Source organism: Quercus lobata, chromosome 4 (genome assembly GCF_001633185.2).
Source record: "Quercus lobata isolate SW786 chromosome 4, ValleyOak3.0 Primary Assembly, whole genome shotgun sequence".
Taxonomy (NCBI): domain Eukaryota; kingdom Viridiplantae; phylum Streptophyta; class Magnoliopsida; order Fagales; family Fagaceae; genus Quercus; species Quercus lobata.
The window spans coordinates 1173129-1245217 of record NC_044907.1 but is presented as its reverse complement, the minus strand read 5'-3'; the positions used below and the strand labels follow the sequence as shown (position 1 = coordinate 1245217).

The following is a 72089-nucleotide window of genomic DNA, read 5'->3' as shown; positions in this document are numbered from 1 at the left end:
CTAGGAAAAAAGGAAAGCGACATGTATTTAAAATGTATGGTGCCAAAAAGCCAAAGGCTTGCTCATCAAATTGAAATATCAAAAATGTGATGTGCAAACTCAAGCAATTGTTGATCAAACCCAAAAAGATTTTTGAGTATTTTAGTTGTTTTTGGAAAGTATTTTGTTTTGAAAATTTTTCACCAAAATTCCAAAAATTTTCAACTTTGCCTTTTGGCAACTCACCCATGAGTCACGAGTTGTTAAAGCTTTAATCGCAAATTTACCTAGAATGTGTCGCGAGTCATTGGCGAGTAAGAGTTCAAGTAGTGAAAAAGACTTGGAAAATTTTTCAAAATCTGGGTTTTAGACTTTTTGGACTTACTCGCGAGTCAGTTGAGTCGTGAAAATCATGTATTTTGCATAAATAGGGTTAAAACTCAAACAGTTTTTCAAAAAATTTTCAGTTTCCCTCGCATCACGTGCTTTTCTCTTTGTCTTCTCTACCTCTCCCTCTCTTAAAACTGCCATTTTCAATCCAAAAACCTCTATTTCATCTTCAATCTTCACTCCAAATCCAAGAAAAGGTCTGGGTTTTCACTCCTTTTTAATTTGTTTCAAGTTTAATGCATTATTTTTCATGGATTTGTTGTTTGTGTTGAGATATTGAGATATGGTTGAAGAACATGGGTTTTTGTTGTTTTTGATGATATTGATATATGGGTTTTGTTGAGATAGATGGTATAATGCTTGTTTTACATGTCTTACATGTTTTTATTACATGCTCATGCATTATACTATATTTTTTGTTGTGGTGTGCATACCATTTTGTTGATAAAATGTCCATCTAGATGTTTTTGTGTGTATATTTGGACTCCGTTGAGTACAAAATTTAGGGATAATCATGTTTCCATGTTTGGAACAACTAATGATTATGTGTTTTCACACTTTGCCCTTTGCATGCTTTCATGCCTAATATGCACACTTTTTCATATGATGCACATACAGACAAAATCTTTGACATGCTGTATGTATTTAGGAGAGACATGTAAATCATCTTAATCTTAGGGATTCCTTCATTCCTAGCTGTTTTGAAGGAGGGAGCAGGGATAAACTCATTGGTGAATTCCTCGGAGTTTGTGAACCTTTGATTAGAGAGTTCTATGCTAATGCATCACTCAAAGAGGATCACATAGATTGCTGGGTTAGAGGTCGTGCATTCACTCTTGACATGGAGGGCATTAACGGTATACTTGGGCTTGTAGAACAAGATCATGAAGGGTTTATTCCATTCAAGGACAGAATGGTCTCTCTAGAATCTGTGGAACTCCGCATTGGTGGCTATAGGGAAGGAAGATGCCTCAACACAACCTCCTTTCCTTCAGATTTGAGATGCCTCGCCTACATCATGATGTTCAACTTGTATCTGATAAGGAAGTTGTCAACCATCAACAGTGCTAGAGCCATATTCCTCATGGAGGTTCGTGAGAAAATCTACATTGACATTGGTACACACTTGTACTACATCATTATCGAAGCCACAAAGACAACTTCATGGTCAAATCTTGTTCTCCCAAGTCTTATAATGAGGATTCTTCATGAAAATGGTGAGGAGACTCCACAACACATAAGCCTAATAACTCCATCTTCGTCCATTAACCCTCAAACAAATCCTAAGGAGTAGGGTTCAACTTCCTAGAGATGAACAAGCACCTCCTGTTGATACAAAGACTGAAGTGGAAGGACAACAACCTCCTCCAAGATGTAGTGTTGGTCAAGGTAGGAGCGGAGCATCATCATCTTCATCAGTTCCTCCCAATGCTTTTCAGATCATACTTGAGAGGATTAATGGTCTTCGAGATGTAGCAAATGAGCATTCCAAAAATCTTGCAGCAATCCAAGACCAAATCAACTTGTTGGCAGCCAAGTTTGATAGCTTTGCTCACTAGCCTTAGCCCTTTGGCCATTCCGGTCAAAAAAGGGGGAGTATTATTGGTAGCTCTTGAGGGAGAGAACATAGCATTGGTTTTCATAGCACTAATGGTTTTTAAAGTTTTTATGGTTTTCATAGCACCTTGATTTAGTACTCTATTGGTTTTAGTACTTTGTTTTTAAGAATGCTTGGACATTTTGTGTTATGGATACTTGGATGTTTTAGCTATTTAAATTATGCTTTTATGTACTTTTGCTTATGTAGCTTAGTACTTTTAGTTAATGTTGTGCATTTTCTTTAGTACTCTTGTGCCCTTGTTGGATCTTGTATCCTTGGTGCAATTGCTTTAGTGTTCTTGCATCGGTTGAGTGTTGGACATGCAAATGATACCTTGCATTAACCTTATTTGCTTGCATGTCCGGATGTTCATTCATTGTGTGAATGTTCATTGTAGTCACTATTTATAGTGATTGTTCTTGTATGGTCAAGTTATGTTTCATTATCATATTCTTTCTTGCTTGATCGTATTGTGCTTTCTCCATATGCTTTCTAAGATTTCCGCTTACAATGAACTTAATAATTGCATTTTGCGATATTGTTTTTAGGAAACTTGTTTGTATGGTTCAAGAGCTTCACATATCTAGAATTAGGTGTGAGTGAGTTTTGGCAACTGTTCCCAACTCACATATTTAAGTCTAGAGTTTGTTTTAGGGTTTTGTCATGGAATAGTCAAAGGGGAGATTGTAAAGTTGAATTTATTCAACTATGTGTTAGCTTTATTCCATACCAAATTTGCTTGTAATTTAACATTTAGAAACCTTGTATTTAGGTGGCAATAATGTAAGGGTTGTGTGTGAGAAAATGTGAAGAATTGATCAAGTGTGTGCATCAAGAGGCATCTCGCGACTAGATCTCGCGACTGACTCACGAGTGGTGACTCACCAGAATTCAGCACACGTGTGAAGCATGCAAGAAGTTGAAGGGTCAGGACAGCTGGATCACTACAGGACAAAAAGTACAGTTTGACCAATCTATTATCTGGTGACTGAAGCTCGTGACTCATCCCAATTGCGAGTGACTCACTAGTACAACTTGTTTTGCTGAAAAGTGACTTTTCACATTCCTTCTCATACCCTGCTATAAATACCCTTATACCCACAAAATGTAGAGAGCTTCCAGAGAGAATTTTGAAAGACAAACCCTAGAGAAAAACAAAATTGACTAATCCACAATTTTATATATTTGATTCTGCAAATTCTTCTACTCTCATCCTCTCCATTGTCATACTCATGAGAGGATCTTAAGCCAAATCCTTACCTCACCACATTCATAGTAGTGAGAAGGTTCTTGGTGTTTGGGAAGCAGTTTTAAAAAAAACCAATTCATACTGGTTGATGCAATGGGCTAATTGCAAGATCTGGTAAGTTAGAGAGGACAATGTTAGGCATAACCCTGTTAGAGCAAGAAGCTTGGAGAACTTAGGTGCATTAAGTAGATTAGACTTGGAAGGTCTCTTACTATTCATGTATTCCAACTCATTTTCTAGTAGATCATTTTACCGCTTAGAGGGTGGTGGAGAGATTTTTCGCCGAGTTCTTTGGCTTCCTCTTTGATAACCGTGCCGGTGTTGTCTTGTGTTTGTTTCTCTATATCCCTTACTCTTTACTTTTAATTACAGCTGAGTTGTGATTAAGATATGGCTTAGAGTAGTTTGCATATTTAGGTATCACTTATATTTCATTTTTCGTACATATATTCTTTGAATATAAGCTTGTATTGGTTTATTTGAATTTGGGGGTCTAAACATTCACTAGTGTTTTATACACTAAGTGATCTTTCATCGATAGCAAGCATATCTCGACTTATCCGTCGAGACATAAAGAACAACTTATTTTTCACTTGTTTCTTGGACCAATCTTCATGCCTTTTAATACAAACACTTGATATGCTTGAACAACATATTTCTTGATGTATTAAACCCATCTTAGATCTATCCAATTACAAGTAAAGTGCATTTTGTCAAAAGATTAGCTAATTACATAAAACATGACCCTAACACACACTAACGTATATCATCTTTATTTTTTTTCAAATCTTAAATTGTTTTACTTGTCACAATTCTTATCCCAATCAATAAATTCAAATATCTCATTGGGTTTCAACTTCTTACGGTACAAAATTGCCCTCATTTGAACGTTAAAATTGCATTTACCCACTACTATCTCAACTCCCTTTAGCCACTATCAAGCATATCATGTCTCCCACCTTCCTACTTCGTAGATTCATTCTAATTTAACAAACCCACTAGTTTTATGATAGAATCAAACCCCACAACCTTTGAAATCTGCTAAATTTCAATAGTTAAAGGTACATTATGTCTAATTTATCTGAAGAAAATAATTTTTATTGAGGTATGTGTTTGATTCCTTTGTAATGTTTTGTAATGTTGAGCCTATTTTGATCGATTTTTGGTTTTACCTTGAGCATAATTACACGCGCTTTGCGTGTGTGATGAGTCAGTATATATATAGTTCTATTTCACAATTAAAATTAAGATATGGTACAAGATAATTGTATGGTATTGATGAAGATAATTGCAACTTCATTTAAAAAATAAATAAAAAAAGGCAATCCAAAATATCAGTTATCCATTTTTTTTCATAAGATATCTGTGCAATTACAATTAAGAGACGATAACTACAAAATTCAATAAGCTATAAGAATCAATTTAATGACTTCCAAAATTTGAAGCATATTCTTACATACCTTCTTTTCTAGGTAGTGTTGATTATGTAGCTCTGTCACGAAATGGCTCTAGCAAAAAATCTAGATGAGTTTTGCGTTTTTTTCCTTTCCAAAATAAACAAATAAATAAATAAAATAATTAGTGCAACTAAACTTTAATGATGACTACCAAAATTTAAGGTTTACTATAACATACATTCCTTTCCCTTCCTTTCCAACAGTATTAATTATGCATATCTATCCCAAAATGGCCTTAGCTAAAAAACTGCAAAAACAAAAAACAATAGTGCGTAATTGTCTATAAAGAGGATGAGATGAACAATTTTGTATAGAACGTACTAGAAGAAGGTGGGTGCTCTTAGTTACTAGGGACCCTCCTAGAGTAGACTGCTCTCCAAATTTTGTATTTCTGTTCCGGTTGTTTTTTTTGCAAATATTTCAAAAATTAATTGTGAATTGAGATTAAAAAAAAAAAAAAAAGATGAATGTGATATATATATTTTTTTATTTTTTAAGTAAAATGATAAACTTTAGAGATAAGTAGAAAATATAATTTGTTTTTTGAACGTGTGTTTTAAAGTAGTGTAGTGATATAGAGAAAAGATCAGAATAAGGATAAGTAATTCTTTTTTAAACGAGTATTATTTTTTTTTATTAAAAAAAGTGGAGGTATTTTATTTGGAATTTGGACTCCTTGTGACGAGATTTTTTTTTTTTTTTTTTTGAAAAAAGATGAACATGATTATTTTTTCTTCAAATAGATAAAAATGATTAATTTCAGAAATAAACAGTAACTATAATTTCTTTTTCAACATAAGTTTGAAAGTGGTGTTGTGATGTAGAGAAAAGATTGGGTAGGAAAAAATAAGATGAACATGGGTAAAGAAGGCTAATTTTAGGAGTTCTCTTATTTTTTTATAGGAATTTTGTTTTTAACTAGAGGTGTTTATTCAGATAAAAAATTAATAAAAAATGGAAAAAGTTTAGGGAATAAAAAGATGAATAGGAAAATAAAAAATAAAAAAAACCAAATTTTATGAGTTCTCTTTTTGAATTCCAAATGATAGTGACTGTAAATGTTGTAGAAAGTATAGATAAATTTATTATTTATTTGACATTTAACATCCTATTTCTACGAGAAGTTACCTTTTGGGTTGTTGACTCTTTCAAAATTTGGTTTGATGCTAACCAACCCCGAAATTTGAGCTAATAGCAACCAAACTTTGGTGTGCTAACTGCATTTTACTAATTTTATAAAAGAAAACTAGAACTACAAATCTACAGCCACACTATAATAAAGGACATATTAACAACTCTATTTTGCACCCTACCAGTTATACATTTCTAGACAAGCAAAATGAGTCCTTTCAATAAAAACGTATCAACATTGTTGTTGCTTGCATTTTTTATAATTGTTACTACTTTCTCTATGAATGCAGAAGCTGATGAATTTGAGGTCCATAACTTAGCGACTCGGACCTCGAAAATTAATGTCACTTGTGCAAACAGCTTCACTGATTTTCCTTCCTTTTTCATTGGCTATGCTGAGAAACACGTTTTCGAAATTGAGAATGCTAATGCAAATATCAACTGCTTTTTCCGATGGACGGGGGTAATCCACAAGTTCCAGATTTACGATGTTGAGAGGGACCAGTGCGTTACTTGTATTTGGAATCTTAAAGCCAATGGTCCATGTTTTCAAGACCAATTGAGAGGTGGTGAAAAATGTTATGATTGGTATAGTTAATTCTATGCTTTTCCATGGTGCGTGTGTTGTAATAAAGGAGATTCATTCACAATAGTGTTCTCCTTCTGGGTTTTAGAAAAAAAATAACAATAATATTTGGGATATTATGAATGTATGGTCTTGTCAAATAACAATTTCAACAAGATCTTTATGAATATGTATGTTTGAGTTTGGATGAATGATATGAATAAGTCTGAGGCCTTAAATGATCAATTGAGATCTAGATGGACTGAACTTTCATTGTTAAAAATTTTTTCCCTCATGGTGCAATAGAAATTGAGAACCCTAAAAATGGTAACATATTTAAGGTGAATGAACAACATCTTAATCCATTTCTTGAGAAATTTTCACAAGCAGAGGAATCCATTAATTTGGAAGATCCCATTTATCAAGACTTTCCAAGCAATTAGCATTAGTGTTTGTTTCGTAGTTTAGATTGTGTTTTTCTTTTTATTATTTTTGTTGTTTTGTTTTCTAATCCCTTTTGCTGGTGTTAAAGTGTAGATACTTTAACTCATGTGAGAATTAAGTCATTCATTTCTTTTAGAGAGTTTTTATTTAATTTTTCATTTGGAAGCACATAACTTTGTTGTTTCTTAGTCTCATTATTCTTTCTTTTGGTTGAATACTAAGAAATATGCACGTGAATAAATACACAACCTCTTTTGCAGTACACATCACCAGCCCACTACTGTAGCATAAGCTATAGCCATATCAAATAGCTGCCTCAGCAAAACACGTGCACCAAGAGACGCCATTGTTCAGCCAAGTCATGTTCGCAGTTCTGGATGTGTTGTTCAATAGCTCGCAGTTCTGCATGTGCTGCTTAATAGCTCGCCACTGAAGAATACACTATCAAGTCATATCATCTTTATTCACGTGAATACTTACCCTTACTTATAGTCAAATCCATGTGAATACTTACCCTTGCAAAACTCCTATATAAAGTCCCATTTACATCTACCCTTGCAAAATAACTACACATACCGATCTAAAGTCACATTTTCCAATGTCAACGTGCAATTGGATGCTACCTTGTTTTCCAGATAACTATAGGAGTGAGAGATTTTGATGAGAGAGAATACTACGTTGGACTACAGTGGGAGTGGGACTTCCGCGTGAATGAGTCCAACGCTTTACACGATGATCTTGTGCAACTCAGATCGCCTCTTGTCGACCGTATCTCGCTCATACTGCCACGGTGAAACATGCACCAATATGAGTGTGCAGTGACTAAAATATAAAAAGAGAACAATCTTATGATACTCCGTAGGTGTAGGTATCACATGCTACAACTTGCGGAAGAGCTGGCCGCTACAACCAATAGGCAACTCACTCCGGCGAAACGTAACAATGTCCTCAATTACGAGGATTACTTGTCAGAATGAATGCCTATGTGGTGTGTATCTTATGTCTATAGGTTAAGTTAATAATATTAGTAGCGTTAGTGATCGATATGTAATGCATGCATATCAGTGGCATCGTGTAAGAATATTTAGGTTTTCTGTGTTATGCTATAGGTGCAGCCGCCACAACCAACAAGAAACTCATTCCGGCGGAACGTAACAATGTCCTCAACTACAAGGATTACCTGTCAGAATGAATTCCTATGTGGTGTGTGTTATGTCTAGGGTTAAGTTAATAATGTTAGTAGCATTAGCATTCAATATGCAATGCATACATATTGGTGGCATTGTGTAAGTTATTTTAAGTTTTACAATGTTATGTCATAGGTGCTTATTGAAAAACATCACGTGTGGGAATATTTAACTTTTATGCGTTATGTGGAAATAATCTGGATTACGAATAACGTGCATGCTCCTCACAATCAATAATAAGGTTTACATAGTACAAATGTAACAACAGTAATACACATACATATAAAACATAGTTAAGCAAAATAATTCTCCAACAAAGTCCAATTACACCACGACACGATTACTCTTCATCTGACATCTCCACGTCTAACTGATAAATGGGATCAGCAAGAAGTGATTGCATGTATTGTGCGTGCTCGTACAACTTACACTCCACTGACTCTTGAATCTCGACTTGGGTTTGATATCAATTAAGACATATCTTTATTCGACTATTTTCTTCTCTTATGCAGTTCAATGCTTTAAGAAGTTCGTTGATCATGTCTCTTGGCAACTGCGACGCGAGTCGTAGAGGTACTAGCAACTTAAAACCAACCAACTTATCATAAAACATTTGCTGTTCACGGAATAACCAAGCCCACTCTTGTCTAATGGTATTGTGAACCCTTGCACTATTTCGTAGATTCGGATCGATTAGATAGCTGAACTCATCTCCCAATACCCAACAACGACCCATAGCAGTGAATACATCGCAAGGCCTATAGATGAAAGGGTTGCCAGAACTAGACATTGAAACTGAATACAATAACATCAAATGATCAAGTTAACAGTGTGCATCAACTGTTGGTAAATAATGTAATGCTACATAAGATGGTACACGACAAAGACATTCATAAATTTGTGTATTATTACATGCTAAAAATGAAATACTAACACTCACATTTAACTATAAACATTAGATGTTGTTGTTAATGTCTGACCAATGATGATTATGCACACGCCCCTATATGATTGTGACCAATGATGATTATGTGCAATACAAAATGTTGCTATGGTAAAGATTTTATTCTCTTGTGATTAAAATTTACTACAACAAACAACCAAAATCACACCAATGTACTCACTTCACACTCATTCAACCAAAAAAATAAAAATTCAATACAATATTAAATGAAAATTCCATTGCCATAAAATTCTGGTGTGATTTTTTTACCTGAGGTGATACAAATTTTAGTTGAGTCTGTAAGCAGTTGTGGATTTGTGGAGCAGAGTGGAATTCAGTTCAGACGAAAAGCAAGACACTCTAAATGAGAGGAGAAGTGAAGCTATTATACGAGAATAACTCAATTTTGGGGAGTGCGAGTTTGCTTTATAACTCGACATTAGAGTAATCGAGTTATATTAAAACTTTGATAGGCTACGTCTGACACCAAAACAATCTGAAACAGCTATAACACAAGCATAACTCGATATCTATATGGTCGGTTATATAACTCGATTTTATGATAATCGAGTTATTCAGGGATTAAAAAAAAAAAAAAAAATGCCACGTGGGCTGGCCAGCATGGCACAAAGTTGAGGCTAACTCGATTATAAAAGGATCAAGTTCTTCACAAAACTCGACTTTTACTATTATCGAGTTACAAAAAATGGGTATTTCCCTAATTAGTTTAAGAAAGAGGCTAAAACACTAGTTTTTTTTTGCACGAAAAGGGCATTTGTCCATTTTGGCCATAAATATTTTAATGTCAAGTTAGCTTATGATTAGTACAATTGGCAAATCGTGAACACAAACTTGTCTAGATATAGATCTTAGAGTCTATAGGTTTTATTAGACAATGCTCAAGGTGATTCAAGTCAAGATTCAAGAACATACAAGCTGCAGGAAGAAGACTTCATATTCTGCCTGGTTCAATCGATCGAAGAACAGGCTCGATCAATCGAAAATCATATTTGCAGAATTTTAAGTCGACCCAAACAACAGCTTAAGCCCATTAAGAATTAGGGTTTCAGATCTACTTCTCCCACTATACAAAGGAAACCCTAAGCCACGTTTTTGAGACTGAAGAGAGAGATTAGAGTGCCTCTTGTGCCTCTTTTGGTTTTAGGCTTTTGTACCCAAACCTCTCTAAAGTCTTGGTTGCTAGATAGTTGTATTGTTGCTCAAATTGTTGTTTGTGTAAATCTCTTGTAAGATCTAAAGGAGCTTTCCTTTACACAAACTTAGGGTTTTCAAGGAAGAGATTTTATCTACACCTTGATGATCAACTCAGATCTTGCCATTAAAGCTTAAAGAAAACATAAGCAGGTGTGCTTGTATCTGGTGGTGAATCCAAGAAAGAAGGAGTCCGTGGATTCGAAGCTTTCATGTGGTCGTGTCAGTAACTTCTACTAGTGGGTAGCAATAAGAAGTCGAGCGTGGGAGCTTGTAAGTCTTATTATATGAACTTCGATTCTTTTAAGATAGTGAATTCAAATTTACCTTGAGGATATCTAGGTCAAATCCTCCCCAGGTTTTTACCGGTTTGGTTTCCTGTGTGATCATATCTTTGTGCTATTTATCTTTCTGCTGCTTTGCATGATATGATCTTTATGATTGTGATAACCTAGATTTGTTAAATTGGACTAATAACTTGGCTAATTACCTAGGTTAATTCAATTGTGTTTTTAAGGGTCTAAAAACCATCAGAATCTTTTAGTAGTTTTTATTAATGTAAGTGTAAACGAAAAAAAAAAAAATCACACGTACACAGTACACTTTCTATTATTTCTTCTTACTTGTTTTCTCAATCTCATTAACAATTCTAACATCCAAAATGCATACTTTAGTAAACATTTTGCCCAAACCACAATTCAAGATATCCAAATACCCACAACTTGTGAGGTTGACCTCATTAAAACCAAGAATAGATTTCAACATGGTATATATAAAAGATAATTATATCTTTTTTTTATATGACCGTAGGCATTTAATCAAAGAATCATGATCTCACTCACCGAGTCATATCTCTATTTTTCATATTACTGGCTTTCTCAAAAAAAAAAAAAAAACTTGACAAAACCATGAGCATTGAGCACCTCCCATCACTTTCAAAATGACATGCGTAAAACTACTTCATTTATATGTCATGCATGAACTGTATTAATTAGTACAACTTTGATCTGGTCAATAAATTATTGCACCATAATCTTACATTTTAGCTCTCGGTTTTAGCAGTAAATTTTTCAAATAAGGGTATAACCAATTAAAACAAAAACCCTAATTCTTTTACCTCATTTATATATTGTAATAAGTTTATTTTTAAAATAAAAATAAAAATAAAAATAAAAACCTGACGTGATGATTCCAACCATTCTTTATCCATTTTCTTAAATAGCTACATTTGAAAGGACTATTTTCTGCTTACATTTCTTTCTTCTTTTACATTTACCTAATCTTGTATGAAATAACGTCTCCATCTGTCGATAACAATAGGTTAGAAAAGCATGGAAATTCAAACAATGAGACAATCTCTCTCTCTCATCATGATTAATTAATGATTATGTAAAGCCGCCAGTGCTTATGGATTAATTAATGATTCATCTATTCTAATATCACCCATCCAGTTACCATCATTTTGGATGGGCCAAATACATGTGTGTTTATCAAATGTAGGAAACTATAGTGCTATGTGATAGTTTTTAGACCCCTCAAAAACACAATTGGATTAACCTAGGTAATTAGCAAAGTTGTTACTTTGTTCAAATTCCAAATCTAGGTTATCAGAATCAAATAATCATATCATGCAAAGCAGCGGAAAGATAAAAAAACACAATGATGTGATCACCCAGGAAACCAAACCAGTAAAAACCTGGGGAGGATTTAACCTAGCTATCCTCATGGTAAACCTGAATCCACTTATGAAAGAATTGAAGTTGTACAATAGGACTTAGACCGCTAACATCCTATTACTACCCACCAGTAGGAACTTACTAACACGACCACGTGTAAGCTTCGAGATCACGGACTCCTTCTTTATTGGATTCTCCAGCAAGTACAAGCACACCTGCTTGTGTTTCTTTAAGCTTCTATGGCAGCAACTAAATGATCATCAAGTTCTTGAATGAATGTCCTTCTTGATAATCCTAAGCTCGTGTAAAGGAAAACTCCTCACAAATCTCACAAGAGATTTACACAAATAGCAATATGATTAACACTAAAACGTGGCTAGGGTTTGCCTTATATACCTAGGGCAAAATATATAAAACCCTAAATGTTTTAAATGAACTAGGGCTGAGTTGGAATTCTGCAGAAAACGCATTCTGCCTGAATTTCAATTGTTCGAGCCTAAGTTTCGATCGATCGAACCGGGCCGAAATGCTTTATTAAATCTGCGTCAACTTGAATCCAACTTTACATAAATGAACCAACTTTGAGCAAGTCTAAACACGACTAAACATCTTATTTTGATCATGGCTTGCCAACAATACATATTAGATTTCTAAATACATAAGATTCTAGTCTTTAGAACCTAACACTATGTTTTGGGTACAATTCTCAAGGAGGTGCTAGAAGAATAATGAGAATCAATAGGCCTTATAAATAGAGTTGTGGTGTAGCCTGTTGTTGTGTGCGTAAGAGTTGATTAGAAGACAAAGTTTTGTCTAGCAAGAGAGTTAGAGAATAAGCTCTGTCTAATATGCTATATGAAAGCACCTTTAGGTGTATTGGGGATTTGGGTTAGTTTATATTTGTGAGGTATATGAGAGTTTATGACTAGTTGTAATTATCATTGATAGTGGATTTTTTGTTTGGTGTCACCGGATATTTATGTATTGTTTTGCTTTCATTTATTATTTTACACGTTTTTCACAAGGAAAATCCATTGAAATTGAGCTATTTTCTTTTAGAGCAGATGTCGAGCTAAAGAATGAGTCATTTCTAAATTTGGTACAATCCAGTAATACTTTTATACAAGACCAGAGATACTTTTTGTCCAAATCCTGACCCAGTTATTTCATTATGAAATGCTTCTGGATTGACCAGATTCTGATGCATATATTATCAATTAAATAACATAGCAAAATGCAATATTTTTTCTGAAGTAAAGGTGAAAAGATTCTAAACTAATCACTGTCCCCTTAACTTGAGTGATTACATGACTACTTTCACTGTCAACCATTGGCACATGCACAAGCTAGATTTTAGGAAGTTGTTAGAAGTAGAAGCCATGTGCTGTATGAAACATAGCATGTGATTAATATGCATTCCCAAATTTGATCTAGCCTAAGCAGCAGCACATCACAGTCCCTGCATCAATTAGGTATATTTATATACTTTAGTCAAAAACTTAGTGCTTAGAGTTGAGTATGGTGCCTTCATGTCTCATAATCCATGGTTTGGGTTTGGGAGAAGAACCATCTTCAGATTGCAATCTTAAGGATTAAGAAGTGGGTTATACTATTTTATATTGTGTTCTACTGTCGGTCTAAATACCTTTTTTTTTTTTTTTTTTTTGCTAGCATTGGTCTCAATCCTTAAGGTTGTAATAGATTTACAAGCTAGCAAAAGAAAATCTTTTTTTGGTTGTACAAGATAGATCAACTTTAGGATGGTTGACGACTTCCTTAGCAAAGGAGCCCCTACCAATATTGGAACATTTTGGTAGTAAAATGAAAATTCATAGCGATGGCCATTCTTTTGCAGGTAGAGGAACCCAGTTGTTAAAAAGATCAAGATAGTCCATGAAAATAAAATTATACAAGCCCTTGTTTTCCCCCAAACTATTAGGATGATTTTTTTGGGAGATATGAACACTAATCTGATTGTCCTAACAAACAAACATGTATAATCCCTCCACCAGATCAAGTGTCAATTGTCCACTTAACTTGTCTTCCTTACTTCAGTTGAGTGTCCATGTGTAGTAAGCTCTATTGAGCTTACAAAAGAAATTAGTATCAAGTCTATTGACAATGTGCCAAAGTTATTTGCTAATGTTGTTAACCACAGACCATGGAGGGAGTTTGGAATTGATGCAAATAATTAAAATCAAGATCCAGTATCATTAGTTAGCTGTATCTCTTAAATAGCTCATGCAAGGACTAATTTCTCAGCTTGTAACTTTATAGTGCATGTATGTTTGCAAATACTATTTATCAGATAACTTCACTTATATTTTGCTAAATTCCTATATGTGTTTTCTCAATTTAAAAGAAAGTATAACTGGATCGGAGGGATTGGTCTTGTCATCAGCTTTTAAATTAAACCAGCCTTCAATCATAGGAGACTGGCATGGTAGAAAGATATTTTTGAGTTTTCTGCTTTCATGGGCCAAAAAAACTTCTTTAACTTTTTTTTCCCGCTTTGGGGCCCGCCTGCCAGGGAAAGGGGGAGTACTGTGCAACTTAGTAAAATCTTACCTGCAAAGCCTTTTTTGATAAAATGTTGAGCCCAAGCAAGTTTCACATCAGGATAAGAACAAATTTTTTCCTCAATGCACTTTTGTATATAGGAGCAAAAGCAGAAAAACAAAATTTATATCATATAAGTTCTAACAATTTAATGAAAATAACAACACAGGGGTGTATAACCACAACAGTCTCACAAGGATATATACCAGTGTGGTACTTTTTGAAGAGGCTGAATGCTTGAGGAAACAATATTGGCTGCCAACATATCAAGTTATAAAGGCAATTCCATTATTGTGTGAATATTAGCAAAAAATGGATAAGGTACAGCAAAGAATTATGCCTAATTAGATCAGGAAGCTCTAAACGTTTCCTCAAGGCTGGACAAGAAAGTAAATCCGAAGATTAATTTTGAAAAATATTATCTAGACTAATTTTTTTTTTTTTGTCCCAAAAGTTTGCATGAATTTCTTTTTTTCATCCCTAAACTTTAATTTTTTTTTCCCTAAACTATTGAAAACATTACACCATTTGTCATTAAACTTTAAAATTTTCTCTTTTAGTCACTGAACTATTAAAAAAAGTTCTTTTATTATCACTAAACTTTAAAAAAAGTTCTTTTATCATCACTAAACTTTAAAAAAATCTTCCATACTAAGTGTGTGACCAATAGTTTCTTGCCACTTCTTCATCTAATGTGTGTCATTTTTTTAATTTATAAATGTAATGGTCCATGTCAGATTCTCTAATGCTAAAAATAGTGCCACCTAAACACAGGATAAAACTGACTAGGAATGCACAAAAATATAAAAAGTTTAATGTTTTCAATAGTTTAGTGATAAAAAATGATCTTTCTAAAGTTAAGGGATGGAAACTGAATTTCATGAAAATTTTACAAATGAAACAATATTTTTTTTCCAATTACAAGACCAATCCTTTTAGTGTTATTTATCGTGTGTGGCACAATAACTTGCAGGTGTGTTGGCAAGGTTGTATGGAAAAGAACCCTCCTCATTTGCTTTTGAAATGGGGTGTCCAATTCAAAGTGAAGATTTAGTATTTAAAATATCTAAGGGTGAACATGATGCCACCTAAATCAATTATCACTCCTTAGTTGGTGGAATACAATTTTAAATGATGTCGCACCAAATACATCTTAGATTTTAGAAAACTAAATCTTTACCATGACATGGACCATTTCAATTTAAAAGCAAACGGATAGGAGCCTGATTCTAGGCACCAATACACAAGGCATAATTTACTTTATTTCAAAATTACCATAGCGGACACAGCCATTGGACTCTCTCAACACAGCAGAGGAGAAATAGTCTGGGCTAAAGCTGACATCAAAAGAGCCATAAAAATTGCAAAACAAAGACCACTTGTCTAAAATGTGGGCAGTCCCATGAAAGATCCTAGGCATCCATCTAACAGCTACGTTAATATAACTAGACAAAAAGGACCTCAAATCAGAGCATAAAAACATGATTCTCCAAGGGGGAGGTGCTGTTAAGTTCAAGATGAGTTTGGCCACAACTTGAGAGTCTGTTTCTATCGAGACAAAATCACACCTCAAGTCCAGAACTAAAGAGAGCGCCCATCTCACTGCTTCCGCTTCAGCTTGAAGAGGGATGGTGGTGTTCACCTTCCTTGAACCAGCAAATACCACTTTCCCTTTCCAATCTCTTGTGATCACAGCAATGACAGAGAATCTTGGATCTACTGCAGCATCTACATTTATTTTTAAGCCAAACCTTGGTGGAGAACTCCAACCCAAGGCTGTAGCAAAAACTTGAGATCTCACAAGGGGGGGGGGGGGGTCTAGCACTTTTATGCTTAACAAAAAGGTTGAAAATTCTGGCTTGCAACACCTTCCAAATTTATGTCCATGTTCTCAAATATGGAATGGTTTCTCTGCTTCCAAACAACATCACAGAGGATGGCACCAAATAACAAAAAGTCCTTTCTTTGGCTAGGCAACAGATTACTCGCAAAATTCAAAGATAAAAGAAAATTGACAAACTCCGAAGGGGATTCAAAATTCAAAACTTCCATTCTCAACCCCCATTGGCTTTGGTACCACAATGATTTAGAAAAGGGACAAACCATGAATAGATGCAAGGTTGTCTCCATTGTAGAACTGTAGAGAGGGCAACATAAATCCATACTCTCGTTAAATTTGCTAATTATATCTTTAGATGGCAACAAGTTAGTAGCAATTCTCCAAAGAAGCATCTTGAAACTTTCATGTATTTTTGTCTTCCAAATCTGACCCCTAACAGCATCAATATTGAAGGGAGGAGATTCCGCTTGAGGGCCAATAAGCAGATTTAACAGAGAACAACCCAGAGTTTGAAGCTGTCCAAGCCCAGCAATCTTCCTTTTGGAAAACAGGGATGGGAATGCTTAGAATTAGCTCAACCACTGGTTCTTCAAAAAAATAGTTTAATTTGGCCATGTCCTAATTTCTTTGCTCTGGCATTAATAGTTGCAAAACCACCAAGGCCAAATCTGAGTTAGCGCCCTCTTTAGGAGAAGGGATAAAGCCTAGGAGGTTGGGAATCCAAGGATTAGACCAAATTTGAATTGAAGCACCATTCCTAACTTGAAAGCAAGCTGCCTTAGCTACATGGTGTCTAATGCCCATTTAAATTTTCCAAAAAGGAGAAGCTTCACTTGAAAAGGAGAGGGGAAGCTAATTATTTCGAACCTTGTATTTTGCTTTCAACACCTAAACACAGAGGCAATCCTTTCCTGAAACAATCCACCAGCCAAATTTGGAGAGGAGAGCTTGGTTGAAGTCCCAGAAGTTTTTGAAACCCAAGCCTCCCTCCTTTTGGGGCTAACACAAAGACGACCATGACATCAGAGTCCAGTAGAATGTGTAGACATTAACAATAACATCTAATGTTCGTAGGTAAAAATTTCTGGAAATCATCATTGTTTGAATCTGAGAAGTCTGAAATATCTCTTTCATCAACTAACGCAGTAATTTCATTAATAGACTTGATGGCTCGCTCTTGCACCTTCCCCTTTAGATACTTCCTAGCTTTTTGGATTGCGTGGAAATGGTCTAGTCGCCTTTGCATTTGATTGTTCTCTTGTTCAAGACGAGCAAGTATGTTGGTAGGTTCATCTCTAGGTAACTCAGCTGAATGTGCCTTAGGAACTCATAACCCATGCCATCGATAATACACCTCCAACTCACACTTCTTCTCATATAAGGTTGACCATGGTGGTTCTGCTATGATGAACTCTATTGCGACGGTATCTGTACTTAGTTTTGTAGGTTTGCCCACCATGATGTGCCCGACACTTCCAAGACTCTCGTATGTGTATATTGGCATATTAACGAACTCTCTCTTCTTTCCAACCCATTTCCCTCCATAGTAGTTTATGTGTGTCTATAGTTGTTGATCTGTTGGAACTTATGATAATCCATTTGTTGAAGTAGATCCAAACTTGTTTCACATTGTACGATTTGATATTGAGGCGTTGCGACTCAAAGCTTAGTCAATCTACGAAGATAGTGGGGTAGAAAGAAGATCCTTATTGTGGTGCATTTATAACCTCATTTCATGGTCCAAGCATTACAATTTTAGTTATTAGGGCTTGTCATGTCAATACAAGCTAGAAAACATTATATGAATAGGATTTTAAATGTTCCCAATGTCACATCAAAGGTGGGCAGTAGTTGCAACTTTAAATGTAAATGGGGCATTTGTGCATCCAATTGCACAACTGTGTATTCACGTGAGTGTGGGTGTGAAATATTGCCTAGCTATTGAGCAGCATATGCAGAATTGCAAACATGACTTGGCTAAATAGCCCCGTCTGTTAGTGCATGGTGTTCGTTGAAGGAGTTTGACATGACTACAGTTGGTGCTACAACAGCGGGCTGGTGACGTGCCTTCAAAGTTCGAACTTGGTCATCTTGAAACTTTGCTATATTAATTGTGTTTGGTCTTTCACACTGAAATTTCGCTATATTAATTTATTAATCGTGTTTGGTCTTTCACAAAACATTAAACATCACAATGTTTAAACATCACGGTGTTTACTATCTTTGGTCATTAAACATTAAACATTAAAAGTATCACTTTGCTCTCAGGAACCATCGCTCTTTCAAATTATGCAACCCCACAGCCTGAAACACTGAAATATCTCTTGCAATCGTAGCCAATTAACGTGACACTGCAGATTTGGAATACATATTTACTTGATTGTTCAATCAAACATCGTGGTCATATACGTTCGATTATGGCAGCTAAATCAAAGACTCGCCAGTTTAAAATGAAGCCCAACTAGAACTAACTTTGAAATTTGTTATACCTTTGATGTCGGTGGCTTGAGCTCACTGTTATATCTGTTTAATTGTGCTTGGTCCTTCACAAAACATTAAACATCAATTTGTTTATTATCGTTGGTTATTTTCAAGGATTCCAGTCAAAACGCTCTTCCCATAATCCATGACTGCTGGTTAAAAGGGATTGCACATGGTAAAGCCATCTTAAAACTTGAAACTAAGCTCTTAAAGAATTGCATCCCATAAACATTTAGAGGTTAAAAGCATCACTTTGCTCTCAAAACTTTGACGTTGGTGGCTTGAGCTCACTATTATATCTGTTTAATTGTGTTTGGTCCTTCACAAAACACGGTGTTTAAGGGGCTTCCCCTGTTTGAATTTCTCATATTTTAGTTCAAAAATGCCCCTACACCCCTATGTTTAAGTACAGACAACACTAAAAGACAATCCGGTAAAAATGCTATTAAGGACATATTTTGGTATAATTGGCTAATCCTTGGACAAAACGCACTTTACTTGTAATTGGATAGATCTAGGATTTATTTAATACTTCAAGGAACAAGAGTTCAAGTCTAGTATTAAAGCCATGCAAATCTGTCCAAGAAACATGTGAAGAAGTGCTAATTTTTTAAAGCTCAATAGCTACTCGACACCTGGCTATCTGTCGAGCTCTTCAGTTGATTGTTATCGCAATCTCGACACCTCTCTATAGCTAGTGGATCGATCAAGAAAGCTCCTGTCTCCTCGACAGCTCCTCTATAGCTTCTCGATAGCTGTATCTGTCGAAGTTTAAAGCTCGACACCTCCTTGACATCTCCCGATTGATCGAGGTTACGTGAATTCAGATTATCAGATCTGATTTTTGGCCTATGATGACATGTATGTGTAGGGTTTCTTTTCTCACAACTCTAGACTTATATAAGACTTATTTTAGAGGCCGTCACATAAGAGAATAAAAATGAGAACATATGCAAAAAGTGACCAATGTCTTATTCTCTCTGAAAGAAGCTATTGCGTCTTTTATGCCTTAGGGTTTTGTAACCAAATGCTTCTTGATCTTCATTGTTGATGAAGTGAAGAACTTTGCAGCCAACATCTTCTTCTAGTTGGTGATTTAAGTCACGTACTGGGATCCGTGCAATTGGTTAGTCACGTACTGGGATCCGTGCATCAAAGGGTGGCGTTCATATATTGAAGAGTTCAGAGGTTCTGAAGTGGTAAAAGGTTTCTGCTGTGAGTTCATTTATGGGGATTGTAGAGTCTAGGGACAAAGGTTTTGTACTAGATCTGAAACTTCTCTTTACTATAGTGGATTGTTTTTCGCAAAAGTTTCCCTCCAGGTTTTTTACTGTGAAACTAGTTTGTTTCATTGGTTTTCCTAGGTCATCATATCTTGTCTTATTTATTTTATTCTACTGCATGATTTTGACATGATATTGATGTTTGTTTGTTTTAACAAGTTTTATTCATAATAAATCTAATTAACAAACTTGGATTTAAAACTTGTTAATTCTATCAACTGGGGTCTAAATTTTCTAATAAATGCAACTCTAACTCTCACTAATACATTACCCAAAATACCCTCATCATACCCACCTACAAGCTTTCAAGTAATGTGGATAAATATGTAAATTAAAAAACCTACACTTTAAGACCCACAAACTCACGTACACCGCCAGTTTCTATCTCACTTTCTATCTCTCACTCTTCTTCAGATTGAAGGCATTTAATTTAGCTTTACATCCTCCTTTATTTTTCTTTAGATTGAAGACATTTACTATCAGAGTCTCCAACAACTTTTTAGGTTCTATCTTTTCACGGTGGCTTACTATCCCCGTTGACTTCGAGATTTTAAATAGGAGGGTTTGTGCCTGAAATGGCTGCTTGAAAAGGAATATTGGTATACTACATTTTTTAGTGTTTTTTTTTTTTTTTTGGAATTTACGGTATTTTATTAAGGGAATTAAGCTACTTGGATGAGAATTAAGACTGATTGGTTTTGCATTTACGTGTGTAGGTATTGGATAAGATTCAATTCAACAAGACTCTCTCTACTTATGCGTGCAGGTACTTATATATTATTCTTCTCTATTTTGGTCCAATAACGTAATATTTAATGTAATTTTAGATCACTAACACTTTTTCTAGTTTTTGGGTAATAGATTTGGTGAACAATTTAGGTGCAATTGCGAGGTCTAGGACTAAGGAATTTATGGAGGCATTGCAGGCTGGAGTGAATGTGTTCATGATTGGTCAATTTGGGGTTGGGTTTTAAGGGAATTAAGCTGCCTAAAGTGGTAATTTACACTACTCTTTTTTCTATTGTAATTTACGCTAAATTTTTTTTAGAGAGTATTATGTAAACAAGTTTTTCCATGTAATTTACTCTATTTTTTGTAAATTAAGGTAATTTATCCCACTTTTTTTTAGAGGGTATTATTATATATTTGATGTATAGTGTTAATGATTACCCAATTGAAACGTCACATGAAGTGGATGTTGTCTATCATCCTTGTAAACAAATTTCTACTGTATCATAAATTATTTTTATCATTTGTATAATTCTATGTGAAATTCAATTTACATTTTTTTTTATAATTATTAATTTACTACTCCACAAAAAATGTTACGTACATTTGCTCAGTTTTAAGGGTAATTGATATCTTTGAAAATTAAACTCTTTTTAACTTTTGTTATGGATGTGTAGTAAGTGGCAAACCATTATTGGTCCTTTCACCATAAAATAAATATATTTGAAATTTAAACTCTTTTTCACCTTTGTTATGGATGTGTAGTAAGTGGCTAACTTTTAGTATTAAAACAGTACATAGAGTTTTTAATCTTTGAATTTGAGAAAAAAAGGGTGGTCGGGTAGTTTTTAAACGTGGGATAGAAAGTGGGATTTTTTTTAAATAGTACATGGATAGAACATTGGATTTTTTTAAGCGTGTAGTTTTTCTTTTTTTCATAAACTTTTTTTTAGCATTTTATTTTCTTTCAAAATCAGATATGTTAGTGCCTAAATATAAGGATATGGATGGAGAATTTATAGTAGTGGCTTTATAGTAGGAGTCTTTTTTTTCCCCAAAATATAGAAGAGATTTTTTTAAAAAAGAAAAAGATATAATTAAGGAAAAACGTCAGATATTTTTTTTTACAAAAGAAAATAGTTTTGAAACGTGGGATAGACAATGGGATTTTTTAAAACATGTAGTTTTTCTTTTTTTGATAAACTTTTAAATAAGGATAGGGTCATACCAATTCCCCACCTTAATGTTTTAAATTTCCCTACAATTTAGCCTTTTATTTTCCTTCAAAATTAGATATGTTAGTGTCTAAATATAAGGATATGAATGGAGAAGTGGAAACATATATACTTTTGGATAATCAGTGACAAAAAACAAGAAACATAGGTACTAATTATTAAAAAAAATCTACATGTATTAGTGCGTAAAAATTGATAAATGTTATTAATTGTTTTTTTAAAAGAACAACACCAAAAATAACGTTTATCTCTTGCCACAAAATTTTAAATTTAAGCTTTAATTGACTTATGTTATGGATGTGTGGTAAACGAGTAAACTTTAGGAATAAAAAATGACATTTTAGGATTAGACAAAAAATGATAACTGCCATACATAAAATTTGAAAAAAAGAACAACATCAACAACACCACAAAGGAAAAATAAATAAATAAAAACGTGGATGGGTAGTTACTAAATTTTAGGATCTTTTGAGGAGTATTTCTTTTAACAAAAGTTGGCTTTAATTTACTACTCCATAAAAACTGTTACGTACCTTATAAAATACAATATAAATACTGATAATGATAGTCTATCAATTTTAAAGTCATTGGATACTCACTATTGTAAAAATTAGTAGAAGCATCAAAATCCCAATCCAAAAATGCAAGCCATGTATCAGTATGTCCCATGTATTCGTCTGTCAATTTTAACCTTTACCCAAAAATAGAAGAGCCTCTGAGCATGTGCGTGCTCAGAGGCTAGTATTTATTTAATCTACTTTTATGATCTCTTTTTATTTTTTTGGTATTGCCATTGCAGAGGTAATCGATAATGCATTTGATGAGGCAGGTTCCTTTCTGTTATCATTTCAATGACTGTAGTTTTTCTTCAAATACGCATATGTTATCAGTGAGGTTATCTTATCCACATTCCAGTTGAAGGAAAAAAAATAAAGAAAAGGATCATTCAATATAAAAGTCATCACACGTTGTGCATATGGTCATATTATCATAAAATTAAAACCATGTTTGTGGACCTTGAAGAGTACATATAATAATATACAAATACTTTAAAATCACTTTAAATAACTTTCATATAATCTACAGAAGCTACAAAAACTACTCTTCCCCCTAAGCTATAATCCCTACTTCCCCTATAAGTTATGAATTGCCAAAGGCAACCATCAAGTGTCAAAGGCTGGAGGAGGTGGAAAAGCACTCCTATACTCTGAAAAATCCACTCTCAAAGTAGCAACTCAGCAATAAGCCCATCTAAAAGCTGTCCATGAGCTGCTTGAGTCATCATAAAGGTCTTCATCATAACACGAAGAGAGGGAGGAGGAGGGCCTGTATGCACTGTAGTAGCAGTGTCAACATCTACCTCATCATCACCGTACGTGGTCTCTTGGATGAATCAACACTGGGGTTGACAAACTTCTTTTGGGCAATTCGCTGTTTCAGAATTTGGCTCCTATGGGGGCTTGGATGTGGACCAACTCTTGGGAAGGAAAGTTCTCCAATCCTAAATATTTGAGGACCCTATGGATGAGAACTGGAAAGAACAGACCATGCCTCTTATTCTTGCTCCTACGCACCTCCACAATGGTTTCAATGAAAAGGGAAGGAAAACAAATGGAACTATCAGTGACGAGGGCGTAAAGAAAGAACACCTATCTACAAGGATTGTACGGATATGAGATATAGGGAAAATGTTGTGATAAGCTATCCTAAAGAAGATATAATTAAGTTCAGTTAACTCATTTGAGCTAATACTTCGGTTAGAACCCTAAGTGATTGATCTTCCGCAATGAATATCCATAACATCATCAATACGAGGAGACCTAGAGTATGGATAAGTAGGTGTACAACTTACAGGTACATCAAGAGCTTCATATACGTCATCCCTAGTTATTGTAAATGGTATACCACGTATCCGCGATGCCACTTTATGACCATCGTCATCCTCATGCACCAAGAGATTCGAATAGAATTCTCTAATCAAGTTAGCTGTAGGGGGTTGTATGTTTGTACACAGTGACAGCCAATGCCTGGACTGTAGATTCTCACAGACAGAAGGATGAAGTTCATGTAGATTGATTTTCCTTTCTCCCTAAATACGCCTATTAATCAAGGTTTCAAAGGTTTGCTCATTTACGTGCATGAGGAACCTTAATTGTTCAAACACCACTTCAAGTTCGAATGTAGCTTTGAAATTTCCCCTTTTAGCCCTCTTCGGAGCCATAACTAACTGATGGTTAACAATGGAAACACGATCAACTCGCAAAAAAATAGAATCAAAGACCGCATTATGAAGAGATAAACACAACATTCATACTACCTAACCCATTGATATTTTCATAGCCAAACAAATCATTACACCACAATCTACATAGACAATGAAGTTTGAAGCAGAGAACAAAAATTGGAGAATAACAAACCACCATGTGTAGAAAATCATCCATACAATGTACTGCCTAGAGCAGTTTACAACAATACAATGAAAAAACTATATTCTGATTCATAGGTTGTTCAGTTGGTGAAATAATTGTAATTCATTTTGGTCCGAGTCAATAATTTGAAGATAAAGATGATTATAAACTTTAGTTGAACTCAAAGAGCCAACATACAATTTGTTAACATATTGAATTTTGTCAAAATGATCAATAATGTGACGCACCGATAGCTTCTTGTATTCTAACAGCAATAATATTCTATAGGAAACATACAAGTGGATGTAGGACCTGACACGTTTTCGAAATTCCTAGTTACATGTAGTAAGTTTCACCAACTTGTACAAAAAACATTAAATTGCACAATGTACAGTTCAGACATACTAACAGTAACACACACAGATGGAGCCACTGGCAAGTTCATTTTGTGGAAGGAGACTAGTCAAAGATAGCCTACGAGATAAGCAAGTAACCTTACTAACAACAAAGCATTTGACTAGCCAAACATCCAATTTCATCACAATCTACATAAACAATGAAATTTGAAGCAGAGAACAAAAATTGGAGAATAACGCATCACCAAGTGTAATTTTAAAGACAATAACGTTTAAAAGAGTCTTAGTGCATGAAATCCTTAAAGAATTTGCGTAGGAAATTGTCGATTCTAACTAGATGCATCGAGAGCAATCGAAAATGTCGATTTCAGATTGTTGCAAATCCTGTAGAATTGGGAAATTTATAATAGTGGGTAATATATAAAACTCAATTATTAAGAAATTGAGTTATTAAGCAACTCAATAATACCAAAATCGAGTTATGTGCATTCTCTACTCCGAGCCAGTCCACATATTTTTGGACTGATCCAGATGCAGTCCAAGAGGAATCCAACTGTGCAGAATGGGCTTCCACATAACTCGATTTTCCCATAATCGAGTTATGTTAACTGTAACTCAATTTCTAAAAAATTGAGTTATGTGCACATCCAAACCCAGTCCAGGTGTTTTTGGACTGATCCAGATGCAGTCCAAGAGGAATCCAATGTGCAGAATAGGCTTCCACATAACTTGATTTTCCTATAATCAAGTTATGTTAACTGTAACTCAATTTCTGGAAAATCAAGTTATGTGCACATCCAAACCCAGTCCAAGTGTTTTTGGACTGATCCAAATGTAGTCCAGGAGGAATCCAACTATGCAGAATGGGCTTCCACATAACTCGATTTTCCCATAATCGAGTTATGTTAACTGTAACTCAATTTCTGGAAAATTGAGTTATATGCATGTCCAAACCCAGTCCAGGTGTTTTTGGATTGATCCAATTGCAATCCAGGAGGAATCCAACTGTCCAAAATAGGCTTCCACATAACCCGATTTTCCTATAATTGAGTTATGTGTAGTGTAACTCAATATATAGTAGATCGAGTTACTTAGGAATTCGTTCTCTACATTAACTAAGAACTCATGCAGCTGTTCACACCCATACTAATTTGACCTGTTTATTCATCATAAAAGTGGACCTGGTCACAACTATACTATAAACAACAACTCATCAATATACTAAATGGAGGCTTCCATAATCAAATCATCCATACAATTCCAACCACATCCATAAACAAATCATTCCCTCATTTCCAATACGCGAATAATAAAATCATCCATACAATCTACAAAGTAAGTAAAGAGCCATTATAAATTTAAATCCATTGAATGCTCAACCTGTTGTTCACAATCTAAGTACAACCATTTACATGAGTTCAAATAGCACTATAAAAACTGTCTCCTTGCCACGAATCCCATATCTGCACAAGTACAAAGAAATATACATCAACACCGTATCTTTTACTCATGCAACTACTTGAACAACTAATCACAAGATTGCCCAAAGTGTAACTAATCACAACTATGACTTGTAATTGTTACCTATTATGTAACACCACAGCTTATTGATTCCACATTTCGAATCGGACATCTACGACGGTTATGGCCCTCTTGGCAACACAACCCACACTTCGACTTTGGTCCATTCTCAATTCACAAAGAGGTTGGCAACTCCCTATCCTAGTCATCCATCTCATTGCAGATTCTTGTGGACTTAGGCCGACCTTTCTCTTGGATCAACTGTGGGTTTGGCATCACTGTTCTCCCTTCTGCTGGCTTCGACCATTCTAACCTATCTTTCAATGGTTGGAATATCGACTCATAGCTTTGATACCATTCGGACACACGTTAGAAACGATTGATAAACTCTGTTGCATTGTGGTTCTACTTGGCATAAACTGCTACCAAGTGTGAACAGGGGATCTTGTTTGCTTCCTATTTCCCGCACGTGCACATCCTATCCATGAGCGAAACCCTATGGGTGTGAGCTCCCCCGCCAGTAGACAACAGTTGCGCACTCATCCTTCTAACTATATTGAGCTTCGCCTTCTCTTAATTCGCCTCGAACTTGTCATAGGCATATTTGCACCACTTTTGCCCCTCTTCCAACTGCTCTAGGGTTTTGTTTCAATGATCATCAAAGTACAAGTTCACTTTTGTAAAATGTGAACTTCACCATTGAGTTATAGGCAAGCTAAGTGCGCCCTTAAGTACCCCATTGAAGCACTCTGACAGGTTGGTTGTCATGTCCACTTTTCATGAGCTACATTCCTAAGATAGTCGTACGCATCCGGATTGAAATTCATGATGCAATCCATGGTCTTTTCAAACTTCCTAACTTGATTCGCAATTGCTACCGTCCATACCAAGTTCTTCAATGCCACACTATTGAAGTTAGTGTTAACATTGCTTACTCAATGGCGAAGGCAATACCAGTGATGGGTTAAGGGCGCTTGCAAATAGCCCCTAGTGGTGTTATAGAAGCATGATTGTATCCCATCGGATATTATACACAAATAGGTCTGATCCGTAACTCGACTCAACAGGCATGCCAAGAACCATCCCCATGTCTCCGTACTCTCACTTTCAACAATGGCAAATGCAAGTGGATAAACCTCATTGTTACCATCTATTGCCATTGCTATCAACAGGTTTCCTTTATACTTGCCATAGAGGTGCGTTGCATCTATGCTTATCATCGGCCTGCAATGCCTGAACCACTTAATACACCAACTGAAAACCCGAAATGCAGAGTTGAATATACAAGTCCCTAGGACACGGGGGTTGCACTTTAGCAAAGTTACAGTGTTTGGATCTACATCATTCAATGCCACTAGAAACCGTGGCAATGACGTGTATGACTCATCAAAATCCCTGTAAATGCACGCAACTGCCTTCTGTTTGGCTGCCCAAACCTTGTACATAGTTACATCATGCCCGTGCTTCGCATGCAGCATACTAGTCAAGTCCTTTATGGATCGAGTTATGTCCTCTTGTATATATCACTCAAGTGCAATGGAAATGAACCTTGAATCCATCATCCATCCATCGGTCGCTACCTGGAGGGATGTGCAATTGTGGGGACCCTTACATTTACTGATGTACCAAATAATAAATTGTCATTTTACAATGAGGCTATTGGAAATATTTATAGAGATACTAATCATAAGCTAACTTGGCATTAAAATATTTATAGTTAAATGTACAATACAAGTAGTACTGATAAATTGAGTATGGATTAACTAAAATGGACATGAATATTGGGTGTTTAACATTGATGCTTATAATACACCTTATGAAATGGCACAGTGACGTCTTCAAGGGGATTCTTTCTACATCAATGTTAAACAACCCCTTTGTAACAATAAGGTGGAGGGTTAGACTGCGTATTTAAGACTTTTTTTGTTGATGCATACGTAACTTAGAAATAAAAATAATAATAATAACAATAATAATATTTTAATGAAGGTATCCGGAGTTTAAATCCCACTCCCCAACAATTTATAAAAAAAAAAAATCAGCAATACATCTCGTCATCAATGGCTATGATTTAACAATCAAGACTTTTGAACCGGTCACTACTAACATGAAAATGTAGACTATCTTTTGACCATTAATCTCTACCATTTTGGACACATATGTAGCTTTCATTTTTTGGGCAATGTTTTCGTGATTATATGTAAACTATTATTGACAACTATCTTAAGAAAACATGTTAAAGTATTAGCAAAAAAAAGAGCACATGTTAAAGAATATTTAGCTTTGAATTGTAAATTATTTTAAATGTTTTTAATAGAAAAATTAAAAGACTTGCTCATGATTCATTAGTTGTTTGCATTCCCTGTGTATACAGATTCAAAATTGCTGCATGTTTTTTACTTATTATTTGTGTAGTGATACTCTAAATGAGAAGTTAATATAACATATAAGAATTGTGGGGCCAGAGAACTTACGACCAGGCCCACTTTCCATTAGGACCCGGGGCCCGTGCCGAGGAGAGTAGTTGCCGAGGACAAGTAGTGAAAGACCAAATAGCCTATAGATGCAGCCGAGGACTACCCTGTCCTCGGCATCCCAAGACTTCAAAAGGAAGAGCGACATGTCATCAAAGGCAGCCTCCAAAGCGCCTTTAGAAGAAAAGGCGAGTAGAATGGGACTCACATGGGGGTACGAAGTGGGAGTGGTTCAAGGAAAAGACGTCACATCTGCATTGAATGCGCCACAAACGTACTAGCCGTATTAATGGGAAAAGACTCCTGAACAGTGTGGTTTCGGTTATTGCAACTAGCAGAAAGTAGGGAAAGTCGGCTGATGGGACAGATACTCGAGTAGATACCTACCTGATCAACAGATGGAGGGTCAGGATCAACTGAGAAGGGCTATATAATGTAAAGGCTGATGCACCAAAAGGGGGGGACAAATCGTCTCCCGAACCATGGAGTCCTAAATAAGGAGGATAATAAGAGCACGAAGCTTCATAAACTCCTCGGACGAGGTTCAATGACCAGAGCCCAAGCCACACCGGGAAGAGGGTTCAGTCAGATATTCTGAGAGCTTCCTCACGTATGTTGTCAGGAAAACCACGACTAACCGTTATCCAGTAAGCAAGGCCTAGTCTTTCAAACCCACGCTCTACAAATTATATTGTTTGGGCCTTTTAACGTACGAACCCAATACCATATTGGGGTCATTAAAAATTGAGTCCCTACAATTGGTGCCGTTTGTGGGAAGGCTTGTGCGTTGGCCCAGGCAGTGGATCGAGAAAGTCCCTCCATCACTTCCAGTAGCCCGTTGTTGTGCCCTAACATAAAGTTCCACTAGGGGCTACGCTTCAAAGCGTCAGTAGTGCAGACGGTTCTAGGGGCTTCCAACGTCAGATCAACATCCCACATCTTGGCCGAGGGGCTAATCCCCCCAAACTTAAAGGAATTCTAAGTTTTGGACAGAACCAAGGTATTGCATGGTCTTCGGATTCAAACCTATGGGGAAACCAACTACTTAAAGAAGTTATAAGTTTTGGACAGAACCAAGTTGTTGTATGGTCCTTGAACTCAAACCTATGGGGAAACCAACTACTTAAAGAAAATTTAAGTTGTGGACAGAACCAAGATGTTGTATGGTCCTCGGACTCAAACCTATGGGGAAACCAATTACTTAAAGAAAATCTAAGTTTTGGACAGAACCAAGGTATTGCATGGTCTTCGGACTCAAACCTATGGGGAAACCAGCTACTTAAAGAAAATCTAAGTTTTGGACAGAACCAAGGTATTGCATGGTCTTCGGACTCAAACCTATGGGGAAACCAACTACTTAAAGAAAATCTAAGTTTTGAATAGAACCAAGGTATTGCATGGTCTTCGGACTCAAACCTATGGGGAAACTAACTACTTAAAAAAAATATAAGTTTTAGACAGAACCAAGGTATCGTATAGTCCTCGGACTCAAACCTATGGAGAAAGCAACTACATAAAGGAAATCTAGATACCAAGTTGGGCTAACAATACACATGACATCTCGGATGATGCCTATATCTCCACTGAAGTATGTTCAGACATCAGGTTAACGCCCTATGGGCGCGGGTAAGTTAGAATTCCGGGATATGATCCCAAATATATCATATGCACAACCATTCATACATATTAAGATAACTAGTTCAAAAAAATTATGAGATCCGCAACAATAGTAAGTATCGGCAAGGGCAATTAACATGTAATTTAAAAGAAAAAGGAAGAAATGAATTTCATATATGTGGTCAATAGGTTTAACTATAAGCAAACTGTAAAGTTTTCAAAACAAAAGGGAAACTAGGTAATAATTAAACTAAAAACAAATACGAAGGTTGGCCAGGGCTTCTACTTCTTCAATTTCATTTTGGCCATATCATGGGAAGGCCGAGCAGGACTAGCTTCGAGGCCCTGGGAGACATCCCCTTCTTGGGAAGGCTGAGCAGGATCGGTTTTGATGCTCTTGGGGACCTCAGTAAGGGGAATTACCTATAGGGGCTGAGCAAGGATGGCTGGCTCCTCGGCACCGAAGATCTAAGCACTGACTGTAGGCTTAGCACCCTCTTTAGGCATCTCGGGATTCAGACCTCCAGGTGCTTCCATCGCATCATGAGGCTCTCCTCCTTCAGTTGACTCGCCAGGGGGGACGATGATCTGAGCAGCTTCTGATTGAGCAGCCCCTGGCTCCTGTGGATCGCGCATAGCCTCGGAGCTGATGGAGGTGGTCTCACGGATGGTTGGAGGGCAAAATATGCTTTTTGTCTTCCACAAGTCGGACGAAGCTTCCACCCCAGCTCGTTTGAGGGCCTCTTCCCAAACCTGGGAGCAGTATAGCCTGCATACTCCTGGGATTTGAGCTTTAAGGGAAGCTTGGGTTTCAGTTACTCCTGTCTTGTAACCCTTCTTCTCGGCCTTGTCCCTAGCAACTTCGACCTCATTTCTGGCAAACTCAGCCTCCTGCATGGCCCTAATGGCTTCGTCCCTGGCAAACTCTACCACGCCCTTAGCATTGTCTGCCATGATCAGTTTCTTCCTTAAATCACTGATCTACTCCTTAGCTATTTGCAATTGCTCCTCAGCAGCGAGTAGGCAAATTGTCTGCTCCTTAGCCTGTTTTTGTGCATCAGTTGAACCTGCCAAGGCACTATCCCTGTCTCAGGTAGCCTCTTTTAAGTCCTCCCTAGCCTTTACGAGGTCGGCCTCGGACTTTTTAAGGGTTCGCGCAGCATTAATACGTTTATCGCGCTCAAGCTCTGCAGTCTTGCTCAGTTCCTTAACTTCTTCCTCCATCCTATAGGTGGCCTGGATAGCCTGTCAAGTGAGATAAATACATTGTGAATGAAAGTCTGGGAGCAAGAGTTAAATAGAGTTTTAGGTTACAGGAGTCTTACCATACCCAAGTACCTCTTCGTGCTGAGGAAAACCTCCTGTATCCTCATGTTCTTCAACTCTTCCACATCAGTAGGAAGCAACATGGTTCTGCCTAATGCGTCGGCCACATAACCGCCATCACCGTCTCCAAGGTCTCTTATGGACGCGATTTCCAGCAATGGCTACCCGTGGAGCATTGGGGCGGAAAGCCAAGCACTCGACGCGGATTGGGCTTCGATCCCTTTCCCCTTACTTTAGGCGGATTGGGCCTCTGTCCCTTTCCCCTTACTTTGGTGCCCAATCTTTAGCTGTTTTTGAGCTTGCAGGGTTTCATCACTTTCTTGAGAGGATTGGGACTTCCCCCATCCATGGGCTCCTTCCCCTTAGAACTCTTTTTTCTCTTTGAGTCGATGGGCTCTGGCCGATGAAGCAGAGCTGATTAAGAAGAAGCAGGAAGTTTGGGACGGGGAGATTGTGGCTACGACTTAGTAGATGAGGACCTGGTCTGGATGGGCTGAGGCTGAGGCAGGGGAGTTGGAACACTGGATTGCAGTTTTCCCTATACACCCTTCCCCAGCTGACCCTCGATGAAGTCGAATAAGCTGGTCGGGGGCTTTCTCTTAGGATCCATCTCGGCTCGGGAGGATGTTCCCATTGATGACAGTTCCGGTTCGGACAAGGTTGGGTCACCTGGATCACCAGAAGGATCCTTGGATGGGTCGGCTTGGTCAAATGCCCCAAATCCCTCATCGGACAGACCCAACTCATCTTCATCCTCCACTGCTTGATGAGATGGGGAGGAGTCCACCAATGGGATACCCTCTGGGACAGGAGATCTTTCGGAGATAAAAAAACCCTTGTTCAACTACGGTAATTTTCAGAAGCCGAGGATGGTTAGCGCTGATCACGTGCTTCGGGTTGGCAAATGACTTCTGAAGGGGAGTGTGCCCTAAGATTTTGTGAGCGGCTCTAACTTGACCATCCTCGTCATTTACAAAAACTGCCGCTTGAAGAACAGTCTCCAAGTCTACCCGGTTAACCAGATGAAAGTGTTGGTGAAAGGCGTTTGGGTCTGCAAACAAAAAAAAAGACATGTACATGGTTAGTAACCGAACCACATCAAATTAAAACGGCGCAAAGGATTGGCACCCTTCTACTCTCTATACCACACCTGTTTCTCCCTCCACCATTGGGCATGGAAGGCCATCATGCCATTCCGCAGATACGATAAGAAAGTCCTTGTTCAACCCATTGTTGGAGTCGGGGAGGCACTGGATTAGCCGAACCCTATCGTCTCTCGTCTTCATGTAGTAGGTTTTGCCCTTTAATTTTTGGAGATTGTAGCACAAATTCAAGTCATGGTGGGTTAGTCTTAGCCCCATTTTTTCGTTTAAGGCATCCACATAACCCAGAATCCTAAACATATTGGCGGCGCACTGGATGGGAGCTAATCGGAAATGCCTAAGGTAATTCTTCATTACTGGCCCCATAAGGATTCTCATACCCCCCTCTACGAAGGCGAGAATGGGAATTACTACCTCGCCCGTCCTTCTCAGGAGATGCCACTCCCCCATCTTACAGTGTCTAAAACTTACGTAAGGGGGAATCCTATAATCGGTGATGAACTTTTCCATCGCCTCTTCAGTATCAACCAATTTTCTCAATTTAACCATCTCTAAGAGCTATTAAGCCAACTCAGTGGATAACGGGAGAAGGAGAGGAACAAGAAAAAAATAAACCCAGAAAAGAAAAAGCACGAGTTAGTGAAGGCAAAGAACTTACAGAAAAGAAGAAAGGTGCCTCGGACATGCTTTTTGTGCTGGAGATAGACTCGAATTTGGATGAAAGTTTGGATGAACCTAGGATATATGTGCTAGAACTCTTAAGTGAAAAAGTGAAGAGACAAATCAACTCCAAAAATTATTTATACCTCCCATCGACAGTAACTACCTGAATTTTCCCACCTATAAAGGCAAGGAAATCTCCACCGTTAGATTACCATCGCGCCATTGAACGTGGGAAGTACAGAGCCGCCCACATTTAATGAGGACACGTTTCACCTTCTAAAGGCTCCAAGAACGTGTCTCGGGCAGACGAAGAGTCTTGGGAACCGATAGTGACAAGGATTGACAAGTTTTGACAGAGGCTTGATGTCATCAAAACCCTCCTATCCGTTCGGGAATCCGGACAGCAGGATTTTGAGGGGCTATTGTGGGGCCAGAGAACTTACGACTAGGCCCACTTTCCATTAGGATCCGGGGCCCGTGCCGAGGAGAGTAGTTACTGAGGACAAGTAGTGAAAGACCAAATAGCCTATAGATGTAGTCGAGGACTACCCTATCCTCGGCGTCCCAAGGCTTCAAAAGGAAGAGCGACATGTCATCAAAGGCAGCCTCCAATGCGCCCTCAGAAGAAAAGGCGAGTAGAATGAGACTCATATAGGGGTACAGAATGGAAGTGGTTCAAGGAAAAGACGTCACCTCTACATTGAATGTGCCCACAAACGTACTAGCCGTATTAATGGGAAAAGACTCCTGAACAGTGTGGTTTCGGTTATTGCAACTAACAGAAAATAGGGGAAGGCGGCTGATGGGACAGGTACTCGAGTAAGTACCTGCCTGATCAACAGATGGAGGGTCAGGATCAACTGAGAAGAGCTATATAATGTAAAGGTTGATGTGCCAAAAGGGGGGGGGGACAAATAATCTCCCGAACCATGGAGTCCTAAATAAGGAGGATAATAAGAGCACGAAGCTCCATAAACTCCTTGGACAAGGTTCAATGACCGGAGCCCAAGCCACGCCGGGAAGAGGGTTCAATCAGATATACTAAGAGCTTCCTCACGTATGTTGTCAGGAAAACCATGACTAACTACTGTCCGGTGATCAAGGCCTAACCTTTCAAACCCATGCTCTACAAATTATATTGTTTGAGCCTTTTAACGTACGAACCCAATACCATATTGGGGTCATTACAAATTGAGTCCCTACAAGAATATTATTTTACCTAAAGATAAATATATGAGGAAAGCCCCAATTATATTGTATTAACCACTCATTTTTGTCATTAGTATTTCATGTCTGACTTTAAAACATAACTAATCACACAACTCACAATGAATATTTCAACAAAAAATATTGATGATGTGGTAGAATTCACGATGATTTAATCCATAAGTCTTGAATGAAAAATATTTGGATAGAATTTTTTTTTTTTTTTTTTTTTAATTTTAGCAAATTGATATTAGGTTTGATTTGTGACAAACCTAACATCCAAACGGATAATTCTTCAAATTAAATGTTCAAGAGCCAATTTAACTCTTAGGTCAAATTCAATTACTATTTGTAAAAATAAAACCCCTTATAATCAAAATAATCATTTAATTTTAAAATTAGTATTAAGTAAAATAAAGTTTTGCATAATATAACTTTTTCTTAACAAAAATGAGGCTGTGACAAAGCTAAAGAAGTTTTGAAAATTTTTGGTAAATGAAAATATAAGATAATTGTTCGTTTGCTAGAAGCCTCAATTCTTATTCATAATAGAAACGAAAAAGAACCTCAATTTACTCTTCTTCCATCCGCTTAGCTCTTACTGATGAAAACTTGGCTTAACCGGTAGTACCATAAAATATGAGATCATCTCAAAGTCACACCCATTCATATGATACAAGAATCATATTAAATTTTCAAGGGAGCAGTGATCATCTGTGCTCAATTCCATCCAAGCAAATTGAAGTCATGACTTAGTTATTGAAACTAAACCCAGCTTTGCTTGTACTCTAAAGTCCTACCAACTCCTAATTTTTCAGATTCTTTTTTTATTATTATTATTAAAAAAAAGGGGAGAAGGGAATGTTACGAAATTGTGTGGTATATAGATTTGTAAAGCTAGTGTTTTTAATTTAAAAGGCGTTTTAAGATTAAAAAAAAAAAAAGCTTTTGAAAAAGCAGTTTTATCCAAAATTTTGCAAAAATCACCTTTTAAAAATGGTATATCAAACCAAGATTAAAGTGTGAAAACTTAAAACTATTGACAAAGATTCTATGATATCTTTGTGTGTGTGTAGCACATGTATTAGTAATAGAAAAATACAAATGATAGTGGATTGTTCTTTTTCTCTTAGTAGCTTCCATTTTATACAAAGGTATATCATGAATTATTTTAAAAATTTATGGTAACTTTTAAGAAAAGGTGGAGTAGTAACTCGCAATTTTCTTAAACATTAACTTCATAGTTTTCGTAGATTCCAAATAGTTTAACTCATGAAGTACTATGTCATCAAATAAGGAACTTTAGTTCAAATCCCACCTACACCAATTACCAAAAGTTAATTGATGTATTGAGTCATCAATCATCATGAATTAAATTTCATAAGTTCAAATTTATTGTATTTATCAAAACTTCATAGTGTTTTAGTTTTTTTTTTTTTTTTACTTCATTTTTTCTCATTAGGTTATGATAGGTCAAATAAGATAGTGTCTATGTCAAATCTAATGGTAAGTTTCGCCATATCTTATGATAACCCATGCTTCTTTTTTCTTTTTTATTCATCTTGTACTAACAGTAAAATAGTCACACACTCACACATGATACTAATTTTGTTACAGTCATTAATCCATAACCATAACTTTTTTATTATTGGCATAAATGCACTTTTAGTCCCTACATTTTGGGTCATTTTTCGATTTGGTCCCTAAACTAATTTTGCTCCTAGATCAATCCTCAAAATCAGAAAATCAATTCTATTTTGGTCCCTACCGTCAATCCACTAACAGAAAATACATACGTGGTAGACGGAATACACTGTTTGTTGATGTGGCTAATAAAATTATAATTAAAAAAAAAACCTTAAATCTAATTTAAACTAAAATAGTTTCTAAAAAAATAATAAAATAAAATCCTTATCTTTTTAATTATTTTTTTTTCTTTAACCTCATCAGCTTTAAAAACTATAGCAGCTTTATCTTTTGAGATTATCTTTTTTTCCTTTGAGATAATCTCAAAAAGACTAATCTCGATGGTCCTCCACCAAATATCCAAATAGGTCAAATTTTCTCTTTCAGATAATCTCATCAAAGACTAATCTCAAATTCTCTCTATCTTCACTAGAATCTCTCACTCTCCATTGTAGGTCCATCGCTGGAACTCACTCAACCTTCTTCTCCAACACGCATCGGAGCTCACAAGCAGACCAACGGCGAGTTGATCGTGCTTCTCTCTTGATGCGGAGAAAATGATGGGGACAATGGATTTCGCCGGAAAAACGAACTCGACCTACGTGAGAGAGAATGATGCGACGAGGCCAAACTCTCTCTTTGATTGATGAGGACGATGACGATGAGGAGGTAGTTGTTTGTCAAGACAACATCGTTTGACGGAGTGGCTGAGGAGGCAGAAACAGTGGGGTTTGACGGCATCATTTTGGTGGAGTTAGGGTTGGTGGTGTGAAATGATTTCATTGGATTTGGGGAGGCAGAAATGATGCCATTGGATCTGCTCCAAACCAAAAAACTATAGAATTTTTCTTTGAGTTTTTTGTTTCTTGCTGCTGTGTTTGGTTGCTAAGAGATGAACGTAAAGTTTGCTGGGTATTCTTGTTCTTGTTCTAGGTTTGATTATGAAAAGGTGAAGTTTGATTCTGGGTTTGCTCTTGTTCTCTTCGAAATGCACCATTGGTTTCTTTAATTTATTTCTTGTTTTTTCTATATTTGATAGAGATTAGATTTGGTTGCTAGATTTTTTTTTGAAAACAATTTGGTTGTTGGATTTAGATTCAGGATTTGTCATATATTGGTTTGGGTGTTGGGTTTATTTATTGGATTTGGGAGGAACATGAAGATTAAGTTCTTATTTTCTTATTAAAAAAAATAATGAAATTAGATTTAAGGTTTTTTTTTTTTTAATTTAGTTTAAATTTTTTGAGCTGGCTTTTTTTATTAATTTAAAGCTGATGTGGCATTTAAAAAATGCTAAATATATATATATATATATATATATATATTTAATTTTATTAGCCACGTTAGCAAACGGTGTATTTTGTCTGCCACGTATGTATTTTCTGTTAGTGGGTTGACAGCAAGGACCAAAATAGAATTGATTTTTTGATTTCGAGGACTGACTTAAGAGCAAAATCAGTTTAGACACTAAATTGAGAAATGATCTAAAATGTAGGGACCAAAAGTGCATTTACGCCTTTATTATTTTACTTTTTAAAAAAAGCTAGGTGTAAACGCATTTTTGGTCCCTACGTTTTATTTTTACCACTTTTAGTCCATAAACCAATTAATGCGTGACATTTAAGTCCTTACCGGTAGTTAACTAATAAGAAAAGTTGAGGTGGCAAACGAAACACCCTATTAGCTGACATGGCACCGATGTGGCGATTAAAATATTATTAAAAAATATTATTTGGCATTTCATATGCCACGTCAGCATTTTAATTTTTTATAAAAAGCCATGTCAAACAATTTAAACCAAAAAAAGAAAATAAATTAAAAAACAGAACCTTTTTATTTTTTATTATTTTTTTGTAAGAACTGAAATTGTTCTTCATGTTCTTCCTAAATCCATGAAATAAACCAATCTCCAGGAAACCCCAAATCCAAATCCAGCAACCAAATCTACTCCATCAAATCCAGAAAAATCCCAATTTCAAATCCAGACATATATTTCAAGACTTCTTAAACCCCAATTTCAAATCCAGACATATATTTCAGGACTTCTCAAATCCAGAAAAATTAAATTCAAATCAACCACTCCACAGATCTCAATCCCGAGACCCACAACGAGCTGCTACCCATGGCCCCATGAACCAAGGTCCACCCACAACACCACAACCCTACATTGATATCCACGGTGACTGGCGTCGGAGTGTGGGGTGGAGCTGTGTCTCTTTGTCGTCAGTTTGTGGGGGTGGAGCTGAGGTGAGCTTGAGGATGAGTTTCGGAGTGTGTGAGGAGTGACCAATCCAGAGGGTTGTGTTTCTGAAGAAAAATTCTAAGTTTATGGGTTTGCTAGAGATTGAATTGGTTACTGGGTTTATGGGTTTATTTCTTCGATTTATTTATGGTTTGGTTTGGTTTCTTGGATTTATTTCTTTTTTTCTAGATTTGATGGAGTGGATTTATCTGGGGTTTTGCTGGAAATTGGTTTATTTCATGGATTTAGGAAGAACACGAAGAACAACTTCAGTTCTTACAAAAAAGTAAAAAAATAATAATAATAAATAAGTTTTTTTTTAATTTATTTTCTTTTTTGGTTTAAATTGTCTGACATGACTTTTTATAAAAAAAATTAAAATTAAAATGCTGATGTAGCATATAAAAATGCCAAATAATATTTTTTAATAATAATTTAATCACCACATCAGCATCATGTCAACTAATAGGGTGTTCAGTCTACAACCTCAGCTTTTCCCGTTAGTTGGCTGATGGTAAGGATTTAAATGTTATGCGTTAATTGGTTTAGGGACTAAAAGTGGTAAAAATAAAATAAATGGACTAAAATGAAAAAAGTGCAAAATATAGCAACCCAAAGTGCATTTACGCCAAAAAGCTTTTTTTTTTTTTTTTTTTTTGATATATAAAAAAGCTATTTTTTTTTATATCAAAAAAAGCTATTGTTATAGATTTTTTTTTTTTGCTGAATTATTGTTATAGATTGAACAACGGCTATATGCTATATCGTATCTTAAAAATATTATAGATAGTACATCTAGGTTTTCAAAAAAAAAGGTTTTCAAAAGCCATTGAAAGAAAAAAAAATAGATAGTACCATACATTTAAAGACACAAAATTATTCTTATATCTAGCTTTTTATTTTTGTAAAATGTTACATTATTCTTAAATTTTAAAGTGCACTATAGTGTCTTGTATTGGCTATTTTTTAATTTCACCCTCTCTCTCTCTCATAAATGGTGGTCTAAGTTGATGTCTTCAATGATGGCAAATTTGACTATAGGGCATTGTGATGGTGGTTGTTAAGAGCGTCTCTAATAGGCTCTCTAAAGCCAGTTATGGAAAGCAAACACACAAAAAAAACCCTTCTAACAGCCTCTCTAGCTCCATTTTTTTTTTATATTTGCTACAATGGCGACATGGAGAACACCGTAGCAATTACTGTAGCACCTCTAAACAATATTCTTCCTTAAAATAATACCCGGTTGAATAAAAAAAGAATTTTTTCTCTTTCCTCCATTTCTCTTTCTTCTGCGCTCCCTCTCTCTCTTGCTTCTCTTTAGGAAAAAAAAAAAACTCTCTCTTTGCTTCTCATCAAAAAACAACGGTGAAGCACAAAATCGACAAAGCTCTCAATCAAAACACAAACTCAACTCACAATTTTAAAACTAATCAAATTTTAACCCAAAAAAAAAAAAAAAAAAAGCAAAGCTGACCCATCTGAGCCTCGGTGGAGAGGAGAAAAAAGGTTGTCCTTTAGCCTTTGTCATCCGCTGACGATGTGAGAGAGAGAAAGAAAGAGAGAGAGCTTCTTGAAAAGTGAAGATAGCTCCAGACGAAGTGCTAGAGAAGAAAAGAAAAAAGAAAAGTGGAGATAGAGATAAGGGGAAGGTGTGGAGGAGAAAAAAAAGAGGAAAAAAGAAGAAGAAAAGAAACATGTGGGTGAAAAAAAAAAAAAAAAAAAAAAAAAAAGAGATAAAAGGGAAAAATAAAATAAAGAATAAGAAATTAAAATTGAGAAATGCTACTACAATATTTTTACAATAAATTTTAAGTAGTTGGTTGTTACTAACTAATACTAATGAAAAAAAATATTTAAGTGATGTGTTCAAAATAAAATTAGTAATAACTTACCACATATAATTTATTGTGAAAATATTGTAAAATGTTAAGGACATAGCACTTCTCAATAAAATTAGATGAATGAAAGAAGATTGAAATAGAAATGTTAAAGAAAGAATGAAAAAATAATATTTAAATGGGATAGAGAATCTATTGGAAAGTGTATTTGAAAAAGTAGATAGACAAAAGGTAAAATCAAATGTTCATTCTCCAAATAGTACAAAAATTTGAAGAGGCTGCTGGAGATATTCTAAGAAAGTAGTGTTGGAAGCAAGATGGAGTGAAATTATTATTTTAGAATATTTTGAATAAAATATATTGCAAAATAAAGAGTAAAGCTAAGAGAGAGAAAAAGAGAAAGGAAAGAGAGAGGAAAGCTGAGAGAGAGAAAAAGAAAAAGAAAAAGAAATTAAAAAACTCTAGCATCTTGTTATAGTCATAGTTCTCAAAATCGGACCGGACCAGACCGGGAGGTCCGACCGTGGAAATCGAGAATCGGGATGAAAACCGGTTTTTTAAGCATAAAGAACCGAGCATATGTCACATTTCTGTGAACCCCTAAACCAGGGTTGGACCGCACGAACCGGTGGCAAGAACCGTGCGGTCCAACCCCTTAGCAGTTTTTTTTTTTTTTTTATATGAAAACAATTTAACACAATTTTATTCTACTTAATTAGATTATCCATTTCTTACAAGGAATAAAAAATTTATAATTAAAATCCTTCAAAGATATTCAACTTTATTTCAAAAATTAATCATAAATTTTAATATTTTCATGGTTATTATTTTATTTTATTAACTTTCTTATTTAATTATTAAATATATGCTTGAAAATCATTAAATTTCTCTCACATATATAGATATATTAGTCAATTTTGCTAGTTTTATAAATTTATTATCTATATTTAGGTATTAATTAATTATTAAATTAATTATGACGTCATTACGGTTCGATCCCAGTTCGACCTCGGTTCAATCTCAAAAATCTTAAACCTCTCTCTTTTACGGTTTAATGAACAGTCCGGATCTAAAAACCTTGGCTATAGTAGAGTCTCAAAAATGAGATTTTACTTTAGTTTAATGCTAAAATTTTTAAAATTTAACATGTTTTATGGAGGTGTGTTTTTATTATTTGAGATGCTAAAAATGCTATAAAAAGATAGCATTTAGTATTTTTAGCACCTTTAATAAAAATGCTCTTATATGCATGAGCCCTCCTAAAAGAAAAAAGGAAAAAGAAAAGTGTTGCAACCGATTTACAAAAGTATCTTTCTCCCTCCGATTGGGTATCCAATTTCAGACCAATCACAGCACGTTGCCAAGCTGAGAAGAAACCCGAAAAAGAAACTTTTAAATGACTTGGCATGTTGTGATTGGACTATTAATTAAAAGTTAAAACCCATGAAACAGAGCAATTTGACTTTCGACATGTAATAATATTTGCTTCCGCATCTTCTGATTCTGCGTTGCCATGAAACAGACCAATCACTCAGCAACCTCTCTCTCTCTCTCTCTCTCTCTCTCTATCTCTAGATCTCTGTTACTTTTTTTATGTAAGTTCCCACTCTCTCTCCTTGTTTATGCTATACTATTTATTATTATTATTATTAATATCAATAAATACTATTTGCATGTTTAAAGCTATATATTTTCTTGTCGACTTAAAACTTATAAGTCCTCTGCAGCTGGGACACTCTTCCTTCTTCCACTTCATTTTACTTCTGTTCCTATTTTTCTTCGAAACCCAGTTCTTCAAATTTGAAGATTTTCTCTTCTGCTGTTTTGGTTTTCTGTCTAAAGACACAGTTCTCTGTGTATATCTGTGCCTGAGTAATTGAACAAATGCTTCAACCATTTTGAGAGGTACATATAATGGCTTAGTTGAAGTATGCTTTACATTTGGATTTGGAAACACTCCATTATTTCTTTTGTTTCTGTACTTCGTTATTACAGAAATAACAAAAAAAGAAAAGAAACAATACTATTAGTATTACACTTTGTTTGATACTAAGGAAGTGAACCAAAAGAATAGTAGGTAACTAGATACACAGTGTTTGCCTCTTCTGCCTTTTGATGTTTTTTTATATCTTGAATTTGGGGGGAAAAGGGAGCCAAAAATTGAGTTATGTATCAGTTGGGTGAAGTTTTTTTTTTTTTTTTTTTTTTTTTTTTTTTTTTTTTTCAGGGGCTTATACTTTATATATAGTGAAATTGTGGCAGACCTATAATTTGGATTCAAACTGATGGGAGTTTCTCTATTTTACTTGATTGATTTTGGCAGGTAAACAAGGTGGCTTGAGTTGATATTTGTTGGGGTCTAGAGATGTCAAGTAGAAGGGCGTCTGATCAGCCACCGCCTAGGCGGATTTTGCGGACTCAGACTGCCGGAAATTTAGGAGAGCCAATCTTTGATAGTGAGGTGGTGCCTTCTTCCTTGGTCGAGATTGCTCCAATTCTTCGTGTGGCTAATGAAGTCGAGTCTAGCAACCCAAGACTTGCTTATCTCTGTAAGTAGCAGTTTTATTTTATATGACTTGAATTGTATATATGCTTGTATGCTTTGTGTATGTATCTATACCTGATTAAGTATCGTTTTTGATCCACTAGAATTAAGAAGTCAGTAGATTTAACATACTTTAAACTATGTTGATTTATACTTTGCTTTGATCTATATCCAAAAAAGTGAAAGAAAAAAACTTGCTTTGATCAGTTAGCTGTATATATGATGTAGATATCAGGTCTTCCGTTGTTTTCTGGAGGTAGAACTTATGTTGGAAACAAAATTCACCATCAACAGTATCACATGATTAATTCCCTTAAATCAAACTGACAACTCTCACGATCAGTACAAACATAATGACACTCAAAACTCTTATGAACGTAAACTAACCCAGATCCCATTACATCCAAAGTAAACTTTCAATATCAATTAAAAAACTCACAAAGGAGGCACTCACTATCCCAAAAGTACAATACATCCAATGATGCTCTCTCATTCACACAATTATTCGAAGAAACCCACTCTATGTTCTTCTAAGAGTCTTTTCCTCTCCGGCTCTCCCAATGTGGGAGGAGCCTTTATCACCACTGTATATATAAAACTTCACTACATATTCCTTGGCAGAGTATGAATACCTTCCATAGTTAACAATGAATACCAAATTACTTTCTCAACAAGGCAAAGACTTTAATCCCACACTAAGAAAATTCAAACCAAGTCAAGTTAGGAATTTGAGGTTAATCTAAGAAAGTTTTCGCGAAAAAATTGATCATTTTTTCTACATCTGAAGTTAAAATTGAGTGCGCATATATTAAACCAAAATTGTACAAAAATTCTTTTCTTGAACCACACTAGGGTGAACCTTGAGCTTTGATATCAGTTTGTAGGAATTTTTGGGGCTAGAGGAAGTGCATTAAAAAAAATCATATAAGACACAAAAATTTAATGTAGTTCGGCCAACTTCATGTATCAAGGGGCAATGCCAACCAAAATTTTGTATCAATGATATCACATAACTAATTCTCACAAACCAGACTCACAGACACTCCCACATAATATTCATGGTATTTTCAATCACAAACATGCTCAAAACTCTCACAAACACAAACTAACCCAAATCCCATTACACCCAAAGCAATCTCTCAATACCAACTAACAAAATCACAAACGAGACACTCAGCATCCCAAAACCCCAATGCATCCAAAGGTGCTCTCTCAAATAATAGAAAAATACTCTTTAAAGAAACACACTCCATGTTCTTCTAAGTGTCTTTCCTCTTCCTATGCGTGAGATCCCTTCAGCAAGAAAATATCCATTCTGTCTGTCTGACAGTTTTTCACTTTTGGTAACTTATATCAGGAAGTACTGGTCTTTTATTTCTAACTCACACTTATACTATTTATATGGTTTTTTCTATAATCAATCACATTTGAGTTTGCTGTTCAATTGCTACGACATTCTTTTCTTCGTTGATTCTATTGTATATCCTAAATAATAAATCACTGCATTTGGTTTTGTCTATTTTTATATGTTATAATATGTCAGAATTTAACATGGTATATATCTCTTAATGTATACAATGGGATGCTTTCTGAACTATGATATGTATCTGAACTCAAATGCATATTTTTGTCAATGCTGGAATTAGGTCGGTTTTATGCCTTCGAAAAAGCTCACAGACTGGATCCTACATCGAGAGAGGGTGAGCTTTAAAATCACTTGCTCATTAAATCTACTTTTTCTTCTCTAGTAAGCAATATTATTCTAGAAGGATCATGATTAAAGGTGTAACAATTTATATAGAGATTCATATAACTATCATGATTTGCGTTTTTTTTAGTGAATTAGTAATTTCATTCCTACAATCAGTGCAGAGAATGTCTCCTGTATAACTCCAATTAACCTGTTTGATCCCTGGTTGATAGCTTATTCCTGATTGCAATTCGCTTTATAAAGGAATGATTTGGAATAGATTTTGTAAACCATACCAACTTCAACCAAGAAACAAAGGGGAATTTTGTTCTAAGTGCTTCCAAGTTGCAGTACATTAATATTTAGCATCCTTTGAAGGAAGCTAAGTAATTGAGTCTGCAGTACTCAAAACAACTTTAAGTAGTCTGGGCTGAATAGACAGTGAGTCCTCAGATCTAGCCAGGGGCGAACATGGCAACACCATTTATCATCTTGAAGTTAAAAAATTTTTTAATGTCATTTTGTTTGCCATGTCACAGAGAGCTATATGGTAGTATTCATAATATATATATATATATATATATATATATATTGATAAGTAATAAACTTCATTGAAAAAAGAGAAAAAACAGAGGAAAAAATTAGAATATGGTGGTCCATCAGGATGCCAAAAATCATGACAAAGGAAGACAGTGTCTCCTTGTCCCACTGAGAATTTCAAAAAATTTCTTGCTCTGTTCCTCAAGCTGAGGATCCCTTTCCATTCCCATGTGCTCTCTTGTGGGACTAACTACCCAAATGCCTATTGCTCTAAAGCTTTACCCAAGCAACCATGATAGAGCATGCCTGAGCAAAGAGATTCCATATATGTCTCATAACTGCAGCTGTATTATTCTACTCTTCCACCTTCCTCAAACTGCTAGGACCAAGTTAGAACTCAATTGAATCAAGAAACAAAGGAGGACACTCGAGAATTGGAGTTTCTGACCCTAAGTGCTGATCAGCACTTAGCTTAGAAAACACCTCACTCTAACCAGAATTGGCCGTCAAACCAGACAACATTTCAAACTCGTCTTGTACCTGCTTGATAGTCTCAATGGTGATCTGGTATTTTTATCTTAGATATTGCTTTTGTGTGATGACTGACTTTAAATGATATACATGTTCAGTGCCTTCTATCTGCTTTCTCCTTTTTTTTTTCCTTTCATTTTTCATTTTTCTTCCTTTTGGAGTAAAACTAATTTGCTCTACCTTAGAAAATGTTCCATAATGTTTCAAGATGTCATTACCTTTTGGCTTCAATTCCATACAATTTCTAATCAAGGGTCTCTCTGAAGAAATATTGATCCACTCTTATTGAGGTGAAACTGAATGCATTTTACATCTTACTTCTGAATGATATCAAGTTATTGGGACTTTTTGAAAAGAATACTTTTTTTGTCCGAGAACCCTCATGTGCTGTGGTTGCATTTATATATATATGGATGTAGTAATTATTTTCTTTTTTCTCTTTTGTTGTGGTAATTGGATAGTGTTTCCCTTTTGATTTTTATTGTAGATTTTGCAAGCTCATGCTAAGGTCGAGGAGAAGAAACAGTTATATAAGCCTTATAATATTCTTCCTCTTGATCCAGATAGTGAAAATCAGGCTATTATGAGATATCCTGAGGTTTGTTCCAGTTTTCTGGTGTGGAACACTTGACTTTGATTTTGAATTATTTATTTGCAGATTCAAGCTAGTGTTTCTGCACTTCGTAACATCAGGGGTTTGCCATGGCCAAAGGACCACCAGAAGAAAGTAAATGAAGACATTCTAGACTGGCTTCAGGCCATGTTTGGTTTTCAGGTGACTTGCCAAATTGTTTGTTGACAATTACTTGGTTTTTCATGTTTAATCAGCAGGCTACTTTCCATTTAATAACATACAGAAAGATAACGTTGAGAATCAAAGGGAGCACTTGATTCTGTTGCTTGCAAATGTACGCATAAGACAATTTCCAAACCCTGATCAGCAACCCAAGGTCTTATTTTTCTTAGATTGCTTGGGATTTTACTTTTACTTTCTGAGCCAATCTTTAATTTTCCATAACATATGCTACTTTTTGCCTCTTTAGTTGAATGATCGTGCTCTGACAGAACTGATGAAGAAACTTTTTAAAAACTACAAAAGGTGGTGCAAGTATTTGGATCGCAAAAGTAGCCTTTGGTGAGGCTTCCTTTTTTTTTTTTTGTCTTTTTTTTTTTATATATATATTTCAAAAATATGTTTTGTTTTGAAGTGCCAAGTGAATTAGTTATAGTGTTGCGTGCAACAGTGCTATACTGCTGCTTCCTTCTGCTGTAGTTGGTACTTAAAAAGCACCTTATTTTCTCTGTTTGGGTATTTCCTATTCTCTTTCATGCGAGTTGATGCTAAACGGTCAGGCACTCATGATTTGATATATTGCTCTTACTTTATGGCTTTTTTAATTGGCAGGTTACCAACAATTCAACAAGAAGTGCAACAGCGAAAATTACTATACATGGGTTTATATCTTCTTATATGGGGAGAAGCTTCAAACTTGAGATTCATGCCAGAATGCCTCTGCTATATTTATCATCATGTATGTACAGTTCAAATTGTTCCTGAGATTGCAATGAGAGAAAAAAGAATTAGCTTTCTTTTTCATTTCTTTAGGGCTCTAAATCATAAGGAGATTTAATTCAGGTGTGGGGATGTTGCATGGAAGTTGAAGGAACCAAAATATCACAAAATTACTTTTAATAATTTTTTACTAAATATTATAAAGAGATTATAACTGAAAAAATATACATAATTTGTTTTTTCATTTGATTTTTGATGTGCTATAGCGAGTAGTTGGGAATGCCAAGGTCATGATGTGAAGGGCTACATGTTTGTCCTATTTGCAATTTTATCATCTATTGGTAGGAGAGGTTTGGAAGATGTATGCGGGGTTGAATGGGCTGCAAGAATATGCAAGTCAACTCACTGACTTCGTGGTTTTTTGAAATTACTTCATACAATATGATAGAGGTGCCACCCCAGGCTTTCATGAACTTGGTTTTTGTTGTTCTTATAGACTTCATAGGTAGTGTAATATTGCAAGCTAAGGACTTATTAATAAATATATTAATCAGTAAGCAATGTCTAGCTTGTTTAGTCTAAACATTTTGATGAGTATGTACTAATTATGTCCAAATATTTCTCTCTCCTGTTTTTAGGAAACAGAGATAGAGGTTTTTCTCTTAAAATAATAATTCCATAAATAAACCTTTACAGTTTATTCAAGTTATGAGATATTGTCAAGTGTCTAGTCATTAGAAACCTTGTATTTTGGTGGCAATAATGTAAGGGTTGTGTGTGAGAAAATGTGAAGAATTGATCAAGTGTGTCCATCAAGAGGCATCTCACGACTGGATCTCGCGACTGACTCGCAAGTGGTGACTTGCCAAAATCCAGCACACGTGTGAAGCATGCAGGAAGTTGAAGGGTCAGGACAGCTGGATCACTATAGGACAAAAAGTACAGTCTGGCAATTCTATTATCTGGTGACTGAAACTCATGACTCATCCCAGTCGTGAGTGACTTGTTAATACAACCTGTTTTGCTAAAAAGTGACTTTTCACATTCCTTCTCATACCCTACTATAAATGCCCTTATACCCACAAAATGTAGAGAGCTCCTAGAGAGAATTTTGCAAGAGAAACCCCAGAGAAAAACAAAATTGACTAATCCACAATCTTATACATTTGATTCTCCAAATTCCTCTACTCTCATACTTTCCATTGTCATACTCATGAGAGGATCTTAAGCCAAATCCTTACCTCACCCCATTCATAGTAGTGAGAAGGTTCTTGGTGTTTGGGAAGCAGTTCAAGAGAAAACCAATTCATATTGGTTGATGCAATGGGCTAATTGCGGGATCCGGTAAGTTAGAGAGGACAATGTTAGGCGTAACCCTGTTAGAGCAAGAAGCTTGGAGGGCTTAGGTGCATTAGGTAGATTAGGCTTGGGAATTCTCTTGCTATTCATGTATTTCAACTGATTTTCTAGTGGATCATTTTATTGCTTGGAGGGTGGTGGAGAGATTTTTCGTCGAGTTCTTCGGTTTCCTCTTTGATAACACGTGCCGGTGTTGTCTTGTGTTTGCATATTTGGGCATCACTTATATTTCATTTTTCGCACATATATTGTTTGAATATAAGCTTGTATTGGTTTATTTGAATTTGGGGGTCTAAACATTCACTAGTGTTTTATACACTAAGTGATCTTTCATTGATGGCAAGCATATGTCAACCTATCCGTCGAGGCTTAAAGAACAGCTTATTTTTCACTTGTTTCTTGGAACAATCTTCATGCCTTTTAATACAAACACTTGATATGCTTGAACAACATATTTCTTGATGTATTAAACCCATCTTAGATCTATCCAATTACAAGTAAAGTGCATTTTGTCTAAAGATTAGCTAATTACATAAAACATGACCCTAACACACACTAATGTATATCGTCTTTATTTTTTTCAAATCTTAAATTGTTTTACTTATCACAATTCTTATCCCAATCAATAAATTCAAACATCTCATTGGGTTTCAACTTCTTACGATACAAAATTGCCCTCATTTGAACGTTAAAATTGCATTTACCCACTACTATCTCAACTCCCTTTAGCCACTATCAAGCATATCATGTCTCCCACCTTCCTACTTCATAGATTCATTCTAATTTAACAAACCCAATAGTTTTATGATAGAATCAAATGCAACGACCTTTGAAGTCCGCTGAATTTCAATAGTTAAAGGTACATTATATCTAATTTATCTGAAGAAAAGAATTTCTATTGAGGTATGTATTTAAATGTGTTTGTTGTTGAAAAAGAGCTTGGCCAGAGAGACAGAGATCGTTGACTACAAGCCCAGTCTTAATTTTTATTGAGGTATGTATTTGATTCCTTTGCAATGTTTTGTAATGTTGAGCCTATTTTGATCGATTTTTGGTTTTACCTTGAGCATAATTACACTTGCTTTGTGCGTGTGATGAGTCAGTATATATATAGTTCTATTTCACAATTAAAATTAAGATATGGTACAAGATAATTGTATAGTATTGATGAAGATAATTACAACTTCATTTTAAAAAAAATGAAAAAAAGCAATCCAAAATATCAGTTATCCATTTTTTTTTTCATAAGATATCTGTACAATTACAATTAAGAGATGATAACTACAAAATTCAATAAGCTATAAGAATCAATTTAATGACTTCCAAAATTTGAAGTTTATTCTTACATACCTTCTTTTCTAGGTAGTGTTGATTATGTAGCTCTATCACGAAATGGCTCTAGCAAAAATCTACATGAGTTTTGTGTTTTTTTCCTTTCCAAAAAAAAAAAAATTATTTTCTGCAACTAAACTTTAATGATGACTACCAAAATTTAAGGTTTACTATTACATACATTCCTTTCCCTTCCTTTCCAACAGTATTAATTATGCAGATCTATCCCAAAATGGCTTTAGCAAAAAAACTGCATAAACAAAAAACAATAGTGCATAATTGTCTATAAAGAGGATGAGATGAACAATTTTGTAAAGAACGTACTAGAAGAAGGTGGGTGCTCTTAGTTACTAAGGACCCTCCTAGAGTAGACTGCTCTCCAAATTTTGTATTTCTGTTCCGGTTGTTTTTTTTTTGCAAATATTTCAAAAATTAATTGTGAATTGAGATTTAAAAAAAAAAAGAAAAAAGAAGATGTGATATATATTTTTTATTTTTTAAGCAAAATGATTAGAGATAAGCAAAAAATGTAATTTTTTTTTTGAACGTGTGTTTTAAAGTAGTGTAGTGATATAGAGAAAAGATTAGAATAAGGATAAGTAATTCTTTTTTAAACGAGTATTATGTTTTTTTTATTAAAAAAAGTGGAGGTATTTTATTTGGAATTTGGACTTCTTGTGACGAGATTCTAAAAAAAAAAAAAAAAAGGAAGATGAACATGATTTTTTTTTTCTTCAAACAAATAAAAATGATAAATTTTAGAAATAAACAGTAACTATAATTTCTTTTTGAACATGAGTTTTAAAGTGGTGTAGTGATGTAGAGAAAAGATTGGGTAGGAAAAAATAAGATGAACATGGGGAAAGAAGGCTAATTTGAGGAGTTCTCTTATTTATTTATTTTTTATAGGAATTTTGCTTTTAACTAGAGGTGTTTTATTCAGATAAAAAATTAATAAAAAATGGAAAAAGTATAGGGAATAAAAAGATTAAAAAAAGAAAAAACCAAATTTTATGAGTTCTCTTTTTGAATTTCAAATGATAGTAGCTATAAGTGTTGTAGAAAGTTAGATAAATTTGTTATTTATTTGACATTTAAGATCTTATTTCTAAGAGAAGTTATCTTTTGGGTTGTTGACTCTTTCAAAATTTGGTTTGACGCCAACCAACCCCAAAATTTGGGCTAATAGCAACCAAACTTTGGTGTGCTAATTGCATTTTACTAATTTTATAAAAGAGAACTAGAACTACAAATCTACAGCCACAGTACAAATAAAGGACATATTAACAACTCTATTTTATAGACAAACAAAATGAGTCATTTCAATAAAAACGTATCAACATTGTTGTTGCTTGCATTTTTTATAATTTTTACTACTTTCTCTATGAATGCAGAAGCTGATGAATTTGTAGTCCATAACAACGTGACTCGGACCTCGAAAACTAAAGTCACTTGTGCAAACAGCTACGTTGATTTTCCTCCCTTTGTCCTTGCCTATGCTGAGAAACTCGCTGTCGAAATTGAGAATGCTGATCTAAATATCAACTGCTTTTTCGAATGGACGGGGGTATCCCACAAGTTCCAGATTTACGATGTTGAGAGGGACCAGTGCGTTACTTGTAATTGGAATCTTATAGCTGATGGTCCATGTTTTCAAGACGAATTAAGACATGGTGAACTGTGTTATCCTTGGGATAGTTAATTCTATGCTTTTCCATGGTGTGTTGTAATAAAGGAGATTCATTCAAAATAGTGTTCTCCTTCTCGGTTTTAGAAAAAAATAACAATAATATTTGGGATATTATGAATGTATGGTCTTGTCAAATAACAATTTCAACAAGATCTTTATAATTATGTATGTTTGAGTTTGGATGAATGATATGTATCTTTATAATCATCATGCAATAGAAATTGAGAACCCTAAAAATGGTAACATATTTAAGGTGAATGAACAACATCTTAATACATTTCTTGAGAAATTTTCACAAGTAGAGGAATCCATTAATTTGGAAGATCCCATTTATCAAGACTTGCCAAGCAATTAGCATTAGTGTTTGTTTCGTAGTTTAGATTGTGTTTTTCTTTTTATTATTTTTGTTGTTTTGTTTTCTAACCCCTTTTGCAGGTTTTTTTTTTTTTTTTTTTTTGTTCGTTGATTTATATTTATTTCTTCAAGGTACTTTCTGTAATCTCTACTCTTTATTGCTTTTCCATGTTAACATTGATGACAATGTAAATTTTAGGTTGGGGGCGGACATTGAGATAATTTTCATTTGGTTTTATTTTATGTTAATGTTTTGTTGTTGTTATTTTTTGTGATTTTTGTTTTTTTTTTTAGTCCATTTTTTTTAAGAAAAAAATAAATTATTTCTTTAGCATGAGTTTTAAGTTGAAGTTCTTTATGCTATTTCTATCTAAAGAATTCCACTATTTTTTTTATAAAAAAAAAATGAAAAAAAGAATTCCACTATATTTCATACTCAACTATTATGCACATGCACTTTAGTCACATGAACATGTTTCTTAGTTGAGAGACGGAGATGACTTTGAAAATCTTGAAAATAAAGTGTATATACTTTAACTCATGTGAGAATTAAGTCATTCATTTCTTTTAGAGAGTTATTTTCTTTTTATTTCATTTTTCATTTGGAAGCACATAACTTTGTTGTTTCTTAGTCTCATTATTCTTTCTTTTGGTCGAATACTAAGAAATACGCACGTGAATAAATACGCAACCTCTTTTGTAGTACACATCACCAACCCGCTGCTGCAGCACAAGTTGTAGCCATATCAAATAGCTGCCTCAACGAACCACATGCACCAACAGATGCCACTGTTCAGCCAAGTCATGTTCGCAGTTCTGGATGTCCTGCTCAACAGCTCGCAGTTCTGCATGTGCTGCTCAACAGCTCGCCACTGAAGAATATACTATCAAGTCATATCATCTTTATTCACGTGAATACTTACCCTTACTTATAGTCAAATTCACGTGAATACTTGCCCTTGCAAAACTCCTATATAAAGTCTCATTTATATCTACCCTTGCAAAATAACTACATATACCAATCTAAAGTCACATTTTCCAATGTCAACGCGAAATTGGATGCTACCTTGTTTTCCAGATAACTATAGGAGCGAGAGAGATTTCGATGAGAGGGAATACTACGTCGAACTACGGCGGGAGTGGGACTTCCGCGTGAATGAGTCCAACGCTCTACACGATGATCTCGTGCGACTCGGAGTGCCTCTTGTCAACCGTATCTCGCTCACACTGCCACGACGAAACATGCATCAATATGAGTGTGCAGTGACTAAAATATAAAAAGAGAACAATCTTATGATACTAAGTAGGTGCAGGTATCACATGCTACAACTTGTGGAAGAGCTGGCCGTCGCAACCAATAGACAACTCACTCTAGCGGAACGTAACAATGTCCTCAACTACGAGGATTACCTGTCAGAATGAATGCCTATGTGGTGTGTGTCTTATGTCTATGGGTTAAGTTAATAATGTTAGTAGCGTTAGTGTTCAATATGCAATGCATGCATATTGGTGGCATCGTGTAAGAATATTTAAGTTTTCTGTGTTATGTTGTAGGTGCAGCCGCCACAACCAACAGGCAACTCATTCCGGCGGAACGTAACAATGTCCTTAATTACGAGGATTACTTGTCAGAATGAGTTCCTATGTGGTGTGTGTTATGTCTAGGGTTAAGTTAATAATGTTAGTAGCGTTAGTGTTCAATATGCAATGCTTGCATATTGGTGGCATTGTGTAAGTTATTTGAAGTTTTCTAATGTTATGTCGTAGGTGCTTATTGAAAAATATCATGTGTCGAAAAATTTAACTTTTATGCATTATATGGGAATAATCTATATTACGAATAACGTGCATGCTCCTCACAATCAATAATAAGGTTTACATAGTACAAATGCAACAGCATTATACATATACATTTAAAACAGTTAAGCAAAATAATTCTCCAACAAAGTCCAATTACACCATGACACGATTACTCTTCATCTGATATCTCCATGTCTAACTGATAGATAGGATCAACAAGAAGTGATTGCATGTATTGTGCGTGCTCGTACAACTTACACTCCACTGACTCTCGAATCTCGACTTGGGTCCGATATCGATTAAGACGTATCTACATTCGATTATTTTCTTCTCTTATGTGGTTCAATGCTTTACGAAGTTTGTAGATCGTGTCTCTTGGCAACTGCGATGTGAATCGTAGAGGCACTGGCAACTTATAACCAACCAACTTATCATAAAACATTTGTTGTTCACGGAATAACCAAGCCCACTCTTGTCTCATGGTATTGTGAACCCTTGCACTATTTTGCAGATTCGGATCGATTAGATAGCTGAACTCATCTCCCAATACCCAACAACAACCCATAGCAATGAACACATCGCAAGGCCTATAGATGAAAGGGTTGCCAGAACCAGACATTGACGCTGAATACAATAACATCAAATGATCAAGTTCACAGTGTGCATCAACTGTTGGTAAATAATGTAATTCTACATAAGATGGTACACGACAAAGACATTCATAAATTTGTGTACTATTACATGCTAAAAATGAAATACTTACACTCACATTTGACCATAAACATTAGATGTTGTTGTTAATGTCTACACGTTATGTGCAATACAAAATGTTGTTGTTAATGTTTGACCAATGATGATTATGTACACGCCCCTATATGATTGTGACCAATGATGATTATGTGCAATACAAAATGTTGCTATGGTAAAAATTTCATTCTCTTGTGATTAAAATTTACTACAACAAACAAACAAAATCACACCAATGTACTCACTTCACACTCATTCAACCAAAAAAATAAAAATTCAGTACAATATTAAATGAAAATACCATTGCCATAAAACTCTGGTGTGAATTTTTTACCTGAGGTGATACAAATTTTAGTTGAGTTTGTAAGCAAATGTGGATTTATGGAGCAGAGTGGAATTTAGTTCAGATGGAAAGCAAGACACTCTGAATGAGAGGAGAAGTGAAGCTATTATACGAGAATAACTCGATTTTGGGGAGTGTGAGTTTGCTTTATAACTCGACATTAGAGAAATTGAGTTATATTAAAACTTTGACAGGTTACGCCTGACACCAAAACAGTCTAAAACAGCTATAACACAAGCATAACTCGATATCTATATGGTCGGTTATATAACTCAATTTTATGATAATCGAGTTATTCAGGGATTAAAAAAAAAAAATGCCACGCTAGCTGGCCAGCATGGCACGAAGCTGAGGCTAACTCGATTATACAAGGATCGAGTTCTTCACAAAACTCGACTTTGCTATTATCGAGTTACAAAAGAGGGGCATTTCCTTAATTAGTTTGAGAAAGAGGGTAAAACGCTGGTTTTTTTGCACGAAAAGGGCATTTGCCCATTTTGGCCATAAATATTTTAATGTCAAGTTAGCTTATGATTAGTATCTCTATAAATATTTCCAATAGCCTCATTGTAAAATGACAATTTATTATATGGTACATATATAATCCTTTTAGAACTTTTTTTGGAAACGAATCTTTTAGTAGTTTTTATTAATGTAAGTGTAAACGAAAAAAAAAAAATCACACCTACACAGTACACTTTCTATTATTTCTTCTTACTTGTTTTCTCAATCTCATTAACAATTCTAACATCCAAAATACATACTTTAGTAAACATTTTGCCTAAACCACAATTCACTCTCTATTTTTTCTTCGCTTTCATTTTCTCAATCTCATAAACAACTATAACACCCAATATGCATACTTACGAGTGTTGGTTTACATGTTTGACACATTGAATTACACAAAATGAATGCTTCAAGATATCCAAATACCCACAACATGCGAGGTTGACCTCATTAAAACCAGGAATTGATTTCAACATGGTATATATAAAAGATAATTATATCTTATTTTTATATGACCGTAGGCATTTAATTAAAGAATCATGATCTCACTCACCGAGTAATATCTCTATTTTTCATATTACTGGGCTTTCTCAAAAAAAAAAAAAAAAACTTGACACAAGCATGAGCATTGAGCACCTCCCATCACTTTCAAAATGACATGCGTAAAACTACTTCATTTATATGTCATGCATGAACTGTATTAATTAGTACAACTTTGATCTGGTCAATAAATTATTGCACCTTAATCTTGCATTTTAGCTCTCGGTTTTAGCAGTAAATTTTTCAGATAAGGGTATAACCGATTAAAACAAAAACCCTAATTCTTTTACCTCATTTATATATTGTAATAAGTTTTTTTTTTAAATAAAAATAAATAAATAAAAACCTGACGTGATGATTCCAATCATTCTTTATCCATTTTCTTAAATAGCTACATTCGAAAGGACTATTTTCTGCTTACATTTCTTTCTTCTTTTACATTTGCCTAATCTTGTATGAATAACGTCTCCATCTGTCGATAACAATAGGTTAGAAAAGCATGGAAATTCAAACAATGAGACAATCTCTCTCTCTCGTCATGATTAATTAATGATTATGTAAAGCCGCCAGTGCTTATGGATTAATTAATGATTCACCTATTCTAATATCACCCATCCAGTTACCATCATTTTGGATGGGCCAAATACATGTGTATTTATCAGATGTAGGAAACTATAGTGCTATGTTTTGAGTACAATTAACCTAGGAGGTTGGCCAAGTTGGTTGAGCTCTTGGTCTCAAAGTGCTTGTATTGGGCTCGACTAGGTGTGCTCCCTAGTTCGAGTCCTGCTACCTGCACTTTGAAAAGAATTTCCTGGGCCAGTGTTTTACTTCTTCGTGGGCCCACCCGGCACGAATAGTGATTAGTCTCTGGTTGAAAGTCTTGAAGAAACACTATGGGAAACCAAAAAAAAAAATGTTTTGGGTACAATTCTCAAGGAGGTGCTAGAAGAATAATGAGGATCAATAGGCCTTATAAATAGAGTTGTAGTGTAGCCTGTTGTTGTGTGCGTAAGAGTTAATTAGAAGACAAAGTTTTGTCTAGCAAGAGAGTTAGAGAATAAGCTGTCTAATATGCTATTATGAAAGCTCCTTTAGGTGTATTGGGGATTTGGGTTAGTTTATATTTGTGAGGTTTATGAGAGTTTATGACTGGTTGTAATTATCATTGATAGTGGATATTTTTGTTTGGTGTCGCCGGATATTTATGTATTGTTTTGCTTTCCATTTATTATTTTACACGTTTTTCACAAGGAAAATCCATTGAAATTGAGCTATTTTCTTTTAGAGCAGATGCCGAGCTAATGAATGAGTCATTTCTAAATTTGGTACAATCCAGTAATACTTTTATACAAGACCAGAGACTTTCTGTCCAAATCCTGACCCAATTATTTCATTATCAAATGCTTCTGGATTGACCTGATTCTGATGCATATGTTATCAATTAAATAACATAGCAAAATGCAATATTTTTTCTGAAGTAAAGGTGAAAAGATTTTGAACTAATCACTGTCCCCTTAACTTGAGTGATTACATGGCTACTTTCACTGTCAACGATTGGCACATACACAAGCTAGATTTTAGGAAGTCGTTAGAAGTAGAAGCCATGTGCTGTATGAAACATAGCATGTGATTAATATGCATTCCCAAATTTGATCTAGCCTAAGCAGCAGCACATCACAGTCCCTGCATAATTAGGTATATTTATATATTTTAGTCAAAAACTTAGTGCTTAGAGTTGAGTACGGTGCCTTCATGTCTCATAATCCATGGTTTGGGTTTGGGAGAAGAACCATCTTCAAATTGCAATCTTAAGGATTGAGAAGTGGGTTATACTATTTTATATTGTGTTCTGCTGTTTGTTGGTCTCAATACTTTATTTATTTATTTTTTTTTTTTGCTAGCATTGGTCTCAATACTTAAGGTTGTAATAGATTTACAAGGTAGCAAAAGAAAATCTTTGTTTGGTTGTAGAAGATAGACCGACTTTAGGATGGTTGACGACTTCCTTAGCAAAGGAGCCCCTACCAATATTGGAACATTTTGGTAGTAAAATGAAAATTCATAGCGATGGCCATTCTTTTGCAGGTAGAGGAACCCAGTTGTTAAAAAGATCAAGATAGTCCATGAAAATAAAATTATACAAGCCCTTGTTTTCCCACAAACTATTAGGATGATTTTTTTGGGAGATATGAACACTAATCTGATTGTCCTAACAAACAAACATGTATAATCCCTCCACCAGATCAAGTGTCAATTGTCCACTTAACTTGTCTTCCTTACTTCAGTTGAGTGTCCTTGTGTAGTAAGCTCTATTGAGCTTACAAAGTCCATTGACAATGTGCCAAAGTTATTTGCTAATCTTGTTAACCACAGACCATGGAAGGAGTTTGGAACTGATGCAGATAATTAAAATCAAGATCCAGTATCATTAGTTAGCTGTATCTCCTAAATAGCTCATGCAAGGACTAATTTCTCAGCTTGTAACTTTATAGTGCATGTATGTTTGCAAATGCTATTTATCAGATAACTTCACTTATATTTTGCTAAATTTCTATATGTGTTTTCTCAATTTAAAAGAAAGTATAACTAGATCGGAGGGATTGGTCTTGTCATCAGCTTTTAAATTAAACCAGCCTTCAATCATACGAGACTGGCATGGTAGAAAGATATTTTTGAGTTTTCTGCTTTCATGGGCCACAAAAACTTCGTAATTTTTTTTTTCCCGCTTTGGGGCCCGCCTTCCAGGGAAAGGGGGAGTACTGTGCAGCTTAGTAAAATCTTACCTACAAAGCCTTTTTTGATAAAATGTTGAACCCAAGCAAGTTTCACATCAGGATAAGAACAAATTTTTTCCTCAATGCGCTTCTTTATATAGGAGCAAAAGCAGAAAAACAAAATTTATATCATATAAGTTCTAACAATTTCATGAAAATAACAACATAGGGGTGTATAACCACAACAGTCTCACAAGGATATATACCAGTGTGGTACTTTTTGAAGAGGCTGAATGCTTGAGGAAACAATATTGGCTGCCTACATATCAAGTTATAAAGGCAATTCCATTATTGTGTGGATATTAGCAAAAAAATGGATAAGGTACAGCAAAGAATTATGCCTCATTAGATCAGGAAGCTCTAAACGTTTCCTCAAGGCTGGACAAGAAAGTAAATCCGAAGAGTAATTTTGAAAAATATTATCTAGACTAAAATATTTGTTTTTGTCCCAAAAGTTTGCATGAATTTCTTTTTTTCATCCCTAAACTTTAATTTTTTCCCTAAACTATTGAAAACATTACACCATTTGTCATTAAACTTTAAAATTTTCTCTTTTAGTCACTGAACTATTAAAAAAAGTTCTTTTATCATCACTAAACTTTAAAAAAATCTTCCATACTAAGTGTGTGACCAATAGTTTCTTGCCACTTGTTCATCTAATGTGTGTCATTTTTTTAATTTATAAATGTAATGGTCCATGTCAGATTCTCTAATGCTAAAAATAGTGCCACCTAAACACAGGATAAAACTGACTAGGAGTGGACAAAAATATGAAAAGTGTAATATTTCAATAGTTTAGTGATGAAAAATGATCTTTCTAAATTAAGTTAAGGGATGGAAACTGAATTTCATGAAAATTTTACAAATGAAACAATATTTTTTCCAATTACAAGACCAATCCTTTTAGTGTTATTTATCGTGTGTGGCACAATAACTTGGAGGTGTGTTGGCAAGGTTGTATGGAAAAGAACCCTCCCCATTTGCTTTTGAAATGGGGTGTCCAATTCAAAGTGATTAAAAAATCTAAGGGTGAACATGATGCCACCCAAATCAATTATCATTCCTTAGTTGGTGGAATACAATTTTAAATGATGTCGCACCAAATACATCTTAGTTTTTAGAAAACTAAATCTTTACCATGACATGGACCATTTCAATTTAAAAGCAAACGGATAGGAGCCTGATTCTAGGCACCAATACACAAGATAGAATTTAATTTATTTCAAAATTACCATAGCGGACATGGCCACTAGACTCTCTCAACACAGCAGAGGAGAAATAGTCTGGGCTAAAGCTGACATCAAAAGAGCCATAAAAATTGCAAAACAAAGACCACTTGGCTAAAATGTGGGCAGTCCCATTAAAGATCCTAGGCACCCATCTAACAACTACATTACTATAACTAGACAAAAAGGACCTCAAATCAGAGCATAAAAACTTGATTCTCCAAGGGGGAGGCGCTGTTAAGTTCGAGATGAGTTTGGCCTGTTAAGTTCGAGATGAGTTTGGCCACAACTTGAGAGTCTGTTTCCACCGAGACAGAATCACACCTCAAGTCCGGAACTGAAGAGAGCGCCCATCTCACTGCTTCTACTTCAGCTTGAAGAGGGATGGTGGTGTTCACCTTCCTTGAACCAGCAAATACCACTTTCCCTTTCCAATCTCTTGTGATCGCAGCAATGACAGAGAATCTTGGACCTACCGCAGCATCTACATTTATTTTTAAGCCAAGCCTCGATGGAGAACTCCAACCCAAAGCTGAAGCAGAAACTTGAGATCTCACAAGGGGGGGTCTAGCACTTTTATGCTCAACAAAAAGGTTGAAAATTCTGGCTGCAACACCTTCCAAATTTATGTCCATGTTCTCCAATATGGAACAATTTCTCTACTTCCAAACAACATCACAGAGGATGGCACCAAATAACAAAAAGTCCTTTCTTTGGCTAGGCAACAAATTACTAAAATTCAAAGATAAAAGAAAATTGACAAACTTCGAAGGGGATTCAAAATTTAAAACTTCCATTCTGAACCCCCATTGGCTTTGGTACCACAATGATTTAGAAAAGGGACAAACTGTGAATAGATGCAAGGTTGTCTCCACTGTAGAACTACAGAGAGGGTAGCATAAATCCATACTCTCATTAAATTTGCTAATTATCTCTTTAGATGGCAGCAAGTTAGCAGCAATTCTCCAAAGAAGCATCTTGAAATGTTCATGTATTTTTTTCTTCCAAATCTGACCCCTAACAACATCAATATTAGAGGGAGAAGATTCCACTCTCGAGAGCCAATAAGCAAATTTAATAGAGAACAACCCGGAGTTTGAAACTGTCCAAGCCCAGCAATCTTCCTTTTGGAAAACAGGGATGAGAATGCTTAGAATTAGCTCAACCACTAGTTCTTCAAAAAAAATAGTTTAATTTGGCCATGTCCCAATTTCTGTGCTCTAGCGTTAATAGTTGCGAAACCACCAAGGCCAAATCTGACTTAGCGCCCTCTTTAGGAGAAGGGATAAAGCTTAGGAGGTTGGGAATCCAAGGATCAGACCAAATTCGAATTGAAGCACCATTCCCAACTTGAAAGCAAACTGCCTTAACTACAAGGTGTCTAATACCCATTAAAATTTTCTAAAAAGGAGAAGCTTTACCTGAAAGGAGAGGGAAAGCCAATTATTTCAAACCTTGTATTTTGCTTTCAACACCTAAACACAGTGGCAATCCTTTCCTGAAACAATCCACTAGCCAAATTTGGAGAGGAGAGCTTGGTTGAAGTCCCAGAAACTAGCCTCCCTCCTTTTGGGGTCAACACAAAGATGACCATGACATCAGAGTCTAGTAGAATGTGTAGACATTAACAACAACGTCTAATGTTCGTAAGTAGAAATTTTTGGAAATCGTCAATACTTGAATTTGAGAAGTCTGAAATATCTCTTTCATCATCTAACGTAGTAATTTCATTAACAGACTTGATGGCTCGCTCTTGCTCCTTCCCCTTTAGATGCTTCCTAGCTTTTTGGATTGCATGAAAACGGTCTAGTCGCCTTTGCATTTGATTGTTCTCTTGTTCAAGACGAGCAAGTATGTTGATAGGTTCATCTCTAGGTAACTTGGCTGAGTGTGCCTTAGGAACTCATAACCCATGCCATCGACAATACAACTCCAACTCACACTTCTTCTTATATAAGGTTGACCATGGTGGTTCTGCTACGGTGAACTCTATTGCGATGGTATCTGTACTTAGTTTTGTAGGTTTGCCCACCATGATGTGCCCGACACTACCAAGACTCTCGTACGTGTATATAGGCTTATTAACGAACTCTCTCTTCTTTCCAACCCATTTCCCTCCATAGTCGTTTATGTATGTCTGTAGTTGTTGATCTGTTGGAACTTGTGATGATCCAAACTTGTTTTGCATTGTACGATTTGATATTAAGGCGTTGCGACTCATAGCTTAGTCAATCTACGAAGTTAATGGGGGTAGAAAGAAGATCATTATTGTGGTGCATTTATAACCTCATTTCATGGTCCAAGCATTAGAATTTTAGTTATTAGGGCTTGTCATGTCAATACAGGCTGGAAAACACTATATGAATAGGATTTTAAATGTTCCCAATGTCACATCAAATGTGGGCATTAGTTGCAACATTAGATGTAAATGGGATATCTATGCATCCAATTGCACAATTGTGTATTCACATGAGTGTGGGTGTGAAATAATGTCGAGCTGTTGAGCAGCATGTGCAGAATTGTGAACATGACTTGGCTAAATAGCCCCGCCTATTGGTGCATGTTGTTCGTTGAAGGAGTTTGACATGACTACAGTTGGTGCTACAACAGCGGGCTGGTGACGTGCCTTCAAAGTTCGAACTTGGTCATCTTGAAACTTTGCTATATTAATTGTGTTTGGTCTTTCACGCTGAAATTTTGCTATATTAATTTATTAATCGTGTTTGGTCTTTCACAAAACATTAAACATCACAATCTTTATTATCTTTGGTCATTTTCAAGGTGTTTAAACATCACAGTGTTTACTATCTTTGGTCATTAAACATTAAACATTAAAAGTATCACTTCGCTCTCAAGAACCATCACTCTTACAAATTACGTAGCCCCACAGCCTGAAACACTGAAATATCTCTTGTAATCGTAGCCAATTAACGTGACATTATAGATTTGGAATACATATTTACTTGATTGTTCGATCAAACATCATGGTCATATACGTTCGATTATGGCAGTTAAATCAAAGACTCGCCAGTCTGAAGTGAAGCCCAACTGGAACTGACTTTGAAATCTGTTATACCTTTGATGTCGGTGGCTTGAGCTCATTGTTATATCTTCTTAATTGTGCTTGGTCCTTCACAAAACATTAAACATCAAGATGTTTATTATCGTTGGTCATTTTCATGGATACCAGTCAAAACGCTCTTCCCATAATCCATGACTGCTGGTTAAAAGGGATTGCACATGGTAAAGCCATCTTGAACCCTGAAACTGAGCTCTTAAACAACCACGTCCCATAAACATTTAGAGGTTAAAAGCATCACTTTGCTCTCAAAACTTTATCGTTGGTGGTTTGAGCTCATTATTATATCTGTTTAATTGTATTTGGTCCTTCACAAAACATTAAACTTCACAGTGTTTATTATCTTGGCCTCAATGTTATCTATACTATTATTTAAGGGGCTCCCTGTTTGGATTCCTCATATTTTAGTTCAAAAATTCCCCTACACCCCTATATTTAAGTAGAGATAACACTAAAGGATAATCTAGTAAAAATGTTGTTAAGGACATATTTTGTGTAGTTGGCTAATCCTTTGACAAAATGCACTTTACTTGTAATTGGGTAGATCTAGGATGTATTTAATATTTCAAGGAATAAGAGTTCAAGTCTAGTATTGAAGCCATGCAAATCTGTCCAAGAAACAAGTGAAGAAGTGCTGATTTTTTAAAGCTCGATAGCTGCTCGACACCTGGCTATCTGTCGAGCTCTTCAGTTGATTGTTATCACAATCTTGACACCTCTCGATAGCTGGTGGATCGATCAAGAAAGCTCATGTCTCCTCAACAGCTCCTCGATAGCTTCTTGATAGCTGTATCTGTCGAAGTTTAAAGCTCGACACCTCCCGATCGATATAGGTTAAGAGAATTTAGATTTTCAGATCTGATTTTCAGCCTATAATGACATGTATGTGTAGGGTTTCTTTTCTCACAACCCTAGACCTATATAAGGCTTATTTTAGAGGCCATCACGTAAGAGAATAAAAAGGAGAACATATGCAAAAGGTGATCGATGCCTTATTTTCTCTAAAAGAAGCTACTGCGTCTTTTACACCTTAGGTTTTGTAACCAAGTGCTTCTTGATCTTCATTGTTGATGAAGTGAAGAACTTTGTAGCCAACATCTTCTTCTAGTTGGTGATTTAAGTTGCGTACTGGGATCTGCGCAATTGGTTAGTCACGTACTGGGATTTGTGCATCAAAGGGTGGCGTTCATATATTGAAGAGTTTAGAGGTTTTGAAGCAATAGAAGGTTTCTGCTGTGAGTTTATCTACGTGGATTGTAGAGTCTAGGGACAAAGGTTTTGTACTAGATCTGAAACTTCTCTTTACTATAGTGGATTTCTTTTCGGGAAGGTTTCCCCTCAGGTTTTTTACTGTGAAACTAGTTTGTTTTATTGGTTTTCCTAGGTCATTATATCTTGTCTTATTTTTTTTTTTTTCCGCTGCATGATTTTGACATGATATTGTTGTTTGTTTGTTTTAACAAGTTTTATTCATAATAAATCTAATTAACAAACTTGGATTTAAAACTTGTTAATTCTATCAACCGGGGTCTAAATTTCCCAACAAATGCAACTCTAACTCTCACTAATACATTACCCAAAATACCCTCATCATAACGACCTACAAGTTTTCAAGTAATGTGGATAAATATGTAAATTAAAAAACATACACTTTAAGACCCACAAACTCACGTACACTGCCAGTTTCTATCTCACTTTCTATCTCTCACTCTTCTTCAAATTGAAGGCATTTAATTTAGCTTTACATCCTCCTTTATTTTTCTTTAGATTGAAGACATTTACTGTTAGAGTCTCCAACAACTTTTTAGGTTCTATCTTTTCACGGTGGTTTATTATCCCCATTGACTTTGAGATTTAAAATAGGAGGGTTTGTGCCTGAAATGGCTGCTTGAAAAAGAATATTGGTATACTACATTTTTTTTTTATAGAATTTACGGTTTTTTATTAAGGGAATTAAGCTACTTGGATGAGAATTAAGACTGATTGGTTTTGCATTTACGCGTGTAGGTATTGGATTAGATTTGATTCAACAAGACTCTCTCTACTTATGCGTGCAGGTACTTATATATTATTCTTCTCTATTTTGGTCCAATAACGTAGTATTTAATGTAATTTTAGATTGCTAACACTTTTTCTGGTTTTTGGGTAATAGATTTGGTGAACAATTTGGGTGCAATTGCGAGGTCTGGGACCAAGGAATTTATGGAGGCATTGCAGGCTGGAGCAAATGTGTGCATGATTGGTCAATTTGGGGTTGGGTTTTAAGGGAATTATGCTGCTTAAAGTGGTAATTTACACTACTCTTTTTTCTACTGTAATTTACGCTAAATTTTTTTTTAGGGGGTATTATGTAAACAAGTTTTTCCATGTAATTTACGCTATTTTTTGTAAATTAATGTAATTTATCCCACTTTTTTTTAGAGGGTATTATTATATATTTGATGTATCATGTTAATAGTTTCCCAATTGAAACGTCACATGAAGTGGATGTTATCTATCATCCTTGTAAACAAATTTTTGTTGTATCATAAATTATATTTATCATTTGTATAATTCTATGTGAAATTCAATTTACATTTTTTTTATAATTATTAAGTTACTACTCCACAAAAAGTGTTACGCACATTTGCTCAGTTTTTAAGGTAATTGATATCTTTGAAAATTAAACTCTTTTTAACTTTTGTTATGGATGTGTAGTAAGTGGCAAACTATTATTGGTCCTTTCACTGTAAAATAAATATATTTGAAATTTAAACTCTTTTTCACCTTTATTATGGATGTGTAGTAAGTAGCTAACTTTTAGTATTAAAACAGTACATGTAGTTTTTAATCTTTGAATTTGAGGAAAAAAAGGGTGGTCGGGTAGTTTTTAAATGTGGGATAGAAAGTGGGATTTTTTAAAAAAGTACATGGATAGAACATTGGATTTTTTTTAAATGTGTAGTTTTTCTTTTTCTTTTTTTATAAACTTTTTTTTAGCATTTTATTTTCTTTCAAAATCAGATATGTTAGTGCCTAAATATAAGGATATGGATGGAGAAGTTATAGTAGTGGCTTTATAGTAGGAGTCTTTTTTTCCCCAAAATATAGAAGAGATTTTAAAAAAAAAAAATTATAATTAAGGAAAAACGTCAGATTTTTTTTTTTTTTTTTTTTTTTTTTTTTTACAAAAGAAAATAGTTTTGAAATGTGGGATAGACAATGGGATTTTTTTAAATAGTACATGGATAGAACATGGGATTTTTTTAAACATGTAGTTTTTCTTTTTTTGATAAACTTTTAAATAAGGATAGGGTCACATCAATTTCCCACCTTAATGTTTTAAATTTCCCTACAATTTAGCCTTTTGTTTTCCTTCAAAATTAGATATGTTAGTGCCTAAATATAAGGATATGGATGGAGAAGTGGAAACATATATACTTTTGGATAATAAGTGACGAGAAACAGGAAACATAGGTACCAATTATTAAAATAAATCTACGTGTATTAGTGCGTAAAAATTGATAAATGTTATTAATTGTTTTTTTAAAAGAACAACAACACCAAAAATAACGTGTATCTCTTGCCATAAAATTTTAAATTTAAGCTTTAATAGACTTATGTTATGGATGTGTGGTAAATGGCTAAATTTTAGGATTAAAAAATGACATTTTAGGATTAGACAAAAAATGATAACAGCCATACAGAAAATTTGAAAAAAAGAACAACATCAACAACACCACAAGGGAAAAAAATAATAATAATAAAAACGTGGATGGATAGTTACTAAATTTTAGGATTTTTCAGGAGCATTTCTTTTAACAAAAGTCGGCTTTAATTTACTACTCCATAAAAACTGTTACGTACCTTATAAAATACAATATAAGTATTGATAATGATAGTCTATCAATTTTAAAGTCATTGGATACTCACTATTGTAAAAATTAGTAGAAGCATCCAAATCCCAATCCAAAAATGCAAGCCATGTATTAGTATGTCCCACGTATTCGTCTGTCAATTTTAGCCTTTACCCAAAAAATAGAAGAGCCTCTGAGCATGTGCGTGCTCAGAGGCTAGTATCTGTTTAATCTACTTTTATGATCTCTTTTTATTTTTTTGGTATAGCCATTGCAGAGGTAATCGATAATGCATTTGATGAGGTAGGTTCCTTTCTGTTATCATTTCAATGACTGTAGTTTTTCTTCAAATATGCATATGTTATCAGTGAGGTTACCTTATCCACATTCCAGTTGAAGAAAAAAAATAAAGAAAAGGATCGTTCAATATAAAAGTCATCACACGTTATGCATATGGTCATATTATCATAAAATTAAAACCATGTTTGTGGACCTTGAAGAGTACATATAATAATATAAAAATACTTGAAAATCACTTTATATAACTTTCATATAATCTACAGAAGCTACAAAAACTACTCTCCCCCCTAAGCTATAATCCCTACTCCCTTGTCTGTTATGTATTGCCAAAGGCAACCATCAAGTGTCAGAGGGTGGAGGAGGTGGAAAAGCACTCCTATACTTTGAAAAATCCACTCTCAAAGCAGCAACCTCAACAATAAGCCCATCTAAAAGCTGTACATGAGCTGCTTGAGTCATCATAAAGGTCTCCATCATAGCACGAAGAGAGGGAGGAGGAGGGCCTATATGCGCTGTAGTAGCCGTGTCAACATTTACCTCATCATCACCGTACTCGTGGTCTCTTGGATGAACCAACACTAGGGTCGACAAACTTCTTTTGGGCACTTCGCTGTTTCAGAAATTTGGCTCCTATGAGGGCTTGGATGTGGACCAACTCTTGGGAAAGAAAGTTCTCCAATCCTAAATATTTGAGGACCCTATGGATGAGAACTAGAAAGAACAGACCATGCCTCTTATTCTTGCTCCTACGCACCTCCACAATGGTTTCAATGAAAAGGGAAGGAAAACAAATGGAACTATCAGTGACGAGGGCGTAAAGAAAGAAACACTTGTCTACAAGGATTGTATGGATATGAGATATAGGGAAAATGTTGTGATAAGTTATCCTAAAGAAGATATAATTAAGCTCAGTTAACTCACTTGAACTAATACTTCGGTCAGAACCCCGAGTGATTGATCTTCTGCAATGAACATCCATAACATCATCAATACAAGGAGACCTAGAGTATGGATAAGTAGGTGTACAACCTATAGGTACATCAAGAGCTTCATATATGTCGTCCATAGTTATTGTAAATGGTACACCACATATCCACGATGCCACTTTGTGACCATCGTCATCTTCATGCATCGAGAGATTCGAATAGAATTCTCTAATCAAGTTAGCAGGAGACAGTTGTATGTTTGTACATAAGAACAGCCAATGCCTGGACTGTAGATTCTCACGAACAGAAGGATGCAGTTCATGTAGATTGATTTGCCTTTCTCCCTAAATACACCTATTAATCAAGGTTTCAAAGGTTTGCTCATCTGCGTGCGTGAGGAACCGTAATTGATCAAACACCACTTCAGGTTCGGATGCAGCTTTGGATTTTTCTCTCTTAGCCCTCCTCAGAGCCATAACTAACTGATGGTCAGCAGTGGAAACACAATCAACTCACAAAAAAACAGAATCAAAGACCACATTATGAAGAGATAAACACAACATTCATACTACCTAACCCATTGATATTTTCATAGCCAAAAATATCATTACATCACAATCTACATAGACAATGAAGTTTGAAGTAGAGAACAAAAATTGGAGAATAACACACCACCATGTGTAGAAAATCATCCATACAATGTACTACCTAGAGCAGTTTACAACAATACAATGAAAAAACAATATTCTGATTCACAGGTTGTTTAGTTGGTGAAATAATTGTAATGCATTTTGGTCTGAGTCAATAATTTGAAGATAGAGATGATTATAAACTTTAGTTGAACTCAAAGAGCCAACATGCAATTTGTTAACATATTGAATTTTGTCAAAATGATCAATAATGTGACACACCGATAGCTCCTTGCATTCTAATAGCAATAATATTCTATAGGAAACATACAAGTGGATGTAGGACCTGACACATTTTCGAAATTCCTAGTTACATGTAGTAAGTTTCACCAAGTTGTACAAAAAACATTAAATTGCACAATGTACAGTTCAGACATACAAATAGTAACACACACATATGGAGCCACTGGCAAGTTCATTTTGTGGAAGGAGACTAGTCGAAGACAGCCTACGAGATAAGCAAGTAACCTTACTAACAACAAAGCATTTGACTAACCAAACATCCAATTTCATCACAATCTACATAAACAATGAAATTTGAAGCAGAGAACAAAAATTGGAGAATAATGCATCACCAAGTGTAATTTTAAAGACAATAACGTTTAAAAGAGTCTTACTGCATAAAATCCTCAAAGAATTTGCGTAGGAAATTGTCGATTCTAATCGGATGCATCGAGAGCAATCAAAAATGTCAATTTCGGATTATTGCAAATTCTGCAGAACTGGGAAATTTATAATAGTGGGTAATATATAAAACTCGATTATTAAGAAATTGAGTTTTTAAGCAACTCAATAATACCAAAATCGAGTTATGTGCATTCTCTACTCCAAGCCAGTCCACATATTTTTGGACTGATCCAGATGTAGTCCAGGAGGAATCCAACTGTGCAGAATGGGCTTCCACACAACTCGATTTTCCCATAATCGAGTTATGTTAACTGTAACTCAATTTCTAAAAAATTGAGTTATGTGCACATCTAAACCCAATCCAAGTGTTTTTGGATTGATCCATATGCAGTCCAGGAGGAATCCAACTGTGCAGAATGGGCTTCCACATAACTCGATTTTCCTATAATCAAGTTATGTTAACTGTAACTCAATTTATGGAAAATCAAGTTATGTGCACATCCAAACCCAATCTAGGTGTTTTTGGACTGATCCAGATGTAGTCTAGGAGGAATCCAACTATGCAGAATGAGCTTCCACATAACTCGATTTTTCCTTAATCGAGTTATGTTAACTGTAACTTAATTTCTGGAAAATCGAGTTATGTGCACGTCCAAACCCATTCCAGGTGTTTTTGGACTGATCCAGATGTAGTTCAGGAGGAATCCAACTGTACAAAATAGGCTTCCACATAACCTGATTTTCCTATAATCGAGTTATGTGTAGTGTAACTCGATATATAGTAGATCGAGTTACTTGGGAATACATTCTCTACATTAACTAAGAACTCATGCAGCTGTTCACATACTAATTTGACCTGTTTATTCATCATAAAAGTGGACCTGGTCACAACCATACTATAAACAATAACTCATCCATATACTAAATGGAGGCTTCCATAATAAAATCGTCCATACAATTCCAACCACATCCATAAACAAATCATTCCCTCGTTTCCAATACGCGAATAATAAAATCATCTGTACAATCTACAAAGTAAGTAAAGAGCCATTATAAATTTAAATCCATTGAATGCTCAACTTGTTGTTCACAATGTAAGTACAACCATTTACATATAAATGATGTCTTCTCATAGTTTACAAAAAGATATTTGAGTTCAAGTAGCACCACAAAAACTGTCTCCTTGCCACGAATCCCATATCTGCACAAGTACAAAGAAAAATATATCAACACTGCATCTTTTACTCATGCAACTACTTGAACAACTAATCACAAGATTGCCCAAAGTGTAACTAGTCACAACTATGACTTGTAATTGTTACCTATTATGTAGCACCACGGCTTGTTGATTCCACATTTCGAGTCAGACATCTACGACGGTTATGGCCTTCTTGGTGACACAACCCACACTTCGACTTTGGTCTGTTCTTAATTCACAAAGAGGTTGGCAACTCCCTATCCTCATCATCCATCTCATTGCAGATTCTTGTGGACTTAGGCCGACCTTTCTCTTGGATCAACCGTGGGTTTAGCATCACTGTTCTCCTTTCTGCCAGCTCCGACCATTCTAACCTGTCTTTTAGTGGTTGGAATATCGACTCATAGCTTTGATACCATTCGGACACACGGTAGAAACGATCCATAAACTTCGTCGCATTGTGTTTGTACTTGGCACAAACTGCTATCAAGTGTGAATAGGGAATCTTGTTTGCTTCCCATTTCCCGCACGTGCACGTCCTATCCATGAGCGAAACCCTATGGGTGTGAGCTCCCCTGCTAGTAGACAACAGTGAAGACTATGTCTCCACTGTATATAAGCGCTGTTGCGCGCTCATCCTTCTAACTATATTGAGCTTCGCCTTCTCTTGATTTGCCTTGAACTTGTCATAGGCATATTTGTACCACTCTTGCCCCTCTTCCAACTACTCTAGGGTTTTGTTTCGATGATCATCAAAGTACAAGTTCACCTTGTAAAATGTGAACTTCACCATTACGGTTATGGTTAAGCTAAGTGCGCCCTCAGGTACCCCATTGAAGCACTGTGACAGGTTGGTTGTCATTGCTCCATATCGATGCCCATGGTCATGTGCAAGTGTCCACTTTTCACGAGCTACATCCTTAAGATAGTCGTACGCATTTGGATTGACATTCATGATGCAATCCATGGTGTTTTCAAACTTCCTAACTTGATTCGCAATTGCTGCCTACCATACCAAGTTCTTCAATGCCACCCTATTGAAGTTAGTGTTAACATTGCTTACTAAATGGCGGAGGCAATACCGGTGATGGGTTAAGGGCGCTTGCAAATAGCCCCTAGTGGTGTTATCGAAGCATGATTGTATCCCACGATGCCTATCAGAGATTATACACAAATTGGTCCAATCCGTAACTTGACTCAACAGGCATGCCAAGAACCATCCCTATGTCCCCGTGCTCTCACTTTCAACAATGGCAAACACGAGTGGATAAACCTCATTGTTACCATCTATTGCCATTGCTATCAATAGCTTTCCTTTGTACTTGCCATAGAGGTGCGTTGCATCTATGCTTATCACCAGCCTGCAATGCCTGATCCCCCTAATACATGGACAGAAAGCCCAAAAAGCAGGGTTGAAAATACAAGTCCCCGGAACACGGGGGTCTCACTTTAGCAAAGTTACAATGCTTGGACCTGCATCATCCAATGCCACTAGAAACCATGGCAATGCCGCGTATGACTCATCAAAATCCCTGTAAAT

General features: G+C 35.4%; 1 protein-coding gene across 2 annotated transcripts; it reads left to right on the top strand.

Moving 5' to 3' along the window:
• Window positions 1–42133: 42133 nt before the first annotated feature.
• Window positions 42134–47592, top strand: LOC115983378 (callose synthase 2-like). Of its 2 annotated transcripts, XM_031106048.1 has the most exons (9): window positions 42134–42305; window positions 42724–42949; window positions 44592–44645; window positions 46194–46304; window positions 46365–46481; window positions 46564–46656; window positions 46750–46841; window positions 47112–47238; window positions 47486–47592. In XM_031106048.1, exons 2-9 carry the CDS (start codon window positions 42911–42913, stop codon window positions 47516–47518), a joined length of 666 nt encoding a protein of 221 aa, XP_030961908.1. In that variant the 5' UTR covers window positions 42134–42305; window positions 42724–42910; the 3' UTR covers window positions 47519–47592. The 2 variants fall into 2 exon arrangements, with proteins under 2 accessions (XP_030961908.1, XP_030961907.1); XM_031106047.1 differs by lacking the exon at window positions 47486–47592 and having other exon boundaries at window positions 47112–47379.
• Window positions 47593–72089: the final 24497 nt, after the last annotated feature.

Excerpts from the sequence above, each read along its gene's own strand:
- LOC115983378 (XM_031106047.1), top strand. The coding sequence starts at position 42,911 with ATGAAGTCGAGTCTAGCAACCCAAGACTTGCTTATCTCT. Across the intron at positions 46,305-46,364 it reads CTATTATGAGATATCCTGAG|ATTCAAGCTAGTGTTTCTGC; the intron begins GTTTGTTCCAGT and ends ATTTATTTGCAG. Across the intron at positions 46,482-46,563 it reads AGGCCATGTTTGGTTTTCAG|AAAGATAACGTTGAGAATCA; the intron begins GTGACTTGCCAA and ends AATAACATACAG.